The sequence below is a fragment of the Rhinichthys klamathensis genome, unplaced genomic scaffold (assembly GCF_029890125.1).
Source record: "Rhinichthys klamathensis goyatoka isolate OS25496 unplaced genomic scaffold, OSU_Roscu_1.1 h1tg000015l_1, whole genome shotgun sequence".
NCBI lineage: Eukaryota > Metazoa > Chordata > Actinopteri > Cypriniformes > Leuciscidae > Rhinichthys > Rhinichthys klamathensis.
Window position 1 is genome coordinate 2,469,874 of NW_026606567.1, and position 60,948 is coordinate 2,530,821.

At 40.0% G+C, this 60,948-nt stretch overlaps 1 protein-coding gene across 1 annotated transcript; it reads right to left on the bottom strand.

The window, feature by feature from the left end:
* Positions 1-26,779: 26,779 nt before the first annotated feature.
* ppap2d (phosphatidic acid phosphatase type 2D) lies at positions 26,780-60,487 on the bottom strand. The gene is made up of 7 exons (XM_056232767.1): positions 60,241-60,487; positions 59,876-60,114; positions 35,415-35,572; positions 32,236-32,519; positions 29,934-29,991; positions 27,527-27,703; positions 26,780-27,430 (listed from the first exon to the last, which is right to left on the bottom strand). The coding sequence occupies exons 2-7, from the start codon at positions 60,063-60,065 to the stop codon at positions 27,329-27,331; spliced, it is 969 nt and encodes a 322-aa protein (XP_056088742.1). The 5' UTR covers positions 60,066-60,114; positions 60,241-60,487; the 3' UTR covers positions 26,780-27,328.
* Positions 60,488-60,948: the final 461 nt, after the last annotated feature.

Genomic DNA, 60,948 nt, shown 5'->3' on the forward strand with positions numbered 1-60,948 from the left:
CCTCGATTTTGTTTAAAGTGTATAGCTTTAACCGTCAGGCTTTAACCTCCCACACTGGCTCTCACGTACAGCAACCTGAGATCTCTGTGAAACTATAATAAAGAATTAGATTAAACACAATCTCTCCTTTTCTCCCCCCTCATCTGCTCATTTACTGATGTTTCTAAATCTAATACTTTCTAGGCCTCCGTCCCAAAGGGCCTATCAGCTTTAAGAAAGAGCAGACATGATACTGTCTGCATGGCTGGATATTGCCATTTTGATGGAAAGAACCATGTGATTTTAGCATAGCTTTGATATTCTTCAATAACTCAAGAGAATGACTTAGCAGCTTCCCTGAAGATGTTGATAAACCGATAAGATGTTTGTGAGGGGGGAAATGAGAGAAGATAAACATGGATGTGTTTTCGCATGGAAGTTTGAACAGCTCATTCCCTCTTTTTGTGCACAAATGATTCATACTCAAGTTGTTTATACGTGTCATTCCCGAGTTAATGCACACGTAGGAACACAACAACTTCAGCTCCGACTGTGTGTGTGTGTGTGTGTGTTTTATTTAATGGTGATGTGAAGTACATCCAGTCCTCCCAGAACTCAAAGGAAGCGTGTCTTATTTCTGCGGTGTTACTGAGAGCTTTGTCAGCTTTTGTGACAGCCAATGATAATAAAAAAACAGTCTGTGTGCTACATCTTGCATACATAACAACATGTTGTACACATTATTTAAGAAGTTTATAAGTTTGGCAATGCTCAAAGAGGATTGACAGTTCTCTTACATGTGGGGCACTTTTTGATTTTCCCCAATAAAATGTGTTTTGTTTGAAACATTTGGCTTGAAAAAAGGAAAAGCATGAGAAACAATGATATATTTCCTAATAAATTTCTGGCAATTTCCTGGTAGAGTTTGAAAATGGTCATATCCACTCAAATAAAAGTAGTGAAGTTATATTCATTAAACTGTGATAAAGCAAAACTGATTTGATCTTTTGGTCACATTTTATATTAGGTGTCTTTATGTATTATGTACTTGCATAAAAAAGTAATAGTTAGAGTAAACAAAATATGGATTGTGTTCATGTTTGTATTGTTAAACACTTTTGCTGCTATTGAGGTGGGGTACGGGGTTAGGTTAGGTTTCAAGGTGTCAATGTCTGATACACAATGATGAAGTGACGTTTCACTCATAGTCACCGCAGGCAGAAAACAAAAGAATAGGAAGTTTCATCAGCAAAACTTGAAATGGCTCAGAGATTTACTGCAGAGCAAGAACTGAACGCAATCAAATATTAGTGTCACTGTCACTTGATGGTGGATCTGGCGAAGAAGCTGTCAGCGATCAAAATATTTTTACTGAAAATTATAGTTTTGAGAATATGTTTGAGATGGCGAATATGAGCCAGATGCTGAATGTACTGGAAAATGAGCTCTGATGAGGACAGTGATGATGGTATAAAACATCTGCTCAAACTGAACCCTTCCCAGCTCCAAAAGGTAAAACAATATTCTTTATTTTATTCTTCTGTAATTGGTACTCTAATATCAGGAGAGTTTTATATTATAGCGACAGTTAGAGATCCATCCGTGTTAGATATAGATCCGGGATGCTAAAGACCAATCAGATCTTACGGCAATTCGTACGAAATTTACAAGGTGGCTAATTCGTACAAATGCATACGACCTCACTTGTAGACATTCGTACGTTTTTTGCCAAATCGCGCATATTTTACAAGTTGCCCAATTCGTATTAATTCGTACAAATGACCTACCCCTGACCCCGCCCCTAAACCTACTTATAACTGGGTTTAGACAAATCGTACGAATTCGTACGAGTGAGGTCGTACGAATTAGCCACCTTTTACTCACTCTTACGAATTCGTATTGGTTGTGAGATAGCGTTGTAAAGAACCGAATATGTAATAATGATTGGTGAAAGATTCATACATTTAAGGATTAAAACTTAATAAGGTCCAGGATGTCTGCTAAATGGGAACATTAATCACCATAATGAACCACATAAAAACACAACACTTATTAACATTATTATCCCACAATGCAGCACAAAATGACTCTTTTTTTTTCAGTGATTTGTCAGAAAAAAACTAGGGCTGTCAAATGATTAATCGTGATTAATCACATCCAAAATAAAAGTTTTTTTTACATAATATATGTGGGTGCACTGTGTATAATTATTTTATATATATAAATACACACACATGCTTGTATATATTTAATAAATATTTTCATGTTTATACTGTATATAGATTTATATATAATTTATATTATATATAAATATAAATATTTTATATATAAATAATATTTTTTTCTTAAATATACATGCATGTGTGTGTATTTATATATATACAAAATAATTATACACAGTGCACTCACATATATTATATAAAAAAAACTTTTATTTTGGATGTGATTAATCGTGATTAATCATTTGACAGCCCTAAAAAAAACCTTTCAATTATGCAGTAAAATTCTAAATAAACACTTTTTTTACAGTGTACTTGTTACATGTTACATACTTACTGCAGTAATAACGGTATATTATGCATAATTACAACCTTAAACCAAACTCTAACCCTATAGTAAATACATGTTGTTAATTAATATTACTATAAAATGAAGTGCAACCAAAAAAATCTGAATATTCCGTTAACAGTTGGTAAATTACAGTTAAATGTTTTAAAATCCTGGCAATATTGTTGTAAAACAGTGTGTGAAAATTCACTTTGACTTGTTGACAGTAATGTTGAAAGTCTATCCAGTAAGAACGAGAGAGAAAGTGAGACAGTGAACGACTGGAATGATTTATCACACCATCCTCTTCTCCCCAAGATTGACAGCTCTCCCTCCCTTTCAACGCCCCCTTGTTTATCTGGAGTTTGCTTTTCCCCAGCTGATCTGCACTGGATCACTGCCTGTCACTGTATAAACAGAGCTTTTGTTTAGCTAACCGTTCTCATATCCCTCTCATAGCTGTGGCTGGGAGGAATTCTCAGGTAATCCTTTTTTTTTTCTTTTTTTTTTTCGGGAAGTATGCAGGTGAGCACAGCCGTGTCCGGGCAGGCCTGGTCCCCCCAGCGGGTGCTCCCATCACACACCTGTGAAAAACAACCCTGGCATTCCAAATGATCCCTCTGCCTTCCCGGTAAACCACAGAACTGTATAATTACAGGCCGCACTGTCAGGTGGCAGTATTGTCCCACTGCATTTGTCTGTCACGCTCATGGACGGATGGATGAAAAAAGGGCAAGAGCTTCCAAAATTGCCAGCCCTAATCTGATCGATTTCTCTGAGTCAGGGTGCACAGGTTTTAAAATATGAGTCTACTTCATTGTGTTCAAAAAATATTGTAAAAGGCACTAAGCAACAAGAAGGTTGTTGCATGTATAGAATTTTCAAAATATATATTCACAATGATATTGCTGGCGATATAAAATTAAGCAAAATTGTGAATATCACATGGGATTTTAATGTGCTTATATTTCTAGTTTTAAAAAAGATACATTTTTATGTTTCTAGAGCATCAAATCATCATACTAGAATGATTTCTGAAATGTGACACTGAAGACTGGAGTAATGATGCTGAAAATTCAGCTTTGATCACAGGAATAAATTACATTTTATAATACTAGTGCAATGCTCGTGCAAAATCAGTTTTTGTGTGTTTTTAGTAATTGTTGGTTTGGTATGTTTGAGTTGCTGAATAGCCTAGGCTAGTATTACACAGGAGTCTAAACTCTGAGAAAACGATAACGTTAAGCGTTTCAAAAAGAATCGCTACTTTTTCAAAAGGAATCGCTACTTTTTTCAAAAAGAATAATGTAACAAAATAATAATGTAACTTGTATAATAATAATAATGTAACAAATGTATAATAACACTGTAATAAATGTATAATTACATTGTAATAAACGTATAATAACACTATATTGTATAATTATATTGTAATAAATGTATAATTACATCGCTATACATGTATAATGCATAAGAATAGCTACTTTTTTCAAAAAGAATCGATACTTTTTCAAAAATAATTTCTGAAAAATTATTGAATAATTTCTGAAAAAAGTAGCGATTCTTTTTGGAAAAAGTATCGATTCTTTTTGAAAAAAGAATAGCTACTTTTTTCAAAAATAATCGCTACTTTTCCAAAAAGAATCGCCACTTTTTCCAAAAAGAATCGCTACTTTTTCCAAAAAGAATCGCTACTTTTTCAAAAAGAATCGCTACTTTTTTTAAAAAAAGAATCACTACTTTTTCAAAAAGAATCGCTAATGTAACAAAATAGTAATGTAACAAATGTATAATAATAATAATATAACAAATGTATAATAATTGCAGCCATATCACCCTGTAGCCCAAGACTGGTTGCCCACTGAAGCTAAGCAGGGCTGAGCCTGGTTAGTACCTGGATGGGAGACCTTCTGAGAAAACCAGGTTGCTGCTGGAAGAGGTGTTAGTGAGGCCAGCAGGGGGTGCTCACCCTGTGGTCTATGTGGGTCCTAATGCCCCAGTATAGTGACGGGGACACTATACTATCAAAAAGCACCGTCCTTCGGATGAGACGTTAAACCGAGGTCCTGACTCTCTGTGGTCATTAAAAATCCCAGGATGTCTTTCGAAAGAGTAGGGGTGTAACCCCGGCATCCTGGCCAAATTTGCCCAGTGGCCTCTGTCCATCATGCCCTCCTAATCATCCCCATATATATATATACTGATTGGCTTCATCACTCTGTCTCCTCTCCACCAGTGAGCTGGTGTGTGGTGGGCGTTCTGGCGCACTATGGCTGCCGTCGCATCATCCAAGTGGATGCTGCACATTGGTGGTGGTTGAGGAGATTCCCCCTTCCATGTGAAGCGCTTTGAGTGCCTAGAAAAGCGCTATATAAAATGTAATGAATTATTATTATTATTATTAATAACACTGTAATAAACGTATAATTACATTGTAATAAACGTATAATTATATTGTAATAAATGTATAATAACACTGTAAACAATGTATGATTACATTGTAAACGTATAATTACATTGTAATAAATGTATAATAACAACCTTGAAAAGAATCGCTACATTTCTCGAAAAGAATCGCTACTTTTTTACTTCAGAAGTAAACAGTGTAGCTGACTTAATGTTTAGCTGGCAGAATGTTTATTTTTAAACCACAATTTTTAAACCACAACCCTCTCTAATGTCAGAATGTTTATTTTTAAACCACAACTTCAATGCGTGCTTCTTTTACAGATATATTTAACGATATCTTTTGCATTTCTAATCCAAACAACGTCAAACTCGGCACTGCACTTACTTGTGCCCGTAGCAAGACACCTGTCAAGTTTGAAATCCATCGGACTAACGGTTTGAGAGATATTCGATTAAAAGACAGAAAGACAGACAGACACACAGACAGACCGATCTCATGAAATTGCATCTATTCAACGAATGTTATTTCTCGTGCCATTTATACGCCAAAAATAGTTTTTGCGTGTATATGATACGCAGTTTTCGCGTGCATATGATACGCACTTTATGGCGTGTAATACGCACGCATTTGGTTACAATATAAAGTGTAACCAAATGTTGCGTAGAAACTGTCCTACATTAGATCTTACGATCATTTCTCAAGTGTGTGTACATGTGATTCAGAGAATTAACATACGCACAAAAAGCATGTGTACGCCTCTCTTCCAGAAATCTATAAATTGCAAACCATCTTAAAATTGTGCGCATCTGAATGGTTTCAGATCTCCGCCTTGTAAACGCTGCATAATTAATGTCGTTACCATATAAAAGAGCAGCAGTCAACGTCCAAATCCTTTACTTGATAATGGCGAGTGACAAGACTTGCATATACCTGCAGTTCCCCGACTCCCCGACCTTTTTTACGCTAGATCAAATCTGCATGTGCACATTTTATAATCGAGGCCTCTAGTATGAACAAGGTATCATTCAGTTTTGTTTTCACAATTTATGTCTGTTAAAATACAGAACTTTCTCATTGTGAACAGACGATATTGAAACAGTTGGACTATTACTTACATTATACAGTCTACACATGTTCTACTAAGTGTTGTCTGTACAGCTTGTCATGTAGACTGCTGTGCTATTATTTAAAGGTACCATTTTATTGCATGCTGGTATATGAATGAATGGTTTCAGACACATCACTGAAAGAAGTGAACTGTGGCACATGTCGGCCTTTTCTCTCGTGTTATTGGTCAGTTCTTGGCTAGACTAATCTTGGCCAGACTTTTTTTGCCAATAGTCAAAAGTCTGGCTCTGCGAGACAAATCAATAGGCCGATGTAAAAGCAATGCGTGCTTTCCTTCAGAAAGGGCCAGCTGAACAGCAGTGAAACACCTTTCCAAGACCACCATTTACAGCGGCCTTTAATAGCGTTCTGGAGCCTGGAAGTGCTCGTATAAACTTTACAACCTTTTCTTTACTCGTTTAGTGACATATAACACAAACCATTTTACAGAGTTGCTATCATTTGAGCTGTCTCCAGTAGCGCACGTGCACACACACACACACACACATAAACAGCCCTGGGCTGATGATAACAGCTGTAATGACTGTGTCCACACCCATGTGGAGTTGGGCCAGTCCTTGAAGTCGTTCCAGCTGTTTGTGGAGGAAGGCTGCAATCTTTCAGCCTCATGTCATAGTGCAGCACAGCATTCTCACATCTACATCAGTGTTACCTGAAAATAACAGCAGCACAGCCTTTCCTCTGAGCAGACATTAATAATGGGACGAGGAACAATGCATTCCCTTTATTTATATCAATTGCTCTGGACTGACGCTGAAGTAAAACATTCGAGTGTGACTGTGTGAGAGAGCCAACAGGTTTTTCTTTTATTTACTACTTCTATAATTAGTGATTTAAAAACAAATAGTGTAAGTTAATACAATGTTTTATACTTTTTGGATTTTAACATAATACTTGAGTAAATTTTGTGTAAAAAAGTTTTTAAAAATTACAGTATGGGAGATTTTACTCCATTTTTAGGACTGGCGGGGATCCAGTGGACATGTAGATGTACCGTCCATCCATCCATCCATCCCTACATCCATCTATCCCTCCCTACATCCATCCATCCCTCCCTAATCCCTCCATCTATCCATACATCCCACCCTCCCTCCCTCCATCTACATCCTTCCTCCCTCCATCTATCCATACATCCCCCCATCCATCCATCCATCCATCCCACCCTCCCTCCATCTATCCATCCATCCCTCCATCTATCCATACATCCCTCCATCTATCCATACATCCATCCCACCCTCCCTCCATCTATCCATACATCCATCCCACCCTCCCTCCATCTATCCATCCCTCCCTCCCTCCATCTATCCATACATCCCACCCTCCCTCCCTCCATCTACATCCTTCCTCCCTCCATCTATCCATACATCCCCCCATCCATCCATCCATCCCACCCTCCCTCCATCTATCCATACATCCCTCCATCTATCCATACATCCATCCCACCCTCCCTCCATCTATCCATCCCTCCCTCCCTCCATCCACCCTAGTGAAAAAAGTATACTTTAATGTATTTGAAACATATTCCCTTTTTCAATAGTACATTGCAAACATACTAACAAAAATTATACTATATTTAAATATATTAAATTAGCATCATGCTTTTACCTATTTTCACAATACAAATTTTAACACACTTTAAAATAATTGTACTTTAGTATATTTTCTAAAAATATACATTTTAGAAAAGTATACCTAAAGTGAAAATTCAGTTTATTTTTTAAAAGTGTATTTATTTGCACTTTATTAAAAATATATTTTAGGTATATTTTAACTGTGTGCTGGAAAAGATCATTGTAACAATGCATTGAAAGTATACTTTCAAAATACATTATAGTATACAATAGCATTTTGTACAAAGTATAGCTATTTTATTTGTCTAATAATGTACATTTGTTATTGAAGACAAAGTATGCAATTTGTAGTATTTGGAATAGCCTAAGCCAAAGGTATTAATGAGCCTATACTTATTACTAAGACATATGACACCCCGATTGCCTCTTGGGCAAGTGTGCCGACATGTGCTTCGGGAGATTCGAGTTCGAGTCCCGGCTCGTGGACCTTTCCCGATCCCTCTCTCTCTCTCTCTCTCTCTCTCTCCCTCTCTCCCACCTCACCTTCTGTCTAGCTACTGCCCTATCCTAAAAGGCGGAAACACCAAAAATAATGCTTGTATGTTTTGAAGACACTCGTAATGAATTTGTAATATACTTGTAACACAAATAAAGTACACTTTAATATCACAAATCAAGCATGTAATTAGTCCCTACACAGGCATATACTTAAGTATACTTGAAGTGGGTCCAATTTAGCACACAAAAGTACACTAAATACACTTAAAGTTATGCTTTACTACAATTTACTAAAATATACTTAGTACAAAATTAGTTGTTTCAAAATAGCACACTTCAAGTTAAAGGGTTAGTTCACCCAAAAATGAAAATGATGTCATTAATGACTCACCCTCATGTCGTCCCAAGCCCGTAAGACCTCCGTTCATCTTCGGAACACAGTTTAAGATATTTTAGATTTAGTCCGAGAGCTTTCTGTCCCTCCATTGAAAATGTACGGTATACTGTCCTTGTCCAGAAAGGAAATAAAGACATCATCAAAGTAGTCCATGTGACATCAGTGGGTTAGTTAGAATGTTTTGAAGCATCGAAAATACATTTTGGTCCAAAAATAACAAAAACTACGACTTTATTCAGCATTGTATTCTCTTCCGGTTCTGTTGTCTAAGGATTTCGACACAGAGGAAGACTTGCATTTTTTTTGCCCAGCCATATTTATTTGAACCCGAATACACGGACACACCAGATACACGTCAGCAGCGTCTTACGTCATCAGCGTCACTGCAGACTCGTGAACGCGGATTGACAACAGAACCGGAAGAGAATACAATGCTGAATAAAGTCGTAGTTTTTGTTTTTTTTGGACCAAAATGTATTTTCGATGCTTCAAAACATTCTAACTAACCCACTGATGTCACATGGTGTCACGGAGCGCGCGGCTGTCACTGAGCGCGCGCCTTCACCTCTCCCCGATCTCACACGCTCCTTGTCACCTGAGTTCTAGAACTGCACTTCCCATCATTCCCCTCTGCTATCATTAGGTTCCATCCCTGCCTGGTTTCTCCATTCAGTCTCATCTCTCCCACCTGTTAATCGTTACCTACCCTTTATCTGGACTGCTCAGTTCTATGTTCATTGCGAAGTCTTGTTTTGCCACGCTACATGCTGAAACGTGTGCATTTGTTTCATGTCAGTGATTCCTTGTTTTATTACCTGTTTGAATAAAGTGCTGCAGATGGATTCGACTGCCTCTTCTCCGTCATTACAGAAGACTTCGCCAACACAGGATCCAGCAGACTTCCAGCGTCTGGCTTCCGAGGTTTCATCCCAGGCATCTGTGTTAATCACACACCAACAACAGCTGGTCAAGTTAACTAACCTCACTGAAGAGCTTGTGAAGTCCGTGCAAACCCTCTCTCAACAGAGCGCGGTCGCTAATCAAGCTCAAACTCCCGCAGCTGCGGCTCCCTTAACATCAAGCGTGAGTACGACTTCAAGCAACCCAAAATTATCTTTCCCTGAGAAGTTTAATGGCTCACCTGCTGCCTGTAGAGGATTTCTGTTGCAGTGCGACCTATTTATCAACCAACAACCCCAGCTTTATCCCACTGATGCGTCCCGCGTCTCATTCATCTGCTCTCTACTCACCGGGAGGGCGTTGGAGTGGGCGACTGCTCTCTGGTCAGGAGGTCAGCACACATTTCCCTCTTATAACGTGTTTCTGTCTCAATTCAGAGAGGTGTTTGAACATCCCGCGGGCGGTAAGGAGCCAGGAGAGCTACTTCTCGCATTAAGTCAAGGGAGTTCTACTGCGGCTGACTACACGCTTTCATTCCGCACCCTGGCAGCTCAGACGGGTTGGACGGAGGAACCACTTAAGTTGCTGTACCGAAAGGGTTTGAATTCTGCGCTGCAAGGGGAATTGGCTTGTCGCGACGATGGAAGGACCCTCGGAGAACTTATGGAGCTCGCCATTCGCCTCGACAATCTCATCCGCTCTCGACGCGCACCTCTCTCGCCCAGTCTCTTCACTAATCCACCAGCCAGCTCAGATTTCGAGCCCATGCAGGTCGGCTTCACACGTCTCTCTACGGAGGAACGTGAGAGGAGGCGGCGGAATAAATTATGCCTGTACTGTGCTCAAGCCGGTCATCTGAGAGCTTCTTGTCCGGTGAGATCCAGATCCAGAGATACTTCTGCGGTGAGTTCTTCGATTAATCCTCCTAACTCTAACTCTCTCAGTCTCGAAGTTTCCTTTAATTTTAATGGAAGTATTTGTGAGACAAGGGCTTTAATTGACTCTGGTGCCGCTGGGAATTTTGTTGATCTGGATTTTGCCTTGTCTAATCATCTCTCTCTCATCCCTTGTGAGTCTCGTGTGGCAGTGGCAGCCCTGGATGGACGCCCCCTGGGGACAGGGGAGGTACATTACATCACGCAGCCTCTTACTCTCAGCTTCGGGTCTCGTCACACGGAGAGAATTCAGTTGTATACCATCAGTTCACCTCATCATCCAGTAATTTTGGGATTGCCCTGGCTGGAGAGACACAACCCTCTAATTTCCTGGACTGAGAGGAGAATTACGCAATGGTCTCCTTTCTGTCAGGTCCACTGCCTGCCTGCTCTCCATGGTCCTGAATCAAGCCACAGTCCCTCTGAGAAGTTGAATTTGCAAGGAGTTCCTGCGGTCTACCATGATCTTGCCCTGGCATTCAGCGAGAGAGAGGCTGCACTTCTACCCCCGCACCGGGCCAGTGACTGCGCGATTGAACTGCTACCCGGAGCCGTTCCCCCGCACGGCCGTGTGTATCCACTTTCGCAACCGGAGACTGAGGCTATGAATTCGTATATCGAGGAGCAACTTGCTAAGGGTTTCATCACCACTTCCACATCCCCCGCGTCCGCTGGATTTTTCTTCGTTAAGAAGAAGGATGGGAGTCTCCGGCCCTGCATTGATTTCCGAGGTCTTAATGAGGTAACCGTGAAGTATCGTTATCCTCTGCCTTTAGTCCCTGCAGCCCTGGAGATGCTTCGCTCAGCCCGTTACTTCACCAAGCTGGATTTGAGGAACGCTTACAACCTCATTCGCATACGGAGGGGTGATGAGTGGAAGACGGCCTTTTCTACGACCACAGGGCACTATGAGTATCGGGTTATGCCATTCGGGCTGTCCAATAGTCCTTCTGTGTTCCAGTCGTTTGTTAATGAGATCTTTCGTGACATGCTGAATCAGAAAGTTATTGTTTATATTGACGACATCTTGATTTTTTCAGAGACCCTCGAAGCACACGTCCAGGATGTGCGTGCAGTCCTCAAACGCCTAATTGAGAACCAGTTATACGCCAAGACTCAGAAGTGCGAATTTCATCAGACCCGGATCGCCTTCCTAGGATATATCATCAGCGCCGAGGGGGTTCTCATGGATGACAGCAAGGTCAAAGCTGTGGTGGACTGGCCGCAACCTTCCTCTGTGAAAGAATTACAGCGATTCCTGGGTTTTGCCAATTTTTATCGTAGGTTTATACGTAATTTCAGTCTCATTGTGGCTCCTCTAACATCTCTTCTCCAGGGGGGGGGGAAGCGCTTCCGGTGGTCTTCCGAATGCACTTCTGCGTTTTCCCGGCTGAAGGAGAGGTTCACGTCCGCACCCATTCTCCATCATCCTAACCCGGAGAGCGAGTTTATCGTGGAGGTTGACGCTTCAAGCACTGGAGTTGGGGCAATCCTGTCTCAACGCCACGGTAACCCTGCTAAAATGTTTCCCTGTGCTTTTTTCTCCCGCAAGCTTAATTCGGCGGAGCGCAATTATGATGTGGGCGACCGAGAGCTTCTGGCCATGAAAGCAGCCTTGGAGGAGTGGAGGCACTGGCTGGAGGGTGCACGTCAGCCTTTCACCGTCCTCACTGACCACAGAAATCTTGAATATATCAGGTCCGCCAAGCGTTTGAATGCTCGTCAGGCTCGCTGGTCACTGTTCTTCTCTCGATTTAATTTCAGGATCACGTACAGACCTGGGTCCAAGAACGGGAAGGCCGATGCTCTGTCTCGTCAGTTCGAGGAGTTCAATGAGATTTCCAAGCCAGAACCCATCCTTTCCTCCACTCTGATCGTTGCTCCAGTGCAGTGGGACATCATCTCGGAGGTTACCGAGGCACAACAAGCTCTTCCTATTCCGCCGGAATGTCCAGAGAATCGCCTTTTCGTGCCTCTCGAACTCCGTGATCGGGTGCTTCAATGGGTTCACAGCACACTCAGCGCTGGACATCCAGGTATCTCTGCTACAGTACAGCTAGTCTCCAACCGCTTCTGGTGGTCCACCCTCCGGGCTGATGTTATCAAATTCATTCACCAATGTTCCATCTGTAACACTGTCAAATCTTCCCACCTTAAACCTGCCGGTCTCTTACAGCCATTGCCAGTGCCTCAACGCCCATGGTCTCATATCGCTGTGGATTTCGTAACTGATTTGCCTCTGTCTCAGGGATTTACCACAGTTCTGTCAGTCGTGGATCGCTTCTCCAAATCCTGTCGTTTTATCCCCCTGAAGGGTCTGCCCACTGCCATGCAGACTGCGGAGGTGCTTCTCAACCACGTATTTCGTCTTTTTGGTCTCCCCGAGGACATCGTCTCCGACCGTGGTCCCCAGTTCACTTCCCGCATTTGGAGAGAACTCTGCTCCAAACTCAACATCAATGTCAGCCTCACCTCGGGATACCATCCGCAGGCCAACGGTCAGGTTGAACGGTTGAACCAGGACCTCATTCGCTTTCTGCGGACGTACTGTCACGAGAACCAACAGGACTGGAGCCGCTTCCTGGTCTGGGCGGAGTACGCCCAAAATTCCCTGGTAAAGCCTGCCACTGGTCTAACACCCTTCCAATGTGTTTTAGGTTTTCAACCTCCCCTCTTCCCGTGGGCGGGAGAACCGTCAGACCTCCCTGCGGTGGATGCGTGGCTGCAACGCAGCGAGGCCACTTGGAATGCCGCTCATGTCCATCTGCGACGTGCCATCCGTCACTATCAGCTGCATGCGGATCGAAGGAGGCGTGAGGGTCCCCGGTATCGGCCTGGTCAGTGGGTGTGGCTTTCCACCCGTGATCTGCGTTTGAGGCTCCCAAGCAAGAAGCTATCCCCTCGCTTCATCGGGCCCTTCAAGATTCTTCGGCAGATCACTCCGGTCTCGTTTCGGCTGGAACTCCCAGCACATTATAGAATCTCACCCACCTTTCATATGTCTCTTTTCAGACCCGCTGCTGCTCCCAGGAGAGAGGAGGTCCAGGAGGAGGTCGGTCACGTGCAGGCTCCCCCCATTGAGGTCGGAGGCGAGGAGGCGTACCGGGTACGAGAGATCCTGGACTCCAGACGCCGCGGCGGGGCACTGCAATATTTGATTGACTGGGAGGGGTATGGCCCCGAGGAACGTTCCTGGGTCAGGTCTCAGGACGTCCTGGACCCTGCTCTGCTTAACACTTACCATCACACTCACCCAGATCGTCCAGCTCCAAGACCCCGTGGAAGACCCCGTCGTCCAGGTCCTCGCTTCCGGAGCCGCTCGCAGGAGGGGGGCTCTGTCACGGAGCGCGCGGCTGTCACTGAGCGCGCGCCTTCACCTCTCCCCGATCTCACACGCTCCTTGTCACCTGAGTTCTAGAACTGCACTTCCCATCATTCCCCTCTGCTATCATTAGGTTCCATCCCTGCCTGGTTTCTCCATTCAGTCTCATCTCTCCCACCTGTTAATCGTTACCTACCCTTTATCTGGACTGCTCAGTTCTATGTTCATTGCGAAGTCTTGTTTTGCCACGCTACATGCTGAAACGTGTGCATTTGTTTCATGTCAGTGATTCCTTGTTTTATTACCTGTTTGAATAAAGTGCTGCAGATGGATTCGACTGCCTCTTCTCCGTCATTACACATGGACTACTTTGATGATGTCTTTATTTCCTTTCTGGACAAGGACAGTATACCGTACATACATTTTCAATGGAGGGACAGAAAGCTCTCGGACTAAATCTAAAATATCTTAAACTGTGTCCCAAAGATGAACGGAGGTCTTACGGGCTTGGGACGACATGAGGGTGAGTCATTAATGACATAATTTTCATTTTTGGGTGAACTAACCCTTTAATTCAAACACACTGATTCATTCAGGAACAAACAAGTGACTAGGTGTATTCGACTTGAAGCGGCGCTGCACAGACTGATCGCTGTATCACGTCAAAGTACCGCAAGAGCGATTAGAGAGCGGACGGCTCCATATGCTTTCGGATCGCTCTCGCAGTACTTTAATGTCATACACCAATCGGTCTGCACAGCACCGCTTCAAGCCGATCACACCTTCAGTCTTTATGAGTGAGTCGTTGAATCATTCACTCGACCAATTAATTCAAAAACACTGATTGTTTAGGAACACTTTAGGTTGCTTGGAGATGCAACAGTGAATTCTTCTTGTGACTTTGTTTTGAATCATTTTTATTGGCTGAGCAAAATACACAAAGTATCTAGTTATTCTGTGTCTAAAATGTGAGTTACAAAATATTAACTTATTTATTGTTGAATTGTATAAGAGCAATATCACACGTCCTTGACCACAACATATTTTATTTTGTGTATTCAATAATATGAATTTTGAATTGTGACATTACTAAATTTTCCTAAGGCAAAGGGGTCTCCATACTTTTTGAAGTAAAAGGGATTTTTGTAGTTTTTGAAATTACAGGCTTCATCTCTACGAATTCATAATGCATTATATGTACAAACATTAAATAAAGTTTTATCAAAATACCAGTCACACTTTATATTACATCGTCTTAACTACTTTGCACTAACATTAAATGCCTACAAGACTATATATTTACTGTGTAACTCTGGAAAATTCCCACATTTATTGCTAATGAGTTTGAGGTATGTAGGATTATAGGGGTCAGTGTTTTGGGTTACAGTTAGGGGTAAAGATAACAGTGTAACAACAAATGTTAACTAAATGCAAGTCCTTAATGAAATTACACCATTGTATTGTCTTCCGGTTCTGTTGTCAATCCGCGTTCAGTGACGCTGCTGACGTGTATCTGGTGCGCCCGAGCTTCGTTCACAGTCTGAGGGAGACGCACACTGTAAACAAAACAGTCTTCGCAAACATGTCTAAGTATGTATATTTGAACCCGAATACACGAGCGAACCAGATACACGTCAGCAGCGTCTTATAACATCAGCGTCACTGAATGCGGATCGACAACAGAACCGGAAGATAATACAATGCTGAATAAAGTCGTAGTTTTTGTTTTTTTTGGACCAAAATGTATTTTCGATGCTTCAAAACATTCTAACTAACCCACTGATGTCACATGGACTACTTTGATGATGTCTTTATTTCCTTTCTGGACAAGGACAGTATACCGTACATACATTTTCAATGGAGGGACAGAAAGTTCTCGGACTAAATCTAAAATATCTTAAACTGTGTTCCGAAGATGAACGGGCTTGGAACGACATGAGGGTGAGTCATTAATGACATCATTTTCATTTTTGGGTGAACTAACCCTTTAACTAATCAACACACTTGAATATACTGATAATTAGTCTGGCTGCAAGTATACTCAGTATATATATTTTTCAGGACATCAATCCCTCCCTCCCTCCATCCCTTCCTTCCTTCCTCCCTCCCTCCATCCAAATAAGAAAATCATGCAAATCTGCTATACACTTCAGGCATAATCTCGCAAGCCAGACTTTTGACCGCTGGCATAAAGCCTGGCAGGAATTGTAGCTTATTATGCAACAAAGTGGAAGCTCATTTAAATTCTCTCCATTCTCTTCTGTAGACAACACTGAAGGGGAAACAGTGTGTTGACTTTGGTCAGAGTTTCCCTCCATCCAGAAGTAACAAACACTGAATAAGACACACACATCTGAAAACAAAGCAGAATACCGTTGTGCTTGAGGCATTTGTTGGCTAGCTTCAATGTAAGATTTACTGTAAGAAACCATTCTGTTTTTTTATTAGGACAATGCCAGCCAAGTTTGGTTACACTTTATTTCGATAGTCACTTTAGACATTCTACTAACTATAAGTAACTTTTCAACAACATGTCAACTAACTGTCATTAGAGTATTAGTAGACTGTAGTAGACTGGCAGTAGACTGGTAGGTTATGGTTAGGTGTTAGGGTTCGGGTTAGAAGAACAAGTTGACTTGTTAAGTTACTTATAGTTAGTAGAGTGTTGGGGGACCAACAAAATAAAGTGTTAGCAGATATCAAGCAGACAGTCTAAGTTGCTAAGTTACTTATAGTTAGTAGAGTGTCTGTTGGGGGACCAACAAAATAAAGTGTTAGCAGATATTAAGCAGACAGTCTACCAATCCTCTAATGACAGTTAGTTGACATGTAGCTGCTAAGTTACTTATAGTTAGTATAATGTCTAAAGTGGACTATCGAAATAAAGTGTTACCCAAAGTTTTGACAAAAGTTCTCTCTCTCTCTCTCTCTCTCTCTCTCTCTCTCTCTCTCTCTCTCTCTCTCTCTCTCTCTCTCTCTCTCTCTCTCTCTCTCTCTCTCTCTCTCTCTCTCTCTCTCTCTCTCTCTCTCTCTCTCTCTCTCTCTCTCTCTCTCTCTCTCTCTCTCTCTCTCTCTGAACAGTTTACAATGTGCACTGCAAGCCATGGATAAAGTATTCATACATTTTGAAAACATAACATATACATCCCAGAAATAAAACACTGGATAAAACAGCTGGGACATTTATTAGTTTTAGCTCCAATAAAAAAAAAAAGGTCCAGAGTAGATAGTGGTCGGGGACCCAAACATCTTAATGTGCCCCTTTCTCTAACTAAAACAGGCCATCTTCCATTCAGTAATGGACAATAAGCCTTTATTGAAATGCATTTGCCTTTTGTTGTGTAAGCACTTTATAGTTGTAGGGTGCAGCAGTTAGCAAAAAGTTAGTTTAAAAATGTATTTTTTATAATTGTTAGTATTCTGCTTTCTGTATGGTGCATGCAACAACAACAAAAAACAAGTTTGCATTACTGTAAACAACATGCTTAACTGTGCTGTTTTTTTTCCATCTGTAGAATATTAGAATATTAGGTTTGTTAGATACGTATATTGTTTGGAGCCAGTTATTATTTTTGTGAAAAAAAATAAAAAAATGTCAATAGAAATATACTTATTCCAACCAGAAGCTAATTTGAGCATCCATCATTTTCAGTTCCATTTCAGTGCATCACTCATTTTGGCCCTGAGTCTGTTGCTTCATGTGGGTTTTCACTTTCAGTGTGGACAGAAACAGAGCTGCTATTTTCTGCTTTGTCTCACTGTCTCTGTCTTATAAGCAACCCTACATAGACTTTGATTTTACTGCACAGCATTTGTTCTCCATTTTGTTTTAATGGCAAAGAGTCATGAACTATTAATCCACACCTGCTCAAACGCCCACAACAACACGCACTTGTTTTCAAGCGGATTGCGACTTAGCTCTCAGACGCAATAACAAACACATAACTTGCTATCTTTTTCAGTACATGTCCTTGTCTGTCTCACAGATAAAGTGTTGTATTCATTTAGCTTTAAGTGACTAAGTTATAGACCGACAACCATGTTGTTTCCCTTGAAATTCCTTTCTGTCTGTCTTATCTCACAGGTGTGGTATGTCTCTCTCTCTCTCTCTCTCTCTCTCTCTCTCTCTCTCTCTCTCTCTCTCTCTCTCTCTCTCTCTCTCTCTCTCTCTTTCTCTTTGTGACTGTGTGTGGCTTCAAAGGTTGATGTAACATAGTTAACCCAGGTAACCTTGACACTGTTTCTGAAGTGGAAAGTCGCCCTAGAGCATAATGTTTAACATGGACACACTAGAATAAACTAATACCCTGTGTGGCGCCTACACGGATCAGATAACACTCCTCATGACTGTTGTGGTCATTACTATATTAACAGCATGAGCTCACTAGTCATGAAAGAAGCACCTGTCACCCAATGTTGTTTTATTCAAAACCTTTTCATAAACCTGTGAGTGCATAATTTTTTGGAAGAGGAAGACTTTTTTTGATTAAAAAAAAGGCTATTAGGAGTAGGGGAGACCTGGGTATTGTAACACCATCTGGGTTTGAATTTGTTTAGCGATCATGATAATGGAAGTTTAAATGACAGGAATCATCCGAATTCTCGTTTAGTTTGGTATATAACGTTTGCCCAAAACTTTGACCTAAATGTTGGGACAATTGGTTACACTTTATTTTGATGGTCCCCTTTAGACATTCTGTTGACTGTAAGTAAAGATGGACCTACATATCAACTATTTCAATTCTATTCTGTTCTTTTTTAAAGCTTGAATTAAAATGCTTACAATTGAATGAGGTAGGTCAAGGAAACCCGGACAGCATCATAGTGTCGGCCCAGATCTGGCCCACATCTGCGTGTTGAATCCACATGTACCAGAGGTGGCCCGGATCTGGGCCGACACTATGATGCTGTCTGGGAAGGGTTTTTATGAGAGTAAAATCAGTTTGAACAAGTTTGATTCACAAAATAAATGCATGAACAAAATTTGGTGTTACAACCATCCTCAATCCCCCCCTACACTCGCTTATTTATAGCCTAAAGAAATTGAGTAAAAGCACAAAAAAGTCTAAGAAATCTTCTTAGAGAAAGTGTTGCTTTTTATGACGTACAGAATTTTATCAAAGAAATCGAAGAACTCCGGAGAAGCTTGGAGACGCTACACTTAAAACTAAACGGATGTTCTGAATGATAAGACAGCATCAACAGTGATCTACCTTTTTGTTGCGCAAACATGTGCGAGAGACGTAGAAGTGTGTTGAAATCTGATGTGTGGGTCTGTCCTCTCAGGTATGACTTGGCAGGATCCAGCCGGGGTGATGTACGTGTCTTAGGGGAACACAGACACCAGAGACACCACAGCACATCTGATTCCCATCTTCAGCCCTCACTTACGACCCTCAGGGGCATCGAGCTATTTTAGAACTCTTCGGGCTTGTTGCGGTGCCGTTGACCCTGGCGCAGTCCCTACGGTCAGCTCTGAAGAAAAGTGACTGAGATATTTAGTCATCAGTGCTCTCAGACGGCCTAGTTAATGTCTTTCACAGGCTGGAGTCAGAACACATTGTTCTGGTCGGGGAGCGGTAATGACCGCTGCCACTGCATTCTCCACTTTCATTACTGGGATAAATGGAGCAATGCACTCCATATCAGGGAAAGGAACAAGACTGGAACTCCTGAATATAAACAGCCAATTAATCCAAGCTAATTCTATTAGGAATTGAGCTGGCATCACGCAGAGTTGAAGCCGTGAGCCGCGGAGCGTGGCGAGAACAGCGCCGATACCGAACAACGCTTTCATCCAGCTCATTTTGCCAGTGCTGAGGTTTAGCCTTTTCCCAGAGCAGATTAACGCCACCGTCATAAGCTGCGGTGAGAGCGTAAATAAAAAATGACGATCATTATATAGCAAAGCGTTTGCGGCTTTGGATTTATGAGGTAGTTTTAGTGCCACTGCGGGGGGAATGTCGGTGGAGTGCTGCCGGCCTTTTGTTTGCACGTGTTCTTGATAATGAGACGATAGGGTCGTAATCAGATCTTGGAAGGTATGTCCTACTTCCGATTGCTGTCTCAGGTATGAAGTGCTCTCGTCTGGCCGGACTGGAGTGAAGGGAACCTACGTGGGAAAATACATGCAAGAGACATCCTTCGCCAAACTCGATTCTTATCTCTAGACGTCACTTTTATTTATGACGGCAGCTCATTTTGAATGTTTGTTCCCTTAATTTCTTATCAGTCTAATTCCCCTGAGGTATGAACCATGTGTTGGTCAAAGAAGAAAATGGGGTAATCTTTATTTTCTTTGATAATGAGGGGTGAAGGGTCTAAAGTATTTCACAGGCTGTTATTAGGGCTCACTCAGGCAGATCGAAATGTCCAGGGGCAAGCCAGATGCTACCGTTGGGAAAAAGAGAAAGGACTTAAGTGGAGAGAAAGAATGCATGTAATGTCAGAAATCAGAATTTATTAGAAAGACTGTAAGACTTTTTTTCTTGTAGAATATCCAGTTTCACAAATCCATCAGAGTTATTGATGATTTAAAACACAAATTAGTGAATTCACAACATAAGACTTTGCCTTAAAATCGGCACGAAACGTAGTCGGTTGCCAACAACTTTACTACCATTTTGTGATGTGGTATTTCTGAGTGACGCTGTTTCTCAAACAAGAAAATGGAAAATATATGCACCAATAAGACCAGTAAAATGCATTAAAGGGGTAATTCACCGCTGGTAAAATGGGCTTTCAATACAATTTTGCTGCCCAAAATAATCTAATAAATCTGATCTGTACCAAATACTGTATGTAGGAAAACTTCAACACCCATAATGCACCAGGCATGATGTCAACCAAGGCCACTCCCACCAGTCTGTTATGGATACTCTTGGCCAGAATCAAATATCGCAATGCTTTAGTAGGAAATACTTCTCAACAAACTTTTAGTCATAATGGTGACGACCTGTATTGTTCCTGGGTGCAAGAATTCAAAGAGTAAAGGCCATTGCACACTGAGTCCGAAATTTTCGTATGTGTTTTTTCGTGTTCATCAGCCTAAAAATTCGTCACGCACAGAAACCTTGCACACTGAGTCCGATGCGTATTTATTAAACCTTTGCGGAAAAAAACGCAAAAAATACTAAATGGATTCGTCAAGCAGTGAGGATGATTTTGTTGCCCTCTCTCTTATTAAAAAGAGAAAAAGAGGAAATATTGGGTCCTGTGCCGAGAGGAAGGAGAGCTTCAGCTCCTTATCAAGGAGTTGCGAAATTATCCCGAGCGATTCAAAATTTACCTCAGAATGTCAATGGAACAGTTTGATGCTTTGCTAGCGATACTGGAGCCACATATTAAAAAGAAGACCACCAAAAAAGACACACACACACACGGCCGGCAGAAACGCTGGGCAGACAGAACAGCTGTATACAGGTTTGTTTATCATACAGTACTTTGTGCTGTGAGACGAAGTGCATCAACTTGTCAGATGCCATTCTGGATTTTGTCTTTCGCTTGTACGGTGGATCTGAATTGTCAAAAGACCTCCCAAAATGCTGGCTATGGATGCGAAAAACGCAGAAAATCGAACCCGATCCGAATTTTTTTATGACGGACGAATGTTTAGGAGGCGGTGTGCAAGCATGATTGACATAACGTGAGGTCGATTTTTTTTTTTTACGTGCGAAAATTTCGGATGCGAATTTCGTACTCAGTGTGCAATGGCCTTAAACGTTTAGTGGGGGTGAGTTACTTTCGGTTTCCAGTGAAGGCAGCGGCTAACCCAGACAGAAACATTGTTCCAGCCCAGATCCGGCCCACTTCTGGTAAGCGTTGAATCCACATGTAAATATGAAGGGAACAAACAAAGCAAGGGAAAATCTGAAAAACATCTGTTTTTAGTCAACTGGATGACAACGAACAGTATTTTAGGCCAAACAGAGGGGGGAAAAAACTGAAAGAAATTGCTGTTCTATCAGTTTCGACCGAAGCGTTCATTTTTACCATAATGCTGTTAAAAGAGTATAAGTACGATACAATTTTCAGTGATAAACCTACCCTTACAGTAACTGTTCTGTTAATAACCCTCTGTTGATTCAATTCTCCAGGTGGGGATACAAAAATGCGGAAGTATCTGTAGTTATCGCGAAAGCCCTGGGCCTGTCAAAATAAATGGGAATTTCTCAGTCCAGGAAACACAGAGAAAGAGTAAACATTGTTCATTTACATACTGACATTGGAACAGTACAAAGCGGGGTTGAAAATCGGCTTACACTGACCTTCATTTGTCCCAGTGGTCTTGAGTTTCATAGTGACACCTGCTGGCATGGAGGTTTTTGTTTTTTAATCAATGCCACATCAGAGGACTGATTCCTTTTCATTGATTAATTTATATGAATCATGCAGTTTAAAAATGGACATTCCCGGACTTAATAAAAAACCAGGCTTTGTGTGTTACTGGTGCAGGGAGGCTGTGTGCTGCATTCCACTAGTCTGCTGTGGACGGTGCAGCTGTTTCCTGGATGGAGGGATTTTGTGCTGTGGTGGCTGTGGCCGTCATGTTCGTTTCATCACTCCATAGGCACTGCCTGCTTGGACATTTCAGTTTTCCATTCAAAATCATTCTGTTTGGACTGATGGATCGCACACATGCCGAACCATACCATCACTCTGGACTGATTTGGACTCCGAAAGTCAGAAAAATGGCTGCTTTAAAGACAACATGAAATCAAAGTATGATATTTACTTCCATTCCAAATAAATTTCTGGTCTCATTCTGCACAAATCATCAAATTATTCACCTTTCTTCACCTCCTTCACCAAACGACTTGTTTTCTGTTCAGACAGCAACATAGTGTCGGCCCAGATCTGGGCAACATCTGGTACATGTGGATTCAACGCATCCCAGATGTGGACCGGATCTGGGGCGACACTATGTTGCTGTCTGGGTTGACAGAACCAGACCTACATGTGCAAGGAAAATAGTATATTTAGTGAGAAGCATATAGGACGAGACTTGATTTTATCCAATGGGAATTTTGTCCATTATAAAAAATACATTTCTTAAATTTTTTTAAATGTCTCTTCTGCTCACCAAGGCTGCATTTGTTTAATTAAAAATACAGTAAAAAATGAAATATTGTTAAATTTTATTAGAATTTAAAACAACCATTTTATTTTTGAATATATTTTAAGATATCATTTATTCCTGATGTCAAAGCTGATTTTTTAGCATAATTACTCCAGTCTTCAGTGTCACATGATCCTTCAGAAATAATTATAATATTCTGATTTGACGCTCAACAAACCTTTCTTGTTATCAATGTTGAAAACAGTAATTCAGATCAGGATATTCAGTGAAAAACATGTAGGACGGGAATTTATCCACTGGAAATTGATTGGACCATGAAAGATGGCCTCTATATAACAGGTAGTTGGAGAGAAAGGGGGAGGGGCTAAAAATGAGAGACTAATGGTGCGTTCTATTATGTATCCGTGTTGGAGTTCCGACTAGGAAGACAGACGTTGCCTAGCAACACGCACCACGCGCCCCCTTTCCTTGGATTTCCCAGCTCGGAAGTCGGACAACCTTGAGGACACCAAGATGGCTGCGCCCTGTGTGACTTGTAAGTATGAATTGTTTTCGATTTGAATCACTCGTATTACTGCAATACCTTACTGCGTCCGTGTCACTGCCTGTAGGTATTGGAATCGGTCTTGTTGTGAGTGCAATATTGAATGAACGGGTGTTACTAACGTGGCTAGCGTTGCTAACAGAAGATAAACTAAAACATGAAATAAAGTGAACATTTTAGAAGTTCAAACGGCTGCATTTGATAAGCGCCTGGTACTCAGCCAATGCTACCATAGCAACAGCCTTCCGGGTGGCGTCCATGTTTTTTCTCCGACTCGGACACGCAAAACATACCAGAACGCTTGAAGTGTAGAAGTGACGTCATATCCGAGGGCCGAGTCGGTTTGTTGACAATAACAGAACGCACCAAAAGCATTTTGATTAATGTTTATGAAGACACTTTAAAAAAAAAAAAACATATTTAAATATTTTTTTAATAATGTGGATATTCTAGATTTAATGCATACTTTAAATGCTTTGTGAATGCCATGTCATGTTGTCTTTCAAATATCAGGGAGTTTTATTTCCAGGGATAATCTGTCTCTGCTTATCGCTGTTGATTCCGGGCTGCAGGATTATGGGGCAGAGTGAAGGCCGTTGGAGAGTCATAGTGGTAAGACAAGTTGAGCGAAGTGTATTATGTAAAACAGCAGGGCCATACATTATGGAACATGTCTACACGTCAGGTATAAAATATGTTCCCTGGTAACAACATTGTGAAACAAAACAGCCCCAAAACCACAGTCACATTCCTTCCCACTCGAGCGCCCCACACCCAGAGCCCCCAACACCTCCCTGCGCCACACCAGCAGCCAACCACAGAGCTCCGCCCCCTTACTCGCCCCTCATACCGCACCTCCACTCATGCCTTTACTGCTACTCGCTCCCTCTCTCTTTCTCTCTCTCTCAATTGCTTTATCTCTCCCTCGCTCGCTCTGATCTTGGCTGCCTTTTATTCTGCTCACCGCGTCTGGAAGTAGGTACACTGGAGAAGAAAAAAGAGAAGGAAAAGCAAAGCCTCCTCCTCTGCCTCTATTACTTCTATCTGACCAGGAACCACCATGACCCCAGAAACAGCCAATGCGCTCCACTGCACTCGAAGAGAGAGAGAGAGAGAGAGAGGGAGGGAAATGAGGCGCAGGGAGAGAGAGAGCTGGAGAGATTGGATGATTAATGTTAAACTAGTTTCCTCTAAGAGCTGCTCTTGTGTGTGTCATGACAGCAATGTTTCAATATTTTAGCACTCTAACCTCTTGAGTTCAAGGCTTAAACTTTTGCCTGATGAAGCAATAGGGATGAGAGGTCAGGATGGGGGAGAATGTTCAAAGGCCGGTGTTTCTAATTCTGCTTTTGTATCACCCTTGCATTGCTTATGTATTTATTGTCTTTGTATTATTTTGCAGTCCTCAAGTGGTCAAAGTTTGATTTGTTAGCATTAGCAGTTAGCCACTGCTGGTTGAAGAGCAGGGGTTCTCAACTTCTCAACCTGTAACTTTCTAGTAATCGTGAAGACCTTGATTAGCTTGTTCAGGTGTGTTTGATTAGAGTTGGAGCTAAACTCCCCTTACAAAAAATAAGTATACTTCAAATTCATGTTATTAATTATTCAAGTATATTTTTTAGTATACTTCATGTAGTAAGTATACTAATATCAATGTACTAGAAGTATACTTGTAAATGTACTGTTTCACTACTTGGGACTAAATTGGCCCACTTTTTAGTGTATAAAAATACTTTTAAGTATACTTTAAGTGTAACAGTAGTAAACTTTGAGTTTACACAACTAGTTTAGAGGTCACTCTTCCGCCGGAACTAGATTTGCGTACGGCAGTTACCGGAAGCCAGTGATTATAGTTTATAAAGTTATAAATATGGATATTTTTCTTACAAAAATGTATCACTTCGTTTTAAAAGGCCTTTATCAAGCTGTATGGATTACTTTTATGATGGATGGATGCACTATTCACTCCCATTATAAAGTTTGGAAGAGCCAGAATATTTTTTATTATAACTCCGATTGTGTTTGGCTGAAAGAAGAAAGTCATATACAGTACACTTAGGATGGCTTAAGGATGAGTAAATTATGGGATAATTTAAATTTTTGGGGGTGAACTAACCCTTTAAAGATGCAACTACAGACCTTTTTCAGAGCAGCACCATGACAGGCATGAAAGCGAGGCTGTGAGGGATAGACTTACCATTTTTCAATGGCTTCCGCTGTCTACTGTCATTTCTTGTAAATATATTTTTGCAGTGTTTCATCAGCAGAACAATCCAAAAACACATTAAATAACAGTGCAACCCGCTGGAGATATATGTCTATCCCTCACAGCCTCGATTTCATTCTCATTCAAAATTAAAGACTGCTGTGAATAAGGTCTGTGACAAAGTAGTTTGTCCCAAAGTTTGCCTACTATGCTGCTACACACTCAAAAGTATGTACTTTTATCTTCACAAAAACAGTACATACTTTTAGGACATTGTATAAGTAGGCGAATTGGAACTCAGCATAAAATTCAATAAATTAACATTTACTGGGTCTTTATGCTTGCCATGCAACATAGAAATAGTGATGATGTGCAGTCTCAGGTGTGTTTATCAGCTATTTTACAGCAGCTTTACTCACAGTGGTTGTGTATAAGTGTGTGTGGGAGGATGTGCAGTTGGTTCTGCCAATATATAGGAGGGCTAAATGAGATTTAAAAAGAAAAAGATTGAACATTCATTTTATTGGTTTGGTTTATTAATACAGTGGTTATTTCAGCCAAACAGGCTCTTCACAGAGGAAACCAACAAATGAAATGAAACTAGATAAGTAGAATATAGCTTTCTGACAATCTGTGGCTCAGTCACTAGTCTCTTTAACAATTAGCAATAATAACTGTGTACCTGATCAACACGAACGATAAGAACATATATAAACAAGTAAAACAAGAACTTACAAAAGTGATGCTAATACTTCAGAAAATCTGGATCGTTTATAAAATGATTTATATACATTCATTCTGAATAATTATAATTTGGGGGACACACAAAGACGCAAACAAATGGCACTGACCGCAGGGAAGAAAGAACACTGATTTAAGAAGACAAAATATAAAATATTATCTGCAGTAATTAGACGATTCCATAGTGTAATTCAAGTGCTATGAGTAGTAAAGGGTACACAGGTATAGACCCCCGGTCCGCTGAGCGTTTGGGCACAATTCAAGCCCTCATTATGCGGAGGGGGGTGAGGAGGTTGTCAGCTCAAACCTCCTTTCAGTCTCACTCATGCAGTGAAAGTGGTTAGTACAAACATGGAGTTTAGCCCACCTTAATACAACATAAGCTTAATAGCATTAGCATAAAATCTGTGCTTTTATAAAACAGAGGGTGTCTACAACCCAGGCAGCGACATAGTGTCGGCCCAGATCCGGCCCACATCCGGTTCACGTACGTTGATCCCACACGGCCCAGACGTGGGCCCGATCTAGGTCGACACTATGTTGTTGTCTGAGAATCGCCACCGCTATGATTGTGCAACAGCGCACCAGAACAGTGGTCTAGCCAGGTACAATAGCAAACATAAAGGGTGTGGTCTGAGGCCCAAGGGTTGCTGTGATTGGTCCATTTTTGTCCAACATTCAACATGTGCTCGAAAAGCTTTACATGTTGAGAGTTACATATGGGTTATTATCTTTAATCACTGTGTGAATCTCTGACCCTGGACTACAGGTGACAAATTACAATACAACAATTATTAGCAGCTTCAACTAGAACATATTTCAAAAATATAAAGGATAAACTTTTTCTTATATAAAAATATCATTTATCTATGGAGGGTTGATACCATGCGGACGGGTTTGTTGAAGGGTTAGACATGTATGCATAACTGTTCTTCTCTCAGGATGGGCAGGAAATGGTTCTCTGTGAGGATTTGAACACGTTCCAAAGTTCTTTGTCCCATTCCCGTTATTCGCTCCATCACTCCCGCTTTCACTATCAATCTCTCTCGGGTGTCTCTATGTGCAGGTCTGTTAGCAAACGGTTTGCTGGCTGGACAGGGGACTTTCCAGAGACAAGCTTGCGGGAGACATGTCTGGACGAGACTTCTTAAACATGGATGAGATATAAAAGGCCTGAAACCACACAAAGAAAACGTCAAACAAAAAGTACCTTACACTTCCAGATTCATAGTAACGCTTGTCTAGAATGTGTTGCGACGTGATTCTTACCACCCAGTAAGCAGTCAGTCCCCCCTGCAGGAAGCCGGTCAGGACGTCAGTGGGGTGATGGCGGTAGTCAGAAATGCGACTGAGTCCCGTGTACACTGCCAACATCACCAACATGAACTGCAGCAACGGTCGCAGGAGTCGCGCCCCTCGCCATGACAGCCGCGCCTGCAGGTAGAACTGCGCAAAGACAGGAAGTTTCAAGAATGATTAACATAAGGGCTGATAAAAGTGTACAGACTGATAAATAAAGCTTACAGAGTGTGTTTGTGTGTGTGTGTGTTTGACCTTGCTAAACTTTTGATGACACATTTCCTGAAAGATTTCAAGGAAGTTAGCTAAATCTGATAAACTACCCTCAAAAGCCAAAGTTTAGTTTTAAAAAGCAAATTGTTATATTTTAGGTGAAGTTTTAGTCTGTAGTTATTATAAATAGCTTAACGTCAGCATGAATTTACCCCATCTATTTTCTAAATGCATGTTATTGATCTTATATTGTAAAACATTTATAAACTTTTTGTTCGAATTTTTAATCAAAATTTCATCTTTTGTTGAAGTGACAGACTTCTCTCTGTTGATGTGTCCTGGACTTCTTTAATCATTTTGTAAGCATAAACTCTGTCCTTATAATCAACTGCAAGGTTGCATTAAGATCTGCCTCCATCCAATCAGCAACTGTTGGACTGAACTAAGACTTTCCCTACATTTCTTTATTTTTGATTATCCACTTCACTCGGATGTACGTCACAATACAGAAGAGAAGATCTGTTTCTGCTTCCGTTTCATCACGACTTTAGCTTTCAAAAGAAACACTATGTCAATGAGAAACACTAATTTATAGGCCTTCCACTTAGTAGTTACGTAGTTTCTGTATCTCCACCCTAGTAGTGGATGATAATATTAAAAAGGTTCCATTGTTTCACTTTAATTCACAAATCCTCTCCCATGTCCTCATGGGATAGTAAAGTGTTCATCGGATACGCACTTCAGAATCTCGCCAAAAGTAGTAGGTCATTCGGGTACTTTTCGCTTATTGTTTTATGAATACTACAAATTTGGACATACTACTTGGGTCACACACTGTTTTTCAACTACTATGGAAGTAGGCATATTCGGATGCAGGGTTAGTCTTCACGTCTGTGCTATATTAGACAGAGTGTCCCAAATTGGTCACTTACGAGGCTGCATTTCAGTTAGAAGTAAACGCTAGCTTTTTGTGAAGAAATAAAATCACGTTAACATGTGCTCATCGTACCACCCTGACAACCAAGCTATAACGAAAGCCGGGGAGAAATATTGGGGTCAGCAGGGATAGGAGAAGTATTGGCTGTAGATGAACTTTATGGATATTGATGTCACACATGGGACCGCGAAACATTCCAGACTTTAAGGGTCCTTGTGCGCCTCCCATCACCCCCATCACAGGTGTTTGGCTTCCTGCAGTAAAGCCTGGAGCAGCTGGCGCTCAGAGCCGGAGCATGTGGCCGCAGGTCAGGCATTCAAGGCAGGGCTAAGCTTGAACAGAGCGGCCATTGGATGGGACCGAGAGAGAAAAAAGCAGGCAGAGAGGACAAAGAGCCTGGCACGGATTCTCTATAGCTTTTCCCTCGCTCTGTGCTCTTCTGTTCGTGTTCTCTCTCTAATGAGAGTTGAAGAGCTCTCCCACTTTTAGAGCAGCCAGAGGCCCGTGAATTGAATCAGATGAATGGTAGAAAATAGCTTGTTTTTACACAGCGGGACAGATCTTCTTTCCTCCGTTCTAAACGTGATTGGCACTCAAGGCAGAATAAATTCTGATATGGTTTGTGGGGCAGTTGAGTGAAAGAGAAATGTGAATGCTATTGAATGTCAAGCTTTATGATTGCTTGTAAGTGTTTTGTCATTTTTCCCCTTATTGTGCCCCTTCCCCAGACCATAACAGCGAGTGAGAGAGAGGGGTTTAGCTGAAAGAAGCCTGTCTATCTCTCAGCAGGCCAAAGCTCCCCCCCTCCCGGACCCAACCCACAACTAAACAAGGCCTCCTCTGTCTTCGGCTAGCTTTCACTCGCTCTCCCTCTCTCCACTCATCTATTCATCAGGCCTCTGGAGAACATTCCCCCTTTCACTCAAGCCTTTCTTTTCCGCTTGAAGCAAAATGCCTTTTGGGAGTTTTTTTTTTTTTGCATTCTCAGAGCCTTCTTCTTTCAGTATGAGTGTATTTGTGTGGATTTGTGTGAGTTGAAGTTTTGAGAGAGTTTCTTGTCAGTAGGAATTTTTGGGCATTTTTCCCACATGGCAGGGATGGGAAGTGAAAGCTGACAACAGTACAGCTCCTCGCCGGCATCCCACGGCAAGCACAGGAGTTTGCTGCTACCCTGACGTGTGTTTGAGTGTGCATGTGGAAAATACGGCCACACATGGCGATACTCACTGCCAGGTAAAGCATGGTGTACATGGCGAAAGATGCATGGCCCGAGAAGAAGGACTTTCTGTTTAAGAAGAGCAGAGGGAAATATTACCAACTAAATGTCACAATCCTGCAAATCATTAAACCACAGCACTGTTTTATGGGCCGTTACATTGTCTGCATTATGTTATATTAGGTCATCACAAGCATACATGTTATTCTAAGTAAATACCTCCATAGTTCCATAAAACATACCATGTGATTAAAAAGCATCTAACATTTGCACTTGAAATACTGTAATTCAATCTTAACTAATCACACACATTCCCCCGGGTTTCACTGACAAGGCTTAAAGGGATAGTTCACTTTGAAATTATTTTTTGGTTTGTTTTAGCTTACCTCAAGGGCATCCAAGATGTAGGTGTCTTTGTTTCCGCAGTAGTTTCAATTTTGATATTTTTAGGTCAAACCGTTCTTGTCTGTCAGTCATATAATGAAGGTCTATTGTCACCACCTCAAAGAGTCCAAATTAAACATGTTTTAATGACTCGTAAATGTAAGTACACATTGATGGCCTAAGACACGAAACGAGTGGTTTGTGTGAGAAAATGAACAGTATTTATATCGTTTTTACCTCTTGTAACCACAGTCACGTCCAAGTACTCTGAGGGCGCGGGCGCCTCTGTCTGCGCAAGCGCCGGAAAGCGCCGGAAGTGAACTCTCGCGCGTGTACGTCACTCATTGTTTACACAGAGATTTCGGAAGTGTTACCTTTCACTGTGAAGATCTAAACATATTTAGATATACAGGAAATCGCAATGGAAGACGATTTCGATATATCAACAGACAACGTTGAATTTTTTCCGCAACCGCTCGAGAGATCACTTCCGGCGCTTTCCGCCGCTTGCGCAGACCGAAGCGCCCGCGCCCTCAGATCACTTGGACGTGGCTGTGATTACAAGAGGTAAAAACGATATAAATACTGTTCGTTTAAATCATTAAATCATGTTTAATTTGGACTTCTCTGTGCATGCTCTTTGAGGTGGTGACCATAGACCTGCATTATATGACTGACAGACAAGAACGGTTTGACCTAAAAATATCAAAATTGAAACTGCTGCGGAAACAAAGACACCTACATCTTGGATGCCCTTGAGCTAAGCTAAAACATACCAAAAATTAATTTCAAAGTGAACTATCCCTTTAAGTCTAGTCCCAGACTAAAATGCATGTTTGAGCTGTTTTAACTGAAAGTGACTAGCTCTGACATATCTTAAAATATGTCAGTGCCATTGGTTTGTCTCAAGATGCACACCAGTAATGTTTATATATAAAAGCTACTTAAATCTCCTAATTGAACTAAGGTGTAATCCTGGCTTAATCTAAGCCCTGTCTGTGAAACCAGCGTGTGGTTGCAAGTTAAACACTTTTTTTTAAAATGCCACCACCTACTGCGGTCATCTTTTTTAAATCAGTTACATAAAAACGTAGATTAGCCTAATTTGATACTGAAAAGTAAGACTGACTGCCCTTGACTAACTGCTAGTGGGTCATACTAGAACTTAAGACACTGTCTTAACATAATGGCTATGTTTATGCAACCGGCCAGGCCTATAGATGTTTCAAAATCTAGTGCACCTCCTTTCTAGGCAGCATATAGCTAGTGCTGATCCAAACATCTGAGATATCTTCTTTTGGCCAAATTCTGAAGAACTATTGCATTAATCCTTCACAGAGTAGACAATCCCACAACACATTGCAACAAGCTCTAACCAAGATGGTGGACAAAGTAAGAGACTTGTCGATCAAATCGTTCTAATTTAAAATGAGAAAATATTGAAAATCAATAGCTATGCGTGTGAGGAAGATCCCACAGGAAACAACCTCAGAATGAACAGTGACAAGCTTACAAAGAAGTGCACTTAATTTGATTGGATGTGCACTTATAGTGTACTTAAAAAGTAATTACTTTTAAACAGTACTTCCAGGTAATATAATATTTATGAAATAAAAGGCCACTTACAGTAAGTGTATACACTTTCATGACTACTGTACGTTTCTAAACACATTAGGTACACTTTTAAAAAGTGCACTTTGTAATACTAAAAGTATGACAAACAATTGTTGACAATGTCTACGTGACGGATGTAGAACATCTGGGTTTCATTCATACTACACACAAACATACTGAACACATTTTTAAAGTATGTACTTAAAATAAATACTCATTCAAAAGAAGCAGATACTCAGAGAGTATGCAATATTTTAGCAGCCTAGCTCATCTCATCTCTGTGCCTAACAAAAAAAACACTTGTAGTCCACATACCTGGCCTCCTCCACTATCTTCAGCGTGTTCCTGCATCTGACATCTGAAATGTAGGCTCCAGGTAGGCAGTTGAGTGAAGCATAGGTCACATTGCAGGCCGACAGGAAGTGGGGACGGAGTCGGCCCACACTCAGCTTTGCCATGTTGGTCAAGGATTGCCCTACACAGCAGCCAAACAGGAAGCTGCCCAGCTCCTTGTACAGGCAGGACACGTAGAGGTTTCGCACAAATGCTCGTGAGTGCACACCTCTGAACCGTACCCGGTAACACTCTCCGACAGCAATCTGAGACAGACAGGGGACACCGTTGAGGTTACAGCCATGCCATACAGAGTTAAGATAAGTTCACCGCCAGCCCTAACAGTACCTCACACATATTCACAAAGAGAACCTTGTGTTCAATAGCAAAGTAGATGAAAAGAGTAAATCAATAGCCTTGAGTAACAGGAGAACCGTGGGCTAATACTACTGTGGACATGCAGTCCCTTAAAGGGATAGTTCACCCTAAAATGAAAATTCTGTCATCAGTTACTCACCCTAATGTGGTTTTAAATCCATACGACTTACTTTCTTCAAGGAAACACCAAAGGACAATTTTAATGTACATGCCACCATAGACGTAGCTATCACATATTATATTTCCAAGTCTGTAAGTTGTTATTCACAAAAATTTAATTTCCAACTTAAACTGTCGTAAATCTTGAATGCTTTAGAGCACAGACTTAAGTTTGACACTTGGCAGATTATTGCTGATTTGAAAAAAAGTTTTAAAAAGTGAAAAGAAAAATTTTACGTTTTATTGTCATGAAAAATTACATTTTTATATGAAATATATATTTTCAAAAACATGTTTTACTCTAAAACTGTGAGAAAACCAAAGCCATAAATCTAAACAAGTTGTGTTCAAAATTTGAGCCTGATATCTCAAAAAATGAGCTTTCAGTAAGATTTTGTTTGCCTGAAGTACTATAAGATTCCACTAGATGCAATTCGTCTCCCATTCATTTCCAATTACACTCACCTAAAGGATTATTAGGAACACCATACTAATACTGTGTTTGACCCACTTTTGCCTTCAGAACTGCCTTAATTCTACGTGGCATTGATTCAACAAGGTGCTGAAAGCATTCTTTAGAGATGTTGGTCCATATTGATAGGATAGCATCTCGCAGTTGATGGAGATTTGTGGGATGCACATCCAGGGCACGAAGCTCCCGTTCCACCACATCCCAAAGATGCTCTATTGGGTTGAGATCTGGTGACTGTGGGGGCCATTTTAGTACAGTGAACTCATTGTCTTGTTCAAGAAACCAATTTGAAATGATTCGAGCTTTGTGACATGGTGCATTATCCTACTGGAAGTAGCCATCAGAGGATGGGTACATGGTGGCCATAAAGGGATGGACATGGTCAGAAACAATGCTCAGGTAGGCCGTGGCATTTAAACGATGCCCAATTGGCACTATGGGGCCTAAAGTGTGCCAAGAAAACATCCCCCACACCATTACACCACCACCACCAGCCTGCACAGTGGTAACAAAGGCATGATGGATCCATGTTCTCATTCTGTTTATGCCAAATTCTGACTCTACCATCTGAATGTCTCAACAGAAATCGAGACTCATCAGACCAGGCAACATTTTTCCAGTCTTCAACTGTCTAATTTTGGTGAGCTCTTGCAAATTGTAGCCTCTTTTTCCTATTTGTAGTGGAGATGAGTGGTACCCGGTGGGATCTTCTGCTGTTGTAGCCCATCCGCCTCAAGGTTGTGCATGTTGTGGCTTCACAAATGCTTTGCTGCATACCTCGGTTGTAACGAGTGGTTATTTCAGTCAAAGTTGCTCTTCTATCAGCTTGAATCAGTCAGCCCATTCTCCTCTGACCTCTAGCATCAACAAGGCATTTTCGCCCGCAGGACTGCCGCATACTGGATGTTTTTCCCTTTTCACACCATTCTTTGTAGACCCTAGAAATGGTTGTGCGTGGAAATCCCAGTAACTGAGCAGATTGTGAAATACTCAGACCGGCCCGTCTGGCATCAACAACCATGCCACGCTCAAAATTGCTTAAATCACCTTTCTTTCCCATTCTGACATTCAGTTTGGAGTTCAGGAGATTGTCTTGACCAGGACCACACCCCTAAATGCATTGAAGCAACTGCCATGTGATTGGTTGATTAGATAATTGCATTAATGAGAAATTGAACAGGTGTTCCTAATAATCCTTTAGGTGAGTGTATTTTAAGGGTAAGTAATTTTCGACCGTGAGGAGCACAGGTGTGACTTTTTTTTTTTTCAGGACCGTTAAACCTGTTTTGTGTTCACATAGCAAGTGCCAAAACCTTTACCAAGTTTCGTACCATTCCGAATAAGAAAAACAAAAATTAAATGAATCAGCTGATCAAGTATAAATGATTCGTTCACAAATTGGACTGGTCAGGTTGATGAGTTCGGCTCACCGACTTAAGGCCGTGAGCTGTTAAAAAGTTACAAAAGCAAGCAAGCGTCAAAGTAAAGAAGGAACACAAAGAAGGCTCTTCTCACTTTTCATCTTAATCTCATTTATGATGATATTCGCAGTTTTAGCTCTTCTGGTATACCTTTTTGAATGACGGACAAACACCTGTCATCTGCTGGTATGGAGAGTTATTTCCTTTTACACATACACAAAACGTAATGTGCTAGTTGCCATTGGCTGTAGTCAAAGCTTTCTGAAGTCTTCTGAAGGCACGAGTCGTATTGACCACTTTTAGCATACTTTCATGTTGATTTAGCATCCATTTTGATGCTTAAAAGCCTCTGTTGTCATTCTTTGCAATTCCATGGAAAAGAAAGACTGGTACAACTATTGCAAATCTTTTGTGTTTCTGTGAAGAAAATGCATCCGACATGAGGGTCAAGTCAAGTCACCTTTATTTATTTAGAGCTTTATACAATACAGGTTGTTTCAAAGCAGCTTCACGGTAATAAACAGGAAAATAGAATCAATGATGCAAACTTTATCAAATGTGACACATTCAAATTCGGTTGTAAAGCAGCTCTAGACAATCCTCATTATTCGGCTCAAGTCAGTTCAGTGTAGATTCAGGGTGAGTAAAAAAGACAGAATTTACACCGTTGGGAGAACTATTCCTTTAAGGCCTTTTTTAGCAAGTGATATTTTATATGTGTGTGTTCTCACCGTAAGTCCTGTGATTATGATGCCCCCGGCTATAAGCATGCTATCAGGAATGGCCTCATCTTTAATGTAAGGGTAGGTGATGCTGGGGTCCCCGCAGAAGAAGCCCCTCATGTACGGAGTCACCGCTTTGAGCTCACAGGCGAAGAACGGAATGGAGGCTGTCAGGAGAGAGACAGACGGAGTTAATGTTTCTGTCGAAACTACCTGGAGGAACGTTCTTGTGAGTGTGTCTGTTTCTCTGGCACCACGACATCAGACACAGATACATCTTTCATGCTATATTATGTGCAATTAGAATCACGAGTGAGGCTGAGACATTGAGACCGTCACTGTCTTCCTGATGGGAATGGAGATCCAGCCCAAGGAGCTGACATTCCATGCATAGCTCTGGCAGAAAAAGTGCGGGAGGGGGGTGGGAGCTGAAAGAGAATGACAGCACGGATAGATGAGGCATGTGGAGAAGAAAAGACCCTGAAGAATATGGGATTGAGGTCAGAGACTATGAGGGGGAAGATGGAAAGTTTCTTGTGAGCCTTGCTGGGAATGCGGGAATATGGTTCACTTGGGAGGGCGTAGGGGATTTTCTCTTTCAGGAAAACAAACAAATTCATCGCACACCTGGATGGTTGCAGGCAGGTGTTTTTGACAGACAACTGTAAGAAATAACAAAATAACTGAATAAGTTCTACACACTACTGTAGCTTGTAGAATTCCTTACAGAATCCTTTAAGAATTCCTTATGGGGGTGTGTGGACTTGCTCTATCCCCTTGTTAAATAATTACTAATTTAAAGATTAAACAGTGGGTGGTAACACAGAAAAGTTTTCCAGATAAGTGAACCAGGATGTTGTTTCAACTGGATGTGTGACCTCTCAAGGTATGAATCAGTAGGCAAATAGGTCATTTCAAAGTCACAATCAGTTGTGGCTTGGCAGGAAGTGCATTGGCTCCAACACGTTGCGTAGTTTAATATTTATTTTAAAATTACGTCCCATTCAGATAAGCTGACAAATTATTTTCATGCCATGGCCAATAAGCAATAAATAGCTATTATTCGTTTAGTTTTCTTAGGGACCTGTAGATTGTTTTCTTTGTTCCAAAATAGGGACTTAAACTGTTAAAATGATGCATTTTCCACCTGGTTCGGTTCATTTCCACAAGGCAACATTTCAAAGTGTGTATGCAAGTCACATGTGAGTAAAACTGGTCAGAGTGCACCTGTTTATGTTCTTCGTCCATCAAGATGGATCGACAAGTTTGCTCTGTTAGCTTGAGTTACCTCAAGTTAGCATATACAAATGCTTATAAGCCTTGATTCTCACTCAAACTGATACATTTTATAAGTTAGAGCGGGAATCAAGTCTTTATCGGCAATGCACCTGTTTCGGAGAAGGGCAATTTAAGATGAAGAGGTGTTCTTTGGTTGTCAACTGCGATAAGTAATGTGCTCACTCACAGAATCAGACACTGTTACTTTTTATGTAATGCATTCCCCATAGTGTATTATGATACAGCTTGGTTTGTAGGTCCATTGGGTCAGATTGCTTTCTCACAACAAGAGAACCACTTCAAAGTTTGTAACCTCGTTCAGCCCATCTCAAACTATTTTGAGCAGATCTGTGTTCATACATGCCTAAACGAACCAAACTAAAGGAGAAAACATGCCAGTTTCCACTCCAAACAAGCCAGGTGTGAAAACCCTTAATAAAAGGTATCCTGGAAATCAATAAGGAGTACACAGTACTGATGTGTATATAGGTCTGTACCAGGAGCTGAGTATGAATATAGAAGTGATGAGTGATTCAGCTGTTGTCTCTCTCTCTCTCTCTCTCTCTCTCTCTCTCTCTCTCTCTCTCTCTCTCTCTCTCTCTCTCTCTCTCTCTCTCTCTCTCTCTCTCTCTCTCTCTCTCTCTCTCTCTCTCTCTCTCTCTCTCTCTCTCTCTCTCTCGTTTCCCCCAGGCCCGCACGGTCCCATGCCCTTGATCCACACAGAGCATGAGACTAATCATTAACCCTCCACTCTCTCCCCCAACTGGAACGAACCCAGCCAGTATCACAGACCCTGCCAGGGAATATTTCGGCATACGTGACCGCTCGGCTTCCAGGGCACATGCACATGCTCACACACTGCAGGGGGACCAAAACAGATCCAGAGATGGAAAGAAAGTGCAAAGTAGGTCACCGATGGCTGAAATGTACCAGCAAGTTCACAGATCACGATTGTTCTTCAAGAATATTGTGTTAACTAAGGGCTCCAACGCACTACACTTTACGGTGCATCAAAAAACCCATTGATTTTAACAAATGCAAGGTTTTTTGCAAAATTGACGCATATGATCAACAAGTCATTTTGCTGTTGACTAATGAGAATTTAAGACAGATCTAGTCACTTTCATAAATCAAATTTGCTGTATTCCTGCTTAATTTCAAAATGCTCTTTTAACATTAGTATCAAAACTGCTTCAACTGCTTATTCATTTTTTTTTTTTTTTACTTTTGTCTGCCACATCAGCCACGTGGTTTAACCAACATGCATTATTTTGAATTATATCATAAAGAGACCTTCATGACCTTGCAGGCCATGACTATGTGTCAATTTCAATAAGACTAATAATTTTAACTTTTCATGACAAGGTGTGTTGAGGCTGTGAAATGTGATGTGGTGTGACTCCCCAAAAACTAATGACATTATTTGAAAGCAATAGTTTTTAGCTATATGTACACTGTAGATATAACATTTTAGATGTGTACATTCACATTAATTTGAGGTGTAAGCTAAATTAATTTCCACAATTTTGGACCACATGATAGTTAGCCTAAACCATATGACATAATGAGCCATTCATTTAAAACGTTTAAAATACAAGTTGGTAACACTTTACTTGAAGGGGTGTGCATAAGACTGACAAGACACCTTCATAATCATGACATGACACATGTCATGAATATGAAGGAGGGTTTATCATGTTTATGACAACTGTCATTAAGTGTCATTCGCTCAATTATGACATTTTTAATGTGAATATGACATTGTTTGAGATGTCTTTGTTATGACACCTTGACATAAACCAATACATCATAACCTGTCAGTGTCTTTGTCATGACAACTTGACATATATTATCATCAATTATCAAACTTAAGAAACCACTTAGCTTTATGGGTTAACATCACATTAAACTGTCAGGTGGTTGGTTTTGACATTGGCTGTCATGAGGCCATTATAACATTTTAATGACAAATTCAATTTGTACCACTGTAGTTGAGGTCAAGAAAAATATTGATGACACAGTTATAATGGCCTCATGACAGCCAATGTCAAAACCAACCAAAACCAACCACAATGCCAAACAATGCCAACCAACTGGTTGGTTTTGACATAGGCTGTCATGAGGCCATTATAACTGTGTCATGAATATTTTTCTTGACCTCCACTACAGTGGTTTATGTCAAGTTGTCATAACAAAGACATCTCACTCAAACAATGTCATATTCGCATTAAAAATGTCATAATTGAGCAAATGACACTTAATGACAGTTGTCATAAACATGCATAAAACCTCCTTCATATTCATGACAAGTGTCATGATTATGAAGGTGTCATGTCAGTATTATGCACACCCCTTCAAGTAAAGTGTTACCTAAAAGTTTTTCAAATCCATGAATTAATTGCACATTTCGAAACCAACATGAATGGCAGATGATTTTTAAAAGAGTTGTACAACCAAAACCACCAATCTCATTTCAGTAACTTATTTATCATTAAGGCAACACGTATTAATTAATGTTAATTTAATAAATGGGAAATTGTTTGTTTTTAAATGCCTGTAAATAATCTATATGTTAGGTCCTTTCAGGTTTGCCACATCATTCTGAAAATATATCAGGTTTCAAATAATATATTGAAGTATTTAGGTTGTAAATTGCAGAAGGTATTGCAGTAATGAGAGAAATCAATCAAAATAAAATAAAAATGTGAATTTAAAAATATGTATTATTTCATAGCTTCAAGTAACTGTGCATGACTGTTAATGTGAAAATGGTTACTTTATTTTAAGGTGTCCTTGTTACAGTGTAATAATACTTTTCAGTACTGAGTAATATTATTTAACTTACAGTAGGTTTAGGGTTATGGTTTTGTTTAGGGTAAGTTGCATGTAATTTGCATAATAGTTACTAATTAATATAGTAACTACATGTAACAAGTGTAACAAGGACAGTGTAAAATAAAGTGTTACCATGAAAATGTATTAGCTTTTGTAATGGTATAAATGTTTTCAGGCTGTTGTGGTAATGAGGGTTTTTTTAGGACTGATTTTGGAAAATATGTTCAAAAAGGTATTAAATTGTCAGTAAATGTTTTTAAATGAATCTTCACAAACTCTTAACATCTTGCTATTAATGCCTAAAAAAATGTATTTGTTGATGCCGGCCTTTTTAAAAATGGCTTTATTCCCGCTTGATTTAAACTGTTCTTTTTAGATTAATATCGCTCAAACACTCCATCATAGCCCTAACAAGCACACATACAGACCTGTATATCACGATGAATGCTTATGAACACTCCACTTGAAGACACTGATAAGCACAATCAGAATTTAGGACTAAATTTGGACTGAGTATCGCTGACAGCTGCTTTTCTCACAATAAGTAGAAGCCAAACAAAGATAAGGTAAGACGCAACATCCTGCACTGCTGAATATAGAGGTAAAGAAGACATACTGCTGAAGAGATAGCACCGAGTTCCACGTCAGCACACCCCGATCTGACCCTGATCTCGCTTTCGTTCGCTCTCACCGTAGCGCATGCTTGACATTTCATCCATGCTTTGGACAGGCCTGTACACTGTTACCCTGCAGGGTCCACTTTGGGCCGGCCGCATGTGTTTGTGTGTCACTGAGATGCCTATCATTAGCCCTGGTTACCATGCAGGATACAGATATGAAGGGCTGGCGATCAAGCCCCTATCCAACTGGCTTTTAAATAGACGTCTACAATCCTTACATAATCTATAAGGCAAAATGTTTTACAAGACCAGACTCCCTCAGAGCATTTTCCCTCTCAGATGTATTCATTAAATGGTTATTGGTTACAGGCCACTCTTGAGGTACATCATTTCAATAATCCAGAAATTGGGTTTATTTGCATTTATTTTGTGATTTTACTTGTTTAACTTGACATACTGTACGGCCCTGAACTGAACATCCATCCCCCACCACATAATCTTCTAGCAGGCGAGAAGGCGATGAGAGGGTCGAGCTGAGCTTCAAGCTGGTGCAATCCTGTGAAACTGCTGTGAATGTGCAATAGAGTAATGGACTGCGCGTCTGGGGGCAACTGAGCCACGCTAGTAAACATTATATCGCTTACGCCAGAATCTGCCATGGACTGGGCTGACAATATGGAAACTTTATCTCTCATTAAAATAATTTTTTCTTGAATTCAAATTTGATTTTGCAAGACACTTCACAGGTCCCGGGTGCTCCCTATGGCCAGTTCATCCTTAGGGAAAGTTGGCCAACAACTGTGTGCGCTTGGAAAAAAATCTCTCAAGACTCTTTGAGGGCTGAGGGATGCCAACTGTAACTCTGGACCTCTTCTCGCTTTCCTGGCTTGCCTGTGCCGAGGAACGAGGAGAGGTTAGCAATAATCTTCCAGTTGTGCTAATCCTCTTATCGGGGTGTGCGCTCACACTTGGGGCGGTTTGGGAAATCGGTGGAGAAATGGCACCTTGAACTCAGCCTCCAACACTTCCGTTGAGCACACTCAACACACGCCGACCTCACAGGCCGCGCTTACGGTGGTCCATTAGCTCACACACCGAAAGGAAGCTCCTTATCACCAAGACAGCATATTGGCCAGCGGCTAGCTGCTGTCAGCTGAGCTAATGATTAGCTAGATCACTCATGCTAGACAGGGTAACACGTACACACCTCATGCACAAAGGTCAAGGATTGAGAATCAGTCTAACAACGCCTGTCCTCAAAAGACCCTTTACAACACATCGACACATATTTTGGTTTCAGTTAATGATTCCCAGTTATTTAGTTTTATTTAAGACCAGTCAGAAAGATGGAGGTGAAGCTGTAGTTAAATCTTAAAGTGCCCCTTCTATGCTATTTTAAAGGTTCCTAATTTCGTTTTGGAGGTTGATTCTTTCTTTTGAGAGACAATAGCTTTTTTTATTGAGCACTTTGATCTTTGAAACTTTGCAGACCCTTTGCATTAACAAACAGCTATATTACACACTATACGTAATATCTGAAAAAGCATAATGGGGCACTTAAATAAATGTACTTTAAATAAATGTACTTTATAAAACACTTACTGTTCATGTCATGTGGTGTAACCATCAGATTTCTGTCATACCTTGAATACATGTGAGTATACACATTTTAATAATTATTTTTATTAATTTATAAATAATTAATTTTTAAATATTTTACAAATATACTTTTCAAGTTGAACAGTGTTTTTTTTCTTTCAAATGTCATGAACTATTAATTCATTAATATCATTATGTTTTAGAGTGTTGCACCACATGCCATTTTACAAGCTGGACTAACCTTGCCTTGTCATGAAAAGGTCCGATTATCTGACATTTGAAGAGACAGAATAACCTTGACACAGTCACAGAGTCTGCTCTAACATCATTATTTTGGTTGCACCACATGACCTTGATTTGAAAGGTTAAAAGTTTTTCAAATTAAAAAAAAGTGAAGCAAGAAATAATAATAAAAGATTGTGCTAAATATAGGGTTTGCAAATGATCCTTAGAGTTGAATTTAGCTTTAAGCAATTTAAGGTCAGGGATACTTGGACAAACAGCTGATTTTGTTAAACAGTGTTTAAAAGTGCTTGAAATTAGAAAAGGAAGGTGTATACAGTTTGCACTTTGCATGCATGAGAAACAAATATATATTTCAGAAAAAACTGTGACATTCCCTGCACGCAGTGCACAAACCTCACTAAAATGGAAGGGGCTGTTTGATATGAAAAGCGACCAGCCACAGCTTGCACTTTTGTGTTGGAGTCTCAAGGTGCGTCCACATCAACCAAAAAAAATGTTCATTGTCTATTGTCAATAGTTTAGTTATACATGAAGCAGAACTCACAAAGAAGATTTCTGTTGAAACTAACTAGATTTCGCAGAACAACGATAAATGTGACTGCACCTTCAAAATTACAGTAACATGTAATTGCATTTGCAATTGCGTTATTGCATTTACTGTATAGTTATGTAACCACATTCATGAGCAGTTAGTTTATGAAACAAGACAAAGCAATAGCAATGTGCTATACGTAATACAACCGGTGGGAAATTAATAAAGGTCTCTAAAGGAAGAAGAATTCACCACACAGTAGGCTACTTTTTGAAACGTAGGCAATTCAGCATACATAGAACGCTATTATATCAGGGGCGTAGGGTTAATCTCATGTGTCCACCTATAGGCTGCATTAAATTTGTTAAAATAGGAATTAATATATAAGTATATTAGAAGACATGTATTCTGCCCTTAGTCTGTTTTCTTTTTGCACATTATACTCTGTTTATATTCTACGAAGGACGAAGAGAATGTGAGATAGTCAATTAAGAAAAAATATGTATTTTAAGTAAGTCCTGGAACAAATATGGAGCTGGAAAAAAGTGCTTTAGATTGCTTTAGAAAAAAAGGATTTATTTTCAAGAATAATGAGTCATTTATTCTTCATTATGATATTAGGACAGTTTTATCAATCAACCTGACAATTTGTGACAACATTTTTGCATTTTTTAATAAAGCGTTGCATCATCGACCAAGATATAATCTCACAATTTGTAGTTTTCCAGAATTATTTGTTTGGTCCCACTTTATAGTAGGTGTCTTTAACTACTATGTACTTATGCCAAAAAGGTACAAAGTAATTATTGTGTTGATGTTGTATTGCAAACACTTGTGCATTGAGGTGGGATACGGGTAAGGTTAGAGACAGGTTTGGTGGTATGTGTAGATCTAGGTTTAAAGGGTTAGTTCACCCAAAAAATGAAAATTATGTCATTAATGACTCACCCTCATGTCGTTCCAAGCCCGTAAGACCTCCGTTCATCTTCGGACCACAGTTTAAGATATTTTAGATTTAGTCCGAGAGCTTTCTGTCCCTCCATTGAAAATGTATGTACGGTTTACTGTCCTTGTCCAGAAAGGAAATAAAGACATCATCAAAGTAGTCCATGTGACATCAGTGGGTTAGTTAGAATGTTTTGAAGCATTGAAAATACATTTTGGTCCAAAAATAACAAAAACTACGACTTTATTCAGCATTGTATTCTCTTCCGGTTCTGTTGTCAATCCGCGTGCATGAGTCCGCAGTGACGCTGATGATGTAAGACGCTGCTGACGTGTATCTGGTGTGTCCGTGTATTCGGGTTCAAATAAATATGGCTGGGCAACAAAATGCAAGTCTTCCTCTGTGTCGAAATCCTTAGACAACAGAACCGGAAGAGAATACAATGCTGAATAAAGTCGTAGTTTTTGTTATTTTTGGACCAAAATGTATTTTCGATGCTTCAAAACATTCTAACTAACCCACTGATGTCACATGGACTACTTTGATGATGTCTTTATTTCCTTTCTGGACAAGGACAGTATACCGTACATTTTCAAAGGAGGGACAGAAAGCTCTCGGACTAAATCTAAAATATCTTAAACTGTGTTCCGAAGATGAACGGAGGTTTTACGGGCTTGGGACGACATGAGGGTGAGTCATTAATGACATCATTTTCATTTTTGGGTGAACTAACCCTTTAAGGCTGGGTTAAGGTGTAAGGAAGGGGTCAACAGTGTAATTATAGATGTGATCACAGAAATTATTTACAGCTGTAATTACATGCAGGGGTTTTTAAATACAAGTATGCACACATATTGTATAAGTGCATTGTATCAAATGATTAATCTTAGTAGTTAAAAAGACAGAATTTTGTAATGTCACTTAACACACGTATCAGGTGTCTGCTGTCATTAAAGTTTACTGTATCAGTGACACATTCATCGAATTCATTTATGGAACAAGTCCAGAGGGGCTGGTGTGTGTAAAAAAGCTTTGCCTTCCTCGGGTATTGTATAAAACGCAGCAAAACACTTCCATTAACGCTGAGGGACGATGTCAGGATCAGTGACCCACCCTAGCAGGCTCGCTTATCTAGAGGACATCGCTAATGGATCCACACGGTAATGCAATATCCCGTATCCACCAGTCTGTTCACTCTGCGTTTATAACCTAGAGCCAGTCGATGCTATTGATTGAGGTACATTCTACATGCTGTTCCATTAACGCTCCATCGTGCCAATGGAGTTCGCAGATCAACACAAGTCCATTAGTAGATCACGTCCAAAAAGCCATGGCCCAAGATCCCTGGCATCCCGGAGACAAACAAAGCCGTGATTCAGTCCTTACCGAGAAACATGCCGCAACCCGGCTTCACCCAAGCCCAGAGCAAACATGCCACACACTAGACAAGCGGCGTACATGAGTCCAAATGAGTACTGTGAGGTCAGTTCAACCACAGCTACACCCTCTCACAGAGCTTCACAACAAACCTCCAAACCACCAGCTGGCCGCACGCAATCTGTCAAGCAGCTGCAAGAAAACTCCAACACCTGGCTGGAGGAGACAATGCGGAGAAGATGGATGAAGAGAGTGAGAAAGCAGGCCAGAGAAGATAGGAGATAAACAGCGCGCACGAGTGCTAGGAGTTGCACAATGTGCTCTCGGCCTGTGCAATTTTTTTCAGTCTCAAGAGCGAGGGAACAGAACATTAGATGAGAAGCAATCCGTGCCTCGCTCGGAAAGAAACGGTCTGCTTCTAATTTACACTTCTGAGAACCACAGCCCAGAATGAGCTCACCGTGAAGGAATAACAATGAAATAAGAGGGAACAAGAGATGGAACAACAGCACAAAGCAGAGAAGACGTGGACAGAAGTGCGCAAAAGCAGAGGGGGCATACTTCGTTTTTCCTGTGTAGATCATTTGTGTTGGTAATTGATAGTAAACAAGAAAATGCTAAGCAACACTACTGTATCTAGTGTATATGTCCACTTGTATGCTCTGGGTGCTACGTTTGTTTTACTAACTTGCTCAAATGTTTGCTTCCTGGCTGTCAAAAGGGTCCAATTCAGCCCAAGTCTGGTCACTAGAGATCCCTTTTCATTTTATCTCATTTTATCATTTAATAAAATCATCATATTAGAATGAATTCTGAAGGATCATGTGACACTGAAGACTGGAGTAATGATGCTGAAAATTCAACTTTGATCACAGGAATAAATTACATTTATAAAAGTATAGAAAATAATTTTAATAATATTTCACAATATTACTGTTTTACTGTATATTAGGCTTGGTGAACAAGAGAAAATAAAAAAATTGCCAACCCTAAACTTTTGGTAGAGTTTAAACTCTGTTGAACTTTGTTAGTAAATGAAATAAGTGAAAAGTTTAGTGATAATTTACTTTATAAAAGTCTACAAGGCTGAAACTAAGTGTCCATAGTCGAAGAAACACCCAAATATGAGCAAGAGTGAGTGATGCTTGCCCAAGCAAACAACACTAACAATAAACTAAACAGTCTAAAAAGCCCTCAGCGATTGAGGAAAAGGAGAAGAGAATGAAGAGAATAGTGAGTGTGTGAGATGAGAGAGAGAGAGAGCGAGAGTTTGCCAGACGGAGACGATTAGCGGCGGTTCTGGAATGTGAGGTCGGTGAACGAGGCTCAGCTGAGACCTACTTTGTAAACAGGACCCCTCCTCTTTATAACAATACACACACACACATATACACAAACAGCTCATTAATACAATAAACACTTATTCTCACAAAACTCCACACAAACACCTCATCACCTCCAGCCCCTACCCAAACATCCATAGAACGCTTCAACAAACGATATTAAAAAAATACCCAACTGGCGAACTTCACCATCAAAATCACTTCAACACTGGGGGTCGGCTTACGAAACACTGCAGAAACCACTGGTTCCGCACGGACGCACAGATACACAAACATCTCTTAAACCCTCCGCAACCACAGTGTCAATATACAACCACACGGACGTGAACTCCACAGACTACACCGACCGCGGCGCACACGTACACATACACGCACACGACCCCAGTCAACCTTGATCTATACAAACAATACGCAGTAGAAACCCAAGCAGCTTGACAGTCTCTTCTCTGCGTGAAACAACAAATCTACAAGCACAAATATGGCTGAAGTATACGCTGAGGGAGACGGCATTGAAAAAAGCCCGACTTTTTTTTGTGGGAACAAGGAGCAAAAACATGTTCGCTTTATCACAGGAAGTGAGTGAGAGAGGTGGGATGTAATTACCCGTCTAATCTTGTTTAATCTCTGTCTTTGTCTACCCTCTGTCTTCCCGTCAGACAAAAAGAGCCTTTGTGGAAAAAAAATATGGTCAGGTGTGCATGAGTTAGAGTCTGACAAACACACACACATAGATGAGACAGAGATTGTATACCCTCTGGCACTGCGGCTGTGTTTTGGATCACAGGACCATCATCCACTAAACTTCTAATTGAAGCTATTGTCTGGGAGAGCGTCTGTTTGGGTAGAGGCAGAGCTGATCTCTGTGAAGACAGAGATAGCTCAAGGGGTGACATTACTCTTCTTGTTGTTGGTTGGTGTTCTGTTGTGTCTACCCCGATCAGCTCACACTGAAGACAAATCACACCAAGAACAAAGACACACGCCTGGAGAAGAAGACAGGAACAACACACAGATACGAGCACAAGCAAATACCAAAGCTACAGCACTCTTCAAAATAAAGCTTACCAACGGGATCTGAGAAACCTTTATAAGTTCTTATGATGCCACATAACCTTTTTAAGTTCCTATGATGTCACATCACCTTTTTAAGTTCCTATGATGTCACATCACCTTTTTAAGTTCCTATGACGCCACATAACCCTTTTTAATATAATTGAACCTTTTGGTTCCTATTATATCACTGAACATTTTAAGTAATTTTGACATCATTGAACCTTTTTATGTTCCTATGATGTCAGTTAATCTTTTTAAGTTCTCATGATGCCATGCACATAACCTTTTTTAGTTCCTATGATGTCACAGAATCTTTTTAAGTTCCTATGATGTCACTGGACCCTTTTAGGTTCTGATGTTCCTGTTACTGTTACAAGTTGCTATGATGTCACTAAAACCTTTTTAAGTTCCCATGATGCCTTTGAACATTTTTAAATTCCTAGGATGTCATTAAACCTTTTTAAGTTCTTGCGATGTTATGGAATGTCAATCCATGATGTCAATTTATCTTTTTGACCTTTTTGAAGTCGTTTTTAAGATCATATGGGTATCACAAATGATTAATAAGTTCCTATGATGTCAGAAGAACTTTAAAAAAAATACTATGCCACAGAACCTTTTGAATTTCCCAATGATGGTAAAAGACCACCAAGTACGAATGATGCCACAGGAGAACCATATTGGCAGCAATGATGTCATAGGAGATCCTTTATAAAGCCCTGTTCTGACAGAACTAGTTTGCCCAGAGTAGGTTGGGCAAAATTGTGTTTCACACATTTCCCGTCTGTATGAAATACATGTTTTTTGTTTCTTCCATACCCTCTGTAAAATCAAATGATCTCCTCTTTTCTGTCTTATTTATTTTGACCTTCATCAAAGTCCATAACAAAAGCTAAATTTCTCCTTGCACTCACTTTTCCTGATACCAAAAACTAACATGTTGATCTGATGATTCTGTACCGTAACACTGTGAACAAAGAACCATATGGCCGACTCAAGAACTCGACTTCTTCGCTCAACCTAACCTGTTGCCGTAAGAAATAATGCACCCCTACTGAGTTTAACATTTCTGCATTCCTATGTTGCACAGCCAACTTACATCCCCTTCAAGCATTTCTAAAAATGCTTCCTTCACACCTAAAAATAAACGAATCTGTCAGGCGATGAGGTGATGGAGGGCAGAACCACGGGGAAAGATGAGTTTGGAGCTTGTTTGAGATTCCCTCTCATCCCTCTCCGACCCCCACCTCTAGCAAAGCTGCGTCTCTGGTGTTACTGTAGCCCAGTCCAGGCATGCGTCCTCGGGCTGGGGGGTTACACTTTACCCCGTCTTACAACACGCTGTTCACAGGAGACATCCAACAGCTGAGGGGGGTCAGCGGTGCCTCCAGACTCTTAAAGAGCATGTGTGTTTTAGGAAGGAGGCTGTGTTGAGGCAGGTCAGTGAGTGAGACGGCATGACAAAAGCAAAACACATCTTAGGGAATCTGTCTGATGCAAAGAGGTATAGAAGGGCATGAGGGTTTCATTAGTTCACACGTTCATGTGATACGGCCCAGACAGGAACAGACAGGGCCACATATTTTCGGTGCATCATTTTCACTAATAGAGCTGTGGTAATTGTACCGCTAACTGCCACTCATATGCTCCTCTCTTGCAAAGAAACAGTGTAATCCTCTAATTTGTTGAGTCTCTCAGCAGGATTCACTCTGGTTTCCTTTCACTCATGAGGGAGACGAGCTGCTATCATATATCTCAGCCGGCACTGTCCTTTAACCTCCGACCTTTCAACCAAATCCATAACAACAGTATTAATCCACCAGCAAACACACACAAATTCTCTGTCTCTCCGACGGCCCTGGGCGGTTTCCTCATTTAGAGCTGTAACCCTGTACAGCAGAGAGTTGGCAGGCTCCAGCAGGCTGCACTGGATCAGTGTTGAGTAGCTTAGAGCGAGTCTGATGCTAGACTAATGCACTTTAGCCAGAGGGGAGAACACAGACAGAGATAATGGCAGGGTGGTCTCTACGGTCATTTACTGAACAAATGAGAGAGGATTGTACAACCACACTCCCTCTGACAGGATGATTAGTTGCGAATAAAACAGGTGTTTGTGCTGTATAAATTATAGCACAAATCGTTGCTAAACTGAACAGGAAATAATTGAATCACATCGAAAGATATGATTTATTGTAAGTTTAAATATTTCATAATAATTTATTATAAATGCACAAATATCCTCTAAATAAATAAAACATATAACACTTAAATAAAACATAATATATGTTAAAAAAAACTTAACTCTAAATAAAATTATTTTTCTTACAGATAAATATATAATGAATTAAAGCTAATTTATACAGATTTATAAAATGTTTTTTATTATAGAAAAAAAATATATGTAAACAATATTTATTATATATTTAGATTTTATGTATCAACATTTTATTTATAATTGGATCTTAAACATTTCACATTACAACTATATACTCAATAAAATATAGATATTAGATTATTTATTAAATAATATATAGTTATTACAGTTAAAATGTTAGATTATTAATTTAAGATTTACATTTATAAATTACTATCTATATATTCAGGATTTGCTTTTATATATACTTTTTTTATTAACATTTTTATTCATAAAATTATATTTTACTATATGTAAAATATTTATCTTATATTTACATTTATAAATTCCGATCTGTATATTCAGGATGTACATTTTCACACATATTTATAAAATATAATAAAAGATAATTTATAGTTATTTACATTTAAAATGTATAGATAGATAGATAGATAGATAGATAGATAGATAGATAGATAGATAGATAGATAGATAGATAGATAGATAGATAGATAGATAGATAGATTGATTGATTTAGATTTACGCATACATGTTCTACTATATTATCAAAAACATAATTGATGATTCTTTTGCAGCCACATTGATTGAGCTATTAATGTGCAGATAAGAGATGCATTTATCAACATGAATGAGCATGTGGAAACAGCAGACGTGCACCATGTGTTCATGAGCGCGTCTGAATGTGCTGCCGCCCACATAACTGACATGCTGCAGCGTGCTGCAATCTCACTGTCTCACTTGACAACTTTCTCTGCCAACTGAATGGAAACACAAGACATTTAATACAAACATACACTTTATACACACAGACACACATGCCTCACACTGACATACACTCCACTGGGTCCTTTGTAAGAGCACCTTTGATTAAATGCTGCATTTTGTGGCAGAGAAGAAAGGAGAAGGACAGAGAAGCGATAAACAGGAAGAGGGCCTTCATTCAGGTACAGCCCCACTCCATCTGATAGGCCTTCCTCCTTGAAGAGATGCTTTACTCACTCAATGAGATGTTTACACACACACACACACACAAACACTCATTGCCATGTCTATGTCTTTTGCTTTGATGTCTCAGTCATTTCCTTTAGATCAGACCTGCGGGCGTCTTACCTGTACGAATCTGGTGAGGCACTCAGGGTTCAAGTGAACGCTGAATCACTGAAGCAGAGCTAAAACCAAATCATTCACAAAACCAGTGCTGACAGTACCATTGCTCAGTGATCACATCAGTGGTACACTTTGTGATATGTATATGACTATAAGTGTTGGAAGTTGTTTCAAAAAAGCCCATGGTATTGCTATCAAGGCAGTATTGATATATTGTATATTGTACTTTTTCTATTGGCTTAAACATTATAATTGATTTGGAAAACAACATAGAAATCACCTAGCCGCTGTGCAAAAACCACAGAATCACCTATCCATCCATACATCCAACCAATTATAGGGTTGGGTATCCCGATTCTGCTTATCGATTCCGATTCTCATCGATTCCTAATTTCGGTTCCAATAAGGTAAAAAAAAAAAAACGTAGATATCATTCACATTTATCCTAAGTCTTATTGCAAAACATTTCATTGTAGCTGAATACCATCAAAACAAAACAAAATCAATAGGCTAAAGAGCACTTGCACAAGCAACTTTTGCCTATGGCTTAAAAAAATACCATAGAAAAAACAACTAGCCTAACAAATATTCCTATACATTTCAAGCATTATTAAACAAGTAAACATCCAGTAATTTAAAAAAAGAATAAATAAAAAATGGTCAATTGCACAAATAAATACTGAAACTGAAAACAAAGATGAATTAAATAAACAGATTTAAGATTTTAAAGTACTCAGGTACAGAAACTGTAGTCAAAGGTAAAATAACACTGCAATTTATAAATAAAATATGCATTACATATAGTTACAAAAGTTATTCAGTCAAGAACAGAGAGTGAAATTTCTCTTTGTCTTTGGTTTGATTAACATTATTATAGAGACGGCAGCAGGTTTATTACGCTGCTGTCACTTTAAGAGCTGCACGGATCCAATATACTGTTACACATGCGTTTTCTTTGTCAACTGTTTACGTTCACTTAAGAAATAACCGACATAACCATTTTACAAGGATATTTTGACATATTTTTGAGTGTACTTGTCTGTTCTAGGGGTGTAAGGATACAATCATTATTTTAAAATATCACAATATAAAAATGTGACGATATGTATCGTTGATTTAAACGATATGATTTGTGATATATAGTTAGTTTTAGCCAAGACTCAGCTTACATTATTTATAAAGTATAATTCACCCAAAAATGTAAATGCTATCATCATGTACTCACCCTCATGTCGTTTCAAACCTATACGATTTTCGTTCAACTTCCAAGCACAAATTAAGATATTTTTAATGAAATCTGAGAGATTTCTATCCTTCCATTTAAAGCCCATTCCTCTAAAACTTAAAAGACCCAAAAAATGTCATAAAGGCATCATAAATAATTGGAGTGGTCTAATCCAAACCCAAGTCTTCTGAAGAGACACGATGGCTTTATTGAATGAACAGATTTACAACGACGCACATACTGTAGTAAACACAGGCAGTGAAATGCTTGCGTGATGCGCGAAAACAAAGTGAGAGTGAGTAAATGTAGAACTTAAATTTTTGGATGAACTAACCATTTGGAAATAGTCATTATGACTTGCTTTCTTGCGAATAGAACTGTGATTGATTGCATTGATCATCTAAAGCGCATATGTGCGCTGGAACTCAAAGTGAAAGACATTCAATTCAAACAATCATTAAAATCTCAATATCACATCTAGTTTTGGTAGTATGATTATTCAAAGCGTTTTAGATGGTTTATTCTTATATGTATAGAGCATAAATAGCGGGAGAGGCGGGACATAGGAAGCACCAGGAGAATCTGTGCACGTGCGACTTTATCTAGAGATCCAACGAATGCCTGCATTGAAAGTGTGAGGGAAAAAATGAAAGTTTACGAAGTTTCAGTGACATTACTCAATATTATTTTATTAATAATAATAATAATAAAGTAATAATAATAAAAAAAAAACTCTCTTCTTTATTTTGGTATAAAATATCGCGATAGTATCGTATCGTGAGTTAAGTATCCTGATTAGTATCGAATCGTGACATGAGAGTATCGTTACACCCCTAGAATCGTTACACCCCTAGAACTCAGTTTCGCACACTATATGATGTTTCACTAAACAAAGTTTGGGAGGAGCACGTTAAAATAATTAATCCAATTAACTTGTCATCAACAATCATCATGACTATCCCATCAGCATGAGAGGAAGCATATATAATGACATATATAGCATATACCCCGACACCTCACTCTCGGCTTGTTCCTTCCACAGCCAGGAATATGGGGGGAGTACTCTGGGTTCGGGCCAAATACCGAGCCCGGAGCCCTCTCCTCGGACAGCACGCCAAATATACCATCTATTCTATCTGACTTATTTGTAAGTGTGAACTCGTGAAACAGTATGAGAGGCAGCTTTCTGTGCACACAATTCGGATGTGTGCAGCAAAGAAAACAGTCTTTCTGTGCTTGAATGGTTTAAAAATCACAAAGTCACTTTTTCTGTGAGCAAGCTTTAGATGTGTCTAATCACATCAAAATGTGAACACAGGAATCGTTATACGGGATCCAAATGAACATGAAATTTGAAACCGGTTCTAAAATGGAACTGGTTCTCGATACCAAACCCTACCCACTTTTCCATCCACCCACATATCCATCCATTCATCCATCCATTCACCCACTTATCTATCCATCCACCCATCCATTCACCCACATATCCATCCATCCATCCACCCACATATTCATCCATCCATCCACCCATCCATTCACCCACATATTCATGACATCTATCCATCCATCCATTTACCCACTTATCTAGCCATCCATTCATCCATTCACCCACTTATCCATCCACACACCTAATTATCCATCCATCCATCCATCCATCCATCCATCCATCCATCCATCCATCCATCCATCCATCCACTTATCCATCCATCCAACTAGTATCATGATCTCTGTGGGGTGTAACAATATATCGTGCCACAATATATCGCAATACAAAAATGCAACAATACGTATCGTGGATAGTGACAATATGTATCGTGGATAGTTCCCCCAAAATAAAAATTACTGTGTGAGAATTTTTTTAAAATTTTTCAGAGTTTTAGTGTCAGTACTACATTAAACTACTATTCAAAATGTTGATTATAATGTATAATAATGCAATGGGGGAATATTTGTGGGTCCTGATAATGCCAAATGTCTTATGTTACCAGTAAAAAAGTGGCCAACATTATTTTAAATATATCTAGTAAGTGACAGAGTCCAAGCATATTCGTCTAAAATAATTATGTATTTTCAGCTTCAGAATCATGAAAATTTTTATTCTGGTGTCACCATTCTCCTTGGGTTACAAGCACCAAGTCCAAACCTATTCATTTAAACCCACAATGTAATATCAAAGTTAGCATTTTAATCAACAGTACATTTTTTGTTAACCTTTTATCATATGTTTTGGAGTATCGCAATAATATCGTATCGTGAGTTCAGTATCTTGATATTTATCAAATCATGACATGAGGGTATCGTTCCACCCCTACTGTAAAGCCTATATCAAACTTGGTAAGCGCTAAATACAGGGTCTAAAACATTTTGTGATTGGATCACTTAAATCATTGTGTAGAGTAAACGCTCTGTAAATCGAGTGAAGCTCGGTACTGTTCACACAGAATGCATTTTTGCATTCCACCGCACTACGTTCCCATTGCTTTTTCTATATAAACGTACACTAGACGGTAGGGGTGGAACGGTACATGTATTCGTATTGAACCGAAACGGTACGGGCCTCACGGTTCGGTGCACGAATTTGCACGCAGAATACACGGTACAAATAAAAAAAACCTCTTAAATAGCGATGAATTTCGCTCTATTCGCTTTTGGTGTGACTGTGAACGCAGCAATGAACAGGCTGCGATCAAGATTGCAATGCAGGAGTGTGTGTGTGTGTGTGTCTGTGTGCGCGAGAGAGAGAGAGAGAGAGAGGCGCGATGAACAGTGTGTGTGTGTGCGAGAGAGAGAGAGGCGCGATCGAACAGTGTGTGTGTGTGTGTGTGTGTGTGTGCGCGCGTGCGAGAGAGAGAGAGAGAGAGAGGCGCGGGCGCGAATCGCGCGATGAACAGTGTGTGTGTGTGTGTGTGTGTGCGCGCGCGTGCGAGAGAGAGAGAGAGAGAGAGGCGCGGGCGCGAATCGCGCGATGAACAGTGTGTGTGTGTGTGTGTGTGTGAGTGTGTGTGAGAGAGGCACGGGCGATCGAACAGTGGAAACGTAAAAACATACTCCGTCATTTTTTTCATACAGGACATCATTAAAACTGCAAATTGTTTACTTATATTTGTGTACACTCGCAATAAAACACAACATTGTGCTTTTGTCACACTCTAAACTCTTGTCAAACTGTAACCTACACCTGTTAACAAAAGTTTTTATGGTAGTATTATTTTATACGGAAATCAATTATTTATAATTCAGATGAGAATAAAGTTAGTTAATTAAAATGAAGGAAAACAAATATCTTGATCTGAAATAGCAAATTAATTTTAAATTCATTCAGGTACAATTACCAAACATATCTCAAGGTCTTTTCGTCTTTTTAATAATTTAATTAATAAACTAATTATATAAAACTACTGTCAGTGCACTACAAATAAACTGGTTCTATGCCTTTATTAATAAAACTTATTTAAAAAAATACAAGGCTTAAGACATTTATAAAAATGCCTTCTGCATTTTTGCTTTGCTTTTCACTCCATTGTACCGAAATCGTACCGAACCGTGATGTCTGAACCGAGGTATGAACCGAACCGTGACTTCTGTGTACCGTTCCACCCCTACTAGACGGATGCCTAAAAACGTCTAAAAATGTGCTGTTCTAAAAACATGGCACCTTCAAGAGTTAACACTTCCATAATCAGATATAGTATAGCGCATATTTGGCATCCTGTCCGAGTAGAGGGCTCCGATCTCTGAATTTAGCCTGAACCCAGAGTACTCCCCCCACCCCTGGCTGGGAAAAGAATAATTGTGAGCGAGGAGTTGGGGTGCAGGAGGGATGCTGGAAAACTGGAACAGAGGTAAGTCGGCCATATATGCCTCCTCTCATGCTGATTAGGTAGATTATCTGAACGTGCTCCTCTCGAACTTTGTTAACAAAACGTCATTTAAAACGTCACACATAAGCGTGTTCAATGTAAATGACCCCTAACACATGATCGCTCTGGGACGTGTTGAGAGAAACTTCAACTTCAAACTTCACTGCTTCATTCGCTTCTTTTCTTGGGGTGCAACATGGGTTCATTCATTCAATAGTATTCGTCGTGGTGCACTCACCCGTGAAAAAATAAAAGAGTATCTCAATCCTTACACAAATGGTCACACGTGTAACTTAAACACCGGGTGGAAGCGGTAATGCATCTCGACCTACCACTTGCAATTGGATCACTGAAAACCCATCTTAAAGGGATACTCCACTTTTTTTGGAAATAGGCTCATTTTACAACTCCCTCAGAGTTAAACTGTTGAGTTTTACCGTTTTTGAATCCATTCAGCCGATCTCCGGTTCTGACGGTAAGTTACCACTTTTAGCATAGCTTAGCATACATCATTGAAGTGGACGAGACCATTAGCATTTCTCAAACAAAAATCACCAAAGAGTTTCGATATTTTTCCTATTTAAAACTTGACTCTTCTGTAGTTAGGTCATGCACTAAGACCGACGGAAAATGTAAAGTTGCGATTTCTTAGGCTGATATGGCTAGGAACTATACTCTCATTCCTGCGTAATAATCAAGAAACTTCACTGCCGTACCATGAGAGCAGCAGGCGTAATGATATTAGGCGCTGCGTCATATCATTATATATATCGAAATATCGAAAATATCGAAACTCTTTGGTGATTTTTGTTTGAGAACTGCTAATGGTCTCGTCCACTTCAATGATGTATGCTAAGCTATGCTAAAAGTGGTACCGCCAGAACCGGAGATCGGCTGAATGGATTCAAAAACGGTAAAACTCAACAACTCTGGGGGAGTTGTAAAATGAGCCTATTTCCAAAAAAAGTGGAGTATCCCTTTAATACCAGGTGTAAACCTGATTCTTACTGTTCACAGATTGTGAAATTGTCGAAGAGAGAGATAAGAAATCAGTATTGCTCGTTTCAGCATGCATTCTCACAACACACACACACACACACACACAGGTATGCCTGTGACCTTTCTTTCACACTTTCACCTTTGACCCACCTCAAGCCAAAGGTACTCAAGCATATCTCCAGGGCAAGCATTTTTCTTAAACCTCCTTATATATCGCAGCCTGGCCGAGTGGAATGTACTAACAAAAGAGTTGCAGAGAAGCAGAGCCAAGTAAGTGATCGATCGTCTCAGCGTGTCTGAGCGCCTCAGTAAACAATCTACAGTGTTGTTTTCGGCTTCTGATGCAGTCAGCGCTCACATTCACATGCACAGCGAGAGTTTCTTACACAGATCCGCCATCAAAGCTGCTCTTATTCCAGCTTTGTTGGACTTATTAAAAGTGGATCAGAATGCCCTATTCACTACTGAAAAAAAAAAAAAATTACAATCCTTCAGCCTGCGATAGTCTCACGCTTCAAAAGCAATAAGCCAGGAACAGTACGATGAAAGATGTTTAGTAAGCATTCAAATATATTAGTAATAAAATTCAGCATCAACTTCTGCCAAGAATTATTATTCAGTAAATGTGGGTTGTTTACCGTTTCCAAGCAACTTGTTGCAAACAGTTGAACTGTTGTGCTGTCACGGGTGTTCATATCAGCTATTTTGCAGCGCCTTTGAAAAAAAGTGAATCCAATCAGATTTTAGAGGCTTTATAATTTTAGATTATAAAAATGTAAATGGTTATTAGGATCTACTCAAGGTCTAATTAAGTGGGTCAAAAAAGCTTTCTAAAGTTCAGCTAATTGCTTTCAATATAAATTTTAACTATATTCTTTTTATTGAATTGTGATTAACATGCAATTAAATGTTCGAAAGCATTACATTCAGTTCGTACTTAAGTATATAATAGTGTTTCCATAATAAGTACACTTAGTGTACAACAATGCAGTGTGTCTATACTTAAGATGAATACGGTAAAAATGTTAATACGCTCTGGACGTTTGACAGTTGTAACAAATGTCAGGAGGAAGTCACACAAGCTCTATGTCCATCAAAATAGGGAAATGTGTTTACGATGGTAACCACAGAGAGCGGTCGCAAATGTCCTCGTCCCTTATCACATCATCATCATGCCTCATCCCACAGCACAGTTCCTCTCTGCTCACTTCCGGCTTTCTCCAGTCTGTCGTCACATGGTTATATGACTCTTTCTTAATCATGGATTAATCAAGTTATGCACTGCTGAATGCACGACTGTAACGTCATAAGGCAGAAAGTGACAGTTAATCAAAAGTTGGCTCTCTGCGTGACATTTCCTCCATAAACCTCAAGCGGTACTACTAGACACGTCACATTTCTAAAAACAGATTCGGTGGGACAAGGACTTTCACCTGGAGGCCAAGAGCAGTTCCTACAGTAGGTCTTGTGCGAGTAGCACAGTCAGGCCGGTGAAGAACGTACTGTAACCTGTCTGTCTGCCTGGACAGGTTCTATTTGGCACACCAAAAACAACGACACGAAAAACATAATTAAGGTGTTTATCCCCTTTATCCTGGTTGTGTATGTTGTTGTGACACATTAAATCATCTGAAACTGATGGGGTGTGCACTGATTTTACTAGCAGCTTTGCAGAATGCAGTAAATGTGTCAACAAACTAACAGGACAACATTTTTCAAGGATTTGTGCAGATGAAAAAGTCTTTGTCGAGACTTTACGCCATGAAAAAATTGATATAATATGCCATCAGTGTAGTCTAGATTCAAATATTACTATGAAAATATCTAAATTAAATTTCTTTAGAAACTTTGGAATTTGACACTATTTTGAATGTCCACTGTTTTTCTGTAATGCTTCATACAGCAAAAAAAAATTTTAAGTGTGTTTCATAAGGTAACATCTAAATGAACTGGGTTTTATTTATTTTTTTAAATGACAATCAATCTAACTGCAATTTTGTTTGAAATTAAAAATGAACGGTCTGATCAGGAGCAGTGCCTTTCAGTAAAAATTGTACAGTTAAGGCTCGTTCACACCAAGAACAATAACTATAAAGACACACTATAATAATATTATACCAACGGACGAGCTCACTAAAGCAGGATGGATTCTGATTGGCTGTCAATGTTTTTATTATTGATCACCTGGAGGAAAAAATCGTTCTAATTCCAGTGATATTGTTTCTCTGTGCTGTTATTGTTATACTTGAGGTGTGATCTCTGCTATTCTTTTACATTTAGAACGATTTTTAAAACTATATATTTTGTATTGTTATTATAGTTATCCTTGGTGTGAATAGCCACCAGTGCAACTAACCTAATTCTGTTTTAATAAAAGTTACAATAAAGTATATTAGGCAAAACAAAGTAAACAACACAACCAGTTCAGGCCATCTGAAATGAAAAAGCAGTTTCACTTTTCTCTGGAGAACTGCTTGTTTCCATGGATACGGCTGAATTTCCCAGGACAAACTTTCCTGCCAACTCTAAACTGAAAACACACACACACACACCACGTGCGTAGAGGGTATGAACTTATTATTTTCCCTTTCTGAGCCCTAATTTGGCTTTTGAGTGGATTATTTGGATGGAGCGACTTTGGATTCCTCCACTTTTGAAATGTTGTTCCCATGTCAACTTTTGACATCAACATCTTTTGTGAAAATGTCAAAAACTTTTCTTTTTTTCTTTTTTCTTTTCTTGCAATATTATGAGGAAAACAGATGAAGTGGATGTACCACAATCTGCAAAGCCCTGCATTAAATCTTTGTTGCTTCCTTTGCATGTAAGGGGAAGGGTGGAAAAAAAAAAATAAGCATGGCAACAATAACATTAGGTAACTTACATTATAAAGCTTAATAGATGATCAGTTCATGTACTTTCTAATGTCTTTGATTTGACCGGCTAATACTTACTAATGAAAGTAATTATTGTAACAGTTGCTTACACTTTATGTAAATAACCTAATAGCATGTCATGCCATTAACATCAAAGTGAAAGTTATGTAAAAAGTGTCACCCAGCATTGTTTATCTTACCCACGAGCAGACAGAGGACGTCCAGCCCGACCAGCATCTTCCTGCTGGAGCATTGAACCGTATCCACAGGTTCCGCGGGACTCGGGATGTGTTTGGTGCCGTTTTCCCTCGCTGTGTCTCCGGATCCACCGTGATCCGCCAGCCGCTGCTGGAGCTCCGCGTTACTGTTCACCGAATTCAACTTCTGCATGTTGTCCGTTTAATTTAACACTTGTGCCGGATTTACTGTCCTTCACAACCTCAGTAAAGCCAAACTGACAGGTTAGGAACACGGTTTACTTGAACTTTTTTTCAATCTTCTGAATGGTTTAGGTTAAAATCCAACAACAAGCGCACGTGTAGATGACGAATATAAAAATGTACACACGTCTTAACTGATGAATCGATCAGACTTGTACAGAGATCCTGGTCTGCTCTCTTTTACACGAGAAATCCTTTCTCCAGCACTTTTGAAAAGTTTCGGCTGCAGTTTGGCCATCATCATCGGGACATGATGGAGAAAAACACATTCCTGAAAACATATGTCAGTCAAAAGTTTGTCATCCTCTGTGACTCTTCATGTCAAACTCTTCTTTCTTTCCCCAACCGAGAGCAAACTTGAAGCGGATCGTGTTTTGATTTGTGGGTATTAGTGTTATTCCTCCGCCCTCTTTAGGGCTGGCTTAAAACCTAGTGAGCTGACTAGTACACAGGCAGCATTTTGGGGTTATACGTGTTCCGAACGCGGGAAAACTTGCTAACTGTGAATAGTAGCCTAATAATAATTCGGGCGACCCAACTTGTCTTTTGGCGCAATTAACACTTAGCCAAGTGTTAACTATAGCTAGTAATAATAGTTGTATAAAAGCACTGTTTTTGTAGCCTAATATGTGTAAATATATGATCAAGTGATAAATAATATCATTAGTATTTTTATGTTGTCAAAATTCTTAACGAAAAGCGCTCGAGCAGTGCAGTTGCCTCCTCAGGTGACCGCCAAATCCGTTGGTGTCTCATTTCGAAGGCTGCGCCCTCCGGAAGTCACATTTCTCGTCGAGGATGTCTCATAAGTCACAATGGAAAATATATATACA

Excerpts from the sequence above, each read along its gene's own strand:
- ppap2d (XM_056232767.1), bottom strand. The coding sequence starts at position 60,065 with ATGCAGAAGTTGAATTCGGTGAACAGTAACGCGGAGCTCCAGCAGCGG. Across the intron at positions 32,520-35,414 it reads TCATAATCACAGGACTTACG|ATTGCTGTCGGAGAGTGTTA; the intron begins GTGAGAACACAC and ends TGTCTGTCTCAG. Across the intron at positions 27,704-29,933 it reads ACACCATGCTTTACCTGGCA|TTCTACCTGCAGGCGCGGCT; the intron begins GTGAGTATCGCC and ends GTCTTTGCGCAG.